Consider the following 71,867-nt stretch of genomic DNA (forward strand, 5'->3'; position numbering starts at 1 on the left):
GCAGATAACAGGGCCGTGTTCACTAATAGGAAGGGGACCTATTCGATGAACGTACAGGTGGTCTGCGACCACCGCATGATGATCCTGCACGTCTGCGCCCGTCACCCAGGCAGTGTACACGACTCATTCGTGTTGTCGCGGTCATCCATCCCCGGCATGTACGAGGGACGCCATCCCCGGCTGAGGGGCTGGTTGCTGGGCGACAGGGGCTACCCATTGCGATCGTGGCTGATGACGCCTATACGGAGGCCACGCAATGAGGCGGAGAACCGCTACAATGATGCCCATGTAGCGACAAGGGGAGTGATCGAGAGGTGCTTTGGCGTGCTGAAGATGCGTTTCAGGTGCCTGGACCTCTCTGGGGGCGCCCTCCAGTATCGGTCAGATAGGGTCGGCCGCATCATTGTGGTGTGCTGCGTCCTGCACAACATAGCCCAGCAGAGGGGCGATGTGCCGCAGGCAGAGGAGGGCGGAGTGGAGGAGCAGCAGGAAGAGGCCCAGTCCTCCCCAGATGAGGGGGATGGGGGCAATGGTCAGGGCAGACGGGGTAGACACAGACGGGTGGCTGTCCACCGTTACCGGCTGGCCCAGCGGGCACGGGACAGGCTGATAGCCGCCCGCTTCACTGACTAGATGGGCGTGGGAATCGGGTAGTATGGCCACAGACCGCACACCATGACAACAGCCGACCACCCACACCCCCCACCCATCCACCCACCCAGCACCCTCACCCCCCTCCCCAACCCCACACACCCCACCCACATGCACACCACCCCCCCACTCCCAATTGCCGATCCACCGGCGGCACAACGGGCCGGGCTCACCCAGTTGCGGGTGGACGCGTGTCTATCGCAGGCCATGGAGAATGATGACAACCCGCCTCCGATGAGCTCCTGGCTCTACATCGTTGGACTATGTCTGACCCATGGCCACAGTACCACCATCCACCCGGACCATCCCTGCATGCGGCTGTGACACTGCAGCGCACGGTCCCGTCCTCTGCCCGGGGGATGTTGATGGCGGCCCAGGGGGAAGGGGGCAGACTCACCTGGGGCTGAGGTAACACCACCCTTCACACACACACTTGCGCTCAACGTACATGACACCCCCGCACACTTTGGACAGAGCACAAAGGCAGCTTCGGTAGGTGTAACATTGACTTTAATAACCAAAGGAGTTCATGCATGTGCCCTAGCGCCTAAAACTCATCTGTGCCCTGCACCCGTGCCAACTTACTCAGTGTCTAATTGTTTAGCCTTACGGGCCCTTTGACTACGTCTACGTGGTTCCCCAGACGGTACAGCAGAACTGGAGGTGGACTCCTGTGATTCCTGCCCTCTGACACTGGATCCCTTTGGCGGCCGTTTCCTGGGGCGTCCTGGCCTAGATGGGCCAGGCTGCGGCCCGGGCGACTGGGATGGCGAGCTGCCAGCCTGTCCTGCCCGTTGCCCACCCGATGCACCTGGGACGGAAGGGGGGGAGTCCGAGGTGTCGCGGTGTACCGGGACCTCCCCTACAGAGGGAGCCGGGACGGACCACACCACCTCCTCCTCCCTCGGGGTGCCCGATGGCCCCCAGGCCTCTACATGGGTGGGGGATGCGAACGGACTGGCCATCCGACGCGCCCCCGACATCTGGCGCTGCCAGTCCTGGAGGCCTGTGCTGGTATCGACAGGGGTCTGCAGGTTTGCAGCCATGGAGCCCAGGGGGTTGTCGAACCCTGTCTGCGACAGTGCGACGCCAGCTCGCACATGGCCACTGGCGCCGATGCCCTCAGCGATGGCCTGCTGAGACTGGGCCATGGCCTGCAGAGACTGGGCCATGGCCTGCAGAGACTGGGCTATGGCCTGCTGAGACTGGGCCATGGCCTGCTGAGACTGGGCTATGGCGTTGAGCGCCTCTGCCATCTGGCGCTGGCACTGGCTCATGGCCTCCTGTGAGAGGGCAGCCATTTCCTGGGCCACAGACGCCGCCTGCACGGAAGGCCCCAGGCCTCGCAAACCGTTCCCCATGTCTGACACCGTCGCACCCATTGCCTCCACCGCGGACGCCACCCGTGCGGTGTCAGCCTGGGTGGCACGCATGACCGGGACCACTCCCAGCTCCTGGACGCGGGTGGACTCCTCCACCTGCGACCGCAGCCGCCGCAAGCCACCCGTCACCCTATTCGCTCGTCTCCGTGTCGGTGGTTGCATCGGATCTATGTGTGGGTGTGGTAACTGCAGGAACCCGGGATCCATCTGGGCGGCAGATGTTCGCTTGGCCTGGGCTGCCCTCCGACCGCCCGGTCCCTCTGCTGCTCCTACCTCCACCTGCTGTACCGGGACGGCTGTGTTGTGCGCACCAGTGAGTGTACCAGACGCCTCATCACTAAAGTGCCCAACCGTGGTGAGTGTTTCTGCGATGGTGGAGGGTGTTGGTGACAGCAGTGGCGTTGTGTCGTGCTCTTCGTCCCACTCTGAGTCCATGGCACTTTGGGGTGGGGGTTCGTCTCCACCCATCCACTCTGAGTCACTGTCCGGTATTTCGTCTTCCCGGGTAGGGGTGTCCTGGGTAGTGGTGTCCCGGGTAGTGCTATCCCGGGTAGTGCTGTCCCGGGTAGTGGTGTCCCGGGTAGTGGTGTCCCGGGTAGGGGTGTCCTGGATAGTGGTGTCCTGGGTAGTGGTGTCCTGGATAGTGGTGTCCTGGATAGTGGTGTCCTGGGTAGTGGTGTCCTGGCTCGGATGTGACGGGGGCCTGTGGCTGCCCCCCTCATCGCTGGGTGGTCGCTCCCGCACGTGACGGGGGTGTCGTCTCCCTGTTGCTCCAGGTCTCTCCGTCTCCCGTGGTCTCCGAGGGGCATCCTGCGGGCGTCGCATGCTGGAGGGTTCGGGTCTCTCCGTCTCCCGTGGTCTCCGAGGGGCATCCTGCGGGCGTCGCATGCTGGAGGGTTCGGGTCTCTCCGTCTCCCGTGGTCTCCGAGGGGCATCCTGCGGGCGTCGCATGCTGGAGGGTTCGGGTCTCTCCGTCTCCCGTGGTCTCCGAGGGGCATCCTGCGGGCGTCGCATGCTGGAGGGTTCGGGTCTCTCCGTCTCCCGTGGTCTCCGAGGGGCATCCTGCGGGCGTCGCATGCTGGAGGGTTCGGGTCTCTCCGTCTCCCGTGGTCTCCGAGGGGCATCCTGCGGGCGTCGCATGCTGGAGGGTGCGGGTCTCTCCGTCTCCCGTGGTCTCCGAGGGGCATCCTGCGGGCGGTCTGCATCTGCGGGGATGGGTGCCTGGACGTTTGGTCCTGCGATACACAATGAAGCATGCATGGTTAGACATCAGGCAGTGATCAGGTGATACGGGAGAGGGGGATATAGGGGAGGGGGGATATGGGGACGGGCTGTTGGTGGCTCACTTGCTCGTGGGGCCCCGACCTCTGCATCAGCAACCTCCCGGTCCTCAGGTCCGCCAGCCAGTTCCAGGGCCCTTTCCTCGTGTACGGTCAGTGGCCTCTCATCAGCGGGCCCTCCTCCAGTCCTCACATGCTCCCTATTGTTGTGTGCGCGCTTCTCCTGGGGGGGGGGGGGGGAGGGGGTGGTGGCAGGGGTAAAAGGCAACAGTGTTAGGCAGGTATATGAATGCACGCCATCGGTTGCGCGTGCATTGCAGAGGTTAAGGTTAGGGCTGGATTCACTTGGGGATATGGGGGAGGGGGGATATGGGGGAGGGGGGGATATGGGGAGGGGGGATATGGGGAATATGGGGGATATGGGGGAAGGGGGGAATATGGGGGATATGGGGGAGGGGGGATATGGGGGAGGGGGGATATGGGGGAGGGGGGAATATGGGGGATATGGGGGAGGGGGGATATGGGGGATATGGGGGAGGGGGGATATGGGGGATATGGGGGAGGGGGGATATGGGGGATATGGGGAGGGGGGATATGGGGGATATGGGGGAGGGGGGATATGTGGGAGGGGGGATATGGGGAGGGGGGGATATGGGGAATATGGGGGAGGGGGGATATGGGGGATATGGGGGAGGGGGGATATGGGGGAGGGGGGGATATGGGGGAGGGGGGATATGGGGGATATGGGGGAGGGGGGATATGGGGGAGGGGGGAATATGGGGGATATGGGGGAGGGGGGATATGGGGGATATGGGGGAGGGGGGATATGGGGGAGGGGGGATATGGGGGATATGGGGGAGGGGGGATATGGGGGAGGGGGGGATATGGGGGAGGGGGGATATGGGGGATATGGGGGAGGGGGGATATGGGGGAGGGGGGATATGGGGGAGGGGGGATTTGGGGGAGAGGGGATATGGGGGATATGGGGGACGCTCACCCTGCCTGCTCTGACGAGGTCGTTCACCTTCTTGTGGCACTGGGTGCCTGTCCGTGGTGTTAGGGCCACAGCGGTGACGGCCTCTGCCACCTCCCTCCACAGACGCCGGCTGTGGCGTGGGGCAACTCTGCGGCCGTGCCTGGGATACAGGGCGTCCCTCCTCTGCTCCACCGCGTCCAGGAGCGCCTCCACATCCCGTGACTCGAACCTCGGTGCTGAGCGACGGCCAGCCATCAAGTCGGGTGTTGCGGTCGGCTGTTCCGGTCGGGTGGGGGGAGCTGCGCGGCCTTATGAGCCGTCACGCCGTGCAGCGCGTATGACGCTGCACGGCGTGAACCACTGCGCAAGCGCGGATCCCGTTACGTCGCTGCTAGCCCATTTCGGGCCGCAGACTATCGGCCCATTTTTATGACGTGACGCAAGTGGGATTTGCGCCGTTTTGTGCGCCGATCGGCGGAGTTTCCGCCGATAAAGGAGAATTTCGCCCCAGGACTGAGAATTAGCCATTGCAGGGTATAAGATATTTAGGCAAGATGGGGGAAAAGGGCAGCTGGTGTTGTTAGGCTTATTGGAAAAAACATAATGGTCGTAAGAAAAAGGGTGCAGCTATCAGCAAGGTGAAAATAGAATCCATACAGATGGAGGTAAAGGATAATGAAGGATCAATCACACCAATAGTGAAAAATCACAGAGAGGCAGGCACGCTGGAGGTAGGTGGACAGAAGAGTGCAAACAATGTAATCAGTTCAACTCGCATAAGGGCTTCCAAACAAGAGTTCCCAGTTACTCAGCAATCAGCAAACTTTATTACATAGGTATACGCAAATTACTGCGGATGCTGGCATCTGAAATAAAAACAGAAAATACTGGACAATCTCAGCAGGTCTGACAGCATCTGTGGAGGGAGAAGGGAGCTAATGTTTCGGATCTGGATGACTCTTTGTCAAAGCTGGAGAGAACTGGAAATGGAGTCAGATTTATACTGTAGTGGGGGGGGGGGGGGGCATGGAGCGGTGGGCCTGGATAGGGAGGGGCCAGCGATAGGTGGAGATTGACAAAGATGTCGAGGGCAGAAGACAAAAGGAATGTAAATGGGTGATTGATGCACTGAGCGTCAAGAACCACAAAGACACGTGAGACTTTAACCAAGGCTTTAATACACTACATAGGAAGCTTACCCGACACAGACGACCCCAGGCAAAATGGGTCAGGTCTCAGAAGCTGGGGCTTATACCTAACTCCCGGGGGAGTGGCCAAGGCGGAGCTCTCCGTGGCCAGGTCAGGTTACATACAGGTGACCGAACCTCTACAGAGCTACAGTACAATACACAGTACAATACACAGGATTACAGGGCCACGTTACACACAACTATTATATAACTATGTACAATGCTAGGGAAGTACAGTGGTGTATCACCACATTCACCCCTTGTTTAGAAGGAAGTCCGCTGTGAAAATATGGAGTAGCAAACACAGTGAGCAAACAGGGAGTAACGAACAGAGTCCATCAGGAGGTTCCGTGTCGTCAGAGGTCGAGACGAACGATGGGTTTGGTCGATCTCTTTGAACGTCGGAGCTGCGGCGCTGAGGTAGTGTCCGGCGGTATCCGTGCGGTCGGTGGTGCTGGGTCGCGAGGCGGCATGACGTCCCCCACCGCTTCGGCTGGCTCGAGGCGAAACTGCGGGATGACAGCGGCTGGCACGGAGTAGTAACAGGCCGAGGGATCGACGGGAGCAGAGAGGGAGCGGGGTGGAGGTTGCGGGGCGGGGGCGGCAGGGGCCCCAGAGGGGGCCAGGTCCTTGATGGAGACGGTCTCCTCACGCCTGTCGGGGTACACTATGTACGCGTACTGTGGGTTGGCGTGGAGGAGACGGACTCTCTCCACCAGGGGCTCTGCCTTAGAGGTCCGCACGTGCTTGCGGAGCAGGATGTCTCCCGGGGACAGGAGCCAGGACGGAAGCGATGTCACGGATGCCGATCTCCTGGAGAAGAGAAACATCCGCTCATGAGGGGTAGCATTCGTTGCAGTACACAAAAGGGACCGGATGGAATGAAGTGCGGCAGGGAGCGCCTCCTGCCAACGGGAGACTGGTAGGCCTTTGGACTTGAGGGCTAGCAGCACGGCCTTCCAAACTGTCGCGTTCTCCCTCTCCACCTGTCCGTTCCCCCGGGGGTTGTAACTGGTCGTCCTGCTCGAGGCAACGCCCCTGGCGAGCAGGTACCGACGCAGCTCCTCACTCATGAAGGAGGAGCCCCGGTCACTGTGAATGTAATTGGGATAACCGAACAGCATGAAGAGGTCGTGCAATGCTTTGATGACGGTGGCGGAGGTCGTGTCGGGGCAGGGAATGGCGAAGGGGAACCGCGAGTACTCGTCAATGACATTGAGGAAGTACGTGTTGCGGTTGTGGGTGGGGAGGGGCCCTTTGAAGTCAATGCTGAGACGTTCAAAGGGGCAGGTAGCCTTGATTAGGTGCGCCTTATCTGGCTTGTAGAATTGCGGCTTGCACTCCGCACAGACTTGGCAGTCCCTAGTCATGGCCGTGACCTCCTCGACTGAGAAGGGCAGGTTGTGGCCCTTGGTGTAGTGGTAGAACCACCTGACGCCCGGGTGACAGAGGTCATTATGTAGTGCCCGCAGTCGGTCATCCTGTGCGTTGGCACAAGTACTACGGGACAGGGCATCAGGAGGATCATTGAGCTTACCTGGCCGGTATAAGATACTATAATTGTAGGTGGAGAGTTCGATCCTCCACCGTAATATCTTATCATTTTTGATTTTACCTCGTTGTTTGTTGTCGAACATGAACGCAACTGATTGTTGGTCAGTAACAGCAGATGGAGTTTAACCCTGAAAAGTGTGAGGTTGTCCATTTTGGAAGGACAAATATGAATGCGGAATACAGGGTTAACGGTAGAGTTCTTGGCATTGTGGAGGAGCAGAGAGACCTTGGGGTCTATGTTCATACATCTTTGAAAGTTGCCACTCAAGTGGATAGAGCTGTGAAGAACGCCTATGGTGTGCTCGCGTTCATTAACAGAGGGATTGAATTTAAGAGCCGTGATGTGATGATGCAGCTGTACAAAACTTTGGTAAGGCCATATTTGGAGTACTGTGTACAGTTCTGGTCGCCTCATTTTAGGAAGGATGTGGAAGCTCTGGAAAAGGTGCAAAGAAGATTTACCAGGATGTTGCCTGGAATGGAGAGTAGGTCTTACGAAGAAAGGTTGAGGGTGCTAGGCCTTTTCTCATTAGAGCGGAGAAGGATGAGGGGCGACTTGATAGAGGTTTATAAGATGATCAGGGGAATAGATAGAGTAGACAGTCAGAGACTTTTTCCCCAGGTGGAACACACCATTACAAGGGGACATAAATTTAAGGTGAAAGGTGGAAGATATAGGAGGGATATCAGAGGTAGGTTCTTTACCCAGAGAGTAGTGGGGGCATGGAATGCACTGCCTGTGGAAGTAGTTGAGTCGGAAACATTAGGGACCTTCAAGCAGCTGTTGGATAGGTACATGGATTACGGGAAAATGATATAGTGTAGATTTATTTATTCTTAAGGGCAGCACGGTAGCATTGTGGATAGCACAATTGCTTCACAGATCCATGGTCCCAGGTTCGATTCCAGCTTGGGTCATTGTCTGTGCGGAGTCTGCACGTCCTCCCCGTGTCTGCGTGGGTTTCCTCCGGGTGCTCCGGTTTCCTCCCACAGTCCAAAGGTGTGCGGGTTAGGTGAATTGGCCAATGATAAATTGCCCTTAATGTCCAAATTGCCCTTGGTGTTGGGTGGAGGTGTTGGGTTTGGGTGGGGTGCTCTTTCCGGGGGCTGGTGCAGGCTCGGGGGGCCGAATGGCCTCCTTCTGCACTGTAGATTCAATGATAACCTATGATTAATCTAGGACAAAGGTTCGGCACAACATCGTGGGCCGAAGGGCCTGTTCTGTGCTGTATTTTCTATGTTCTATGTTCTATGTAACAAGGGTAAATGGTTTTTCCGGCCAGGTAGTGCCTCCAGTGCCGGACGGCTTCCACTATGGCCTGTGCCTCCTTCTCAACCGGGGAGTGGCGGATCTCGGGGCCTTGGAGTGTGCGGGAAAAGAAGGCGATGGGCCTGCATGCCTGGTTGAGGGGGGCACCCAGGGCAAAGTCGGAGGCATCGCTCTCAACTTGGAATGGTGCAGACTCGTCTACCGCATGCATGGCAGCTTTGGCAATAGCGGTTTTTAGGAGGTGGAAGGCCTGGCAGGCCTCGGGCGGGAGGGGGAATGGGGGGGAACGGAGGAGGGGTCGGGCCTTGTCAGGGTACTCGGGCACCCACTGAGCATAGTAGGCAAAGAACCCGAGGCATCGCCTCAGTTCTTTGGGGCAGGTGGGAATGGGGAGATCGAGAAGGGGGCGCAGACGGTCGGGATTGGGGCCGAGGACACCGTTCTCCACCACGTAGCCGAGTATGGCGAGGCGGGTGGTGCCGAAAACACATTTTGCCTCGTTGTACGTGGGATTGAGGCGTTTGGCAGTTTGGAGGAATTTAGTGAGGTTGATGTCATGGTCCTGCTGGTTGTGGCCGCAGATGGTGACGTTGTCCAGATACGGGAAGGTAGCCCGCAGTCTGTTCTGGTCCACCATTCGGTCCATCTCCCGTTGGAAGACCGAGACTCCATTGGTGACGCCAAAGGGTACCCTAAGAAAGTGGTAGAGGCGGCCGTCCGCCTCAAAGGCCGTGAAGTTACGGTCCTCCAGGCAGATAGGGAGCTGGTGGTAGGCGGATTTCAAGTCTATGGTGGAGAACACCCGGTACTGTGCAATCCGGTTGACCATGTCAGATATGCGGGGGAGCGGATACGCATCAAGCAGCGTGTACCGGTTGATGGTCTGACTGTAGTCAATGACCATGCGGTGTTTCTCGCTAGACGTGGCTACCACCACTTGGGCTCGCCAGGGGCTGGTGCTGTGAGCAATGATCTTTTCCGAGAGAAGGCGCTTAATCTCCGCTCGAATGAATTGGCGGTCCCCGAAACTGTAACGCCGACTTTTAGTAGCCACGGGCTTGCAGTCGGGGGTGAGATTAGCAAACAGTGAAGGGAGAGGGGGGGTCCTGAGCGTGGAGAGACTACAGGTGGGACCCGGGGGGGGATCAGGGAAGAACTGGGGGTTGGAGACCGTGAGGGGGGGGAGGTGGGCGTTAAAATGCAAGGTGAGGCTGCGCAGGTGGCATTGGAAGTCCAGGCCGAGGATCGCGGCGGCGCAGAGGTGAGGGAGGACCATGAATTTGAAATCCTGGAACACCACGCCGTTCACTGAGAGGGTGACGACGCAGTAGCCCGAAACCTCGGCCGACTGGGAGTTGGAGGCCATGGAAATATGCCTGCGCGTGGGTAGTACCTTGAGGGAGCAGCGGCGCACGGTGTCCGGGTGGAGGAAGCTCTCCGTGCTGCCGCTGTCGAAGAGGCAGGTAACAGTGAAACAATTTACCTGAACCTCCATGGTGGATCTGGCGAGCTGATGCGGTCGGTCCTGGTCGAGACGATGGATGCGCTGGTGGAGCTGTTGGAGAAGGGTGCCGGATCCGGGGAGCGGCCTGCGGAAGAAGGTGGCGGCGCCCAGGCGTCGTAGGCTGCTGTTGGAGGCCAGGTTGCTGTCGTTGGCTGCATCTCAGTTGTTTGCAGCATTTTGGTCGAGTGCGCAGGACCGGAAGTGACGATCGGCGGCGGGGGCGGACCCAGAAGCGACGATCGGCGGCGGACCGGAAGTGACGTGCGGCGGACCGGAAGTGTAGGAAGCCGGGCCGGGGATAATCAAAGATGGCGGCACCCATGCATCGCACGTGTCGAATAGCGAGCCGGGAACGGGGGATGGCAGCACCCAGGAGTAGCAGGCCGCGGTGTTGGACCCCGAGGCAGCGGTGGAGCGGCAGACGTGTGCAAAATGGCCTTTCTTGCCACAGGCTGAACAGGTAGCATCTCTAGCAGGGCAGCGTTTCCTGGTGTGTTTTGCCTGGCCACAAAAGTAACACTGGGGCCCAGGTATTTTTACTGCTGGTGTGGCTGGGTGGGCCGTGACTTGCAGGGGTTGTTGCTGGGCGGGCGGCAGGGAGGTAGCGGCCACGTAGGGAACGTGGGCAGGCGCATAGGAAGTTTGGGCAGGCGTGTAGGACGCATTATTGTCATATGCTGCCTGTTGGGCCTCTGCCATAGTGACTGCCGTGTCCAGAGTCAGGGTAGTTTGTGCCAGTAGGAGTTGGCGAATTGGGACAGAAGCGATGCCGGCTACAAAGGCATCGAGCGCCAGGGCCTCAGTGTTCTGCTCAGCGGAGACTGCTGGCGCGTTGCAGGTGAGCGCGAGGGCACGGAGGTCCCGAACGAACACGGATAGGGGTTCACCCGGCTGCTGATGCCGGGAGGCGAGGCGGTGGCAGGCGTAAATAGAATTAACAGTTCGTGCATACCGTCTTTTGAGCTTCACGATGGCATCGGCGTAGGTCGTTGTTCCCGCGATGAGGTCGAAAAGCCCGTAGTCGAGCCGTGAGCACAGGAGGTTGAGTCGGTCAGCGTCCGTTTTGGCGAAGGCGGAGGATGCTTCCAGGTAGGCCTCGAAACACCGGAGCCAGCAGTTGAAAAGGTGATCCGCGCGTGGAGCGTGGGGGTCGAGCGAGAGCTTGTCGGGTTTCAGAGCAGCCTCCATTATAACTGTAGTGTATTAAATTGATGCACTAAGCGTCAAGAACCACAAAGACACGTGAGACTTTAACCAAGGCTTTAATACACTACATAGGAAGCTTACCCGACACAGACGACCCCAGACAAAATGGGTCAGGTCTCAGAAGCTGGGTCTTATACTTAACTCCCGGGGGAGTGGCCAAGGGGGAGCTCTCCGTGGCCAGGTCAGGTTACATACAGGTGACCGAACCTCTACAGAGCTACAGTACAATACACAGTACAATACACAGGAATACAGGGCCACGTTACACACAACTATTATATAACTATGTACAATGCTAGGGAAGTACAGTGGTGTATCACCACAGTGATTAAGGTTAAGAAGGGTGCTTTTACAGAGGTTATGAGGCTACATTGGGGTTATGGCATTACATTGTGATCACTGTATGTAATGAACATCCTGGCTGCCCTCTCGGGGAAATACATCGGTTTTCAGTCACTGCTATTTTTCAGGGAAACTGCCCATTGAGTACAAAACCAGGGAAGTTAAGCTTTGATTAGGCCACAGCTAGAGTATTGCGTCCAGTACTGGTCATCACACATTAGGAAAGGTGCTCGGGTCCATGAGAGGATGCAGAGGGATTTACCAGAACCATTCCAGGGTTGGAGAAATTTGAGTTATACAGTTAGATTGGAGAAGATGGAGTTATTCCCTTTGGAGCAAAGGAAATTGAGAGATTTGATAGAGGTGTGCATGATTATAACAGGTTTGGATAAGGTAGACAAGGAAAAACTTTTCCCAGTGGCTGACAGTACAGGGGCTAGGTGTCACACATGTAAGGCGGGATTCTCTGTTTGGGTGGCTATGGGCGGGATTCGTCGCTTGCTGATGCCGAAATTGCGAAACGAGATTGCGCGGAGAATAGCCTCCAATGCCAAAATCGCCAGATTAACGCCAAATCGGGATGCTCCGGCACCCAGAAGATGGCGTAAGTGCGTCCCTCGCCGTGCAGCGCTAAAGTACAGTGGACATATCATCAGCGGTCCTGACACCTTGGGCTGGATTCTCCGATTCTGGGGTTATGGCCCCACTCCGGCGTGGGAACAGTCTTGTTTTACGCCAGAAAAACTGACGCCAAACGGACACTGATTTCCCATTTTGCTGGGGGCTAGCAGAACGGCAGCATAGAGAACCACCCGGCTCTAGCTGCCGATACGGCCTGAAGAATTGCCGGGTCCGTGGCCACGCATGCGCGCGGTGGCAGCCTGCAGCGGCCGCGCCGTGCAACATGGCAGAGGCCACTCACGGAACCAGCCCGTAAAATAGTGCCCCCACTTTGGCCGGCTCGCCGGACCACCCCCCAACAGTGCCACCAGCCCCGAATCTTCTCCCCCTGCCCGTGGGCCGGCCCTCCCCCAATTTTGGCGGCGCTGGACTGAGTCTGCAGCCGCCACGCTGAGTTCCCGACAGGTGAGACCATGAGAGAGCCATGCCATCAGGAACTCGGCCGGTCTGGGGCAGAGCATCGGGGGAGCAGACCTCAGGCGACGTCCTGAGGCCGCTTTGGAGGGGGAGGAGCACTCAATGGACTGTGACCATCAGCTGCGCATCGTACACCTCTGCACCCGAAACCCGGACATTCATCCTGGCACACTCGGCGGTCCCTGACACATTCGAGGGGCACCCCCCCCCCCCCCCCCCCCCCCCCCACAGGCTGAGGGGTTGGCTGCCGGGTGACAGGAGTTACCTTCTGCGGCTGTGGCTGATGACACCTATCCAGAGGCCACAGATCGACGTGGACACATGCTACAACGGCGCCCGCACACCAATCAGGAGTATCATCGAGCGGTGCTTCGGTGTCCTGAAGATGCAATTCAGGTGCCTGGACCGCTCTGTAGGGGCCCTCCAGTACGAGGCTTAGAGGGTCGCCCGCATTGTGGTGGCTATCTGCATTCTTCACAACATTGAACAGCAGAGGGGTGATGTGCTTGAGGAGGAGGATGAGGAGGAAGGGCAGGCCTCGTCCGACGAGGCGGATGCGGGGTAGGGAGACGATGAGCAGGACATGGGGCCTTTGCGATGAGCTCCGTGCTCCACATTGTAGGACAACGTCTGACTCATGCCCACAGAAGCATTTTCCACCTGGGTGATCCCTGCATGCAAGTTGGCCAGTCCCTCACATGGGCCCGTCGAATCCCTGGGGTGGAGGTGCTGTGGACAGCCAGGCACTGGGGAGCCGGGCGAGGGGGCGAGGGGAGGGGGGTAGCACGGTGCTCCACCCCACTACCCCAGGCTAGCCCGGACCAGCCCACCCCCACACCCATCAGACAGAGCACCGAGGCAGGTAGTAACAGTGGTAACAGGTGTTTATAATGTCTGTGTCCTAGCCTCTATAACTAAACAATGACCTGCACTCATGCCAACCTAACTGGTGTCTAACTGTCTGGCCTTACGAGCCCTAACATGGACCCTAGGTAGTTCCCCAGACGGTGCAGCAGGAGTGAAGGCAGCCTGATTTGACTCCTGCCCTGCGACAACGGTCCCCCTTGGTGCGTGTCTCCTGGGGGGACGCGGGCTGGATGGGCCCAGCCGCTGCTCGGGTGGCCTGGTTGGCGTGGTGCCGCCCTGTTCTGCTCGCTGCCCACCAGATGTCCCAGGGACAGGAGGGTGGGGAGTCTAAGGTGCTGCGGTGTTCCTTCACCTCCCCTGCGGGAGTCACCGGCACGGGCCTCATCACCTCCTCCTCCTTCGGGGTGCCCGATGGCCCCCGGGCTACTCGATTGGACAGGGGTGTGAGTGGAGCCATCCCCTGAGGCCACCCCACCACCTGCCGCTGCCAGTCGTGGAGGCCCACTCTGGTCTCGACCAGGGTCTGCATGCTCGCCGACATGGAGCACAGGGAGTGGACACTCTCCGTCTGGGACTGCGCCACATCACGCTACGACTGTGCCATCACCCTGTGGATCTGTGCCACATCAGCCAGTGACTGGGCCACCTCCCTCTGGGACTGGGCCACCTCCCTCTGTGTCTGTGCAATACAGGCCAGCGCCTGGGCAATGCTGCCGACGTTCCCAGCCATGGCCTGCTGTGACTGGGCCACGCTCAGGAGCGCAGCTGCTCTTTCCAGGTGGCTCTGGGACAAGGCTGCCTGCGAGAGGGCAGCCCTGTCCTGGGTCTCGGCCGCCGCCTGCTCATAATGGCTCCAGGATCCCCTGTAATAGGTGGACCCCTGGGACCCCTGTAATAGGGGGACCCTTCCCAGGACGCTGCAATAGGGGGATGCCCCACAGGGACCCCTGTAATAAGGGAACCCCCCCACAGGAATACCCTGCCTAAAGGAAACCCCTCCACAGACAACCCCCCGCCCCACACACATACACACACACACAGTCTTGCCACACAATCCCCCATCCCACCCCAAGAAAGAAACCCGTAACCCCTATTTGGAAGCTAGAGAGCAGTTCAGATAGGGGCAGTGGGAAGCATAATAGCTGTAACAGTGGAGTGTGATGGAATACTCCCCACTTGCCCGGATGAGTGCAGCTCCAACAACACTCAAGAAGCTTGACATTATTCAGGGCAAAGTAGCTTGATTGGCACCCGATTCTTGAACATTCAATCCCTCCACCACCAACAAAGATTGTCAGAAATGTGTACCATCTATAAGGTGCATCGTAGGAACTCACCACGGTTCCTTAGGCAACACCTTCCAAACCCACGACCACTACCATCTTGAAGGACAAGGGCAGCAGATACCTGGGAACCCCACCACCTGGAGGTTCCCCGCCAAGTCACTCACCAACCCGACTTGGAAAAATATCGCCGCTCCTTCATTGTCGCTAGAGCAACATCCCTCCCTAACAGCACTGTGTGTGTATCTACACCTCAGGGACTGCAGCGGTTCAAGAAGGCACCACACCTCCATCTTCTGAAGGGCATCTAGGGATGGGCACTCGGGGCAGCATGTGCGCAGTGGTTAGCACTGGGACTGCGCCGCTGAGAACCCAGGTTCGAATCCCGGCCCTGGGTCCGTGTGGAGTTTGCATATTCTCCCTTTGTCTGCTTAGGTTTCACCACCACAACCCAAAGATGTGCTGGTTAGGTGGATTGGACCCTTAATTGGAAAAGAAAAATAATTTGGGACTCTAAATTTATTTATTTTTAAACTAGGGATGAGGACTCAATGCTGGCCTAACCCGCGATGCCCAATCCCGAAAATGAATTTTAGAAAATGAGACAGTGCCCTTGCACTCAGATGGAAGGCAAACTTTGGCAGCCCAGCTGAAGGAGCATTGAATAAAGGCCTACCTGGTGCCCTACCTCCCAGAAGGACCCTCATGTCTGGTTCCTCATCCCACCTTGTGCCTGTTCAGACTCTTCAATGGGTTCATTTACAGAATCTTGTCTGAGGTGTTTTGTGCCGCATCATTGTCCTCATCATCAAATGGGTGGTCCCTTGCCAGGACCAGGTATTGCAGAGCTCTGCAGTCCACAATGATGAGTAACAAACTCCCTGGAGAGGATATTGGAGTGCTCTCCGATATGGTCCAGGCAGTGGAACCTCATCTTCAGTAGCCATATTGTCCCGTCAACCACCTGCCTTGTAGAGGCATGACACTGATTGTACCTCTTTTCTGCTCTGTCCTAGGGTGGCGGAGTGATACCATCTGCTCCCTTTTCAGCAAATACCCTTTGTCACCCAGCAACCAACCATACAGTCCGAGCTGGAGCCACAAACCTGGGAGTCACACAGTATGGCACTATGTAGGCATCATGGGAGCTGCCTGGGTACCTTGCAGAGATTTTCTGATTCTGGATTCGGTGTTCCCATCCTATCTGCATGTTCACAGAGTGATAACCCTTCTTATTCACAAAGACATCCAGCTGACTTGCTGAAGATTTGATGGCCACATAGGTGCAGTCGATGGCACCCTGGATATGGGGGAACCCAGCAATAGCTGCAAAGCCTCTGCCTGGCTGGCTTGATCCAGCGGTAATCAATGAATGTGTAGACCCATCTGAACAGAGCAGCATTACTTGTTTGACACAGCTATGGACAACTGAATGGAACACTCCACTGACCCCTGGAATGACCCAAATGCATAAATATTGAGGGCAACTGTGACCTTCAGAGCCACAAGCATAGGGTGCCCACCCATACAGTTAGAGGTGATCTCTAAGCCAATCGTGTGGCATGTTGATGTCAGTGTCCTTTGCGAGGTGGAGTCTCCTACGGCACTGGACCTCGGCCATGTTGAGGTTGAGGTAGCTGGATTGCTGCCTGTACACTCTGGTAACAGGATGGTGGCATCATCTTCTGCAGACCCATCCACTTTGCACACCTTGCTGGCCCTGCTCTCCCTGGACGTGAGTCTCTTCTCCCAAGAGTCGCTTCTTGCAACACTGCCTGCAGATAAAGGGCCCACTGTCCGTTCAGCCCCTCTCTTCCTCAGAGTACACAATCCCAATCTGCTAAAATACAGCTGGCACTGCTCTGTTCACTGAAGGCTGCAATGGGCAGAAATGATCCAACAGAGTTGTCAAAAGCAAGTCCTCAGAACAAACCTAACAGAGCAAACACTCCAAGAAAACAGAGGAAAAGCTCTGAAATCTCAACAATAAAGTAACAACAAACTATAAGAAAAGTTACAAAAGTGGATGGCCGTCTGCCCATGTTGCCTGTGTGCTGATCTATAAAAACGCACAGCAACATAAAACTCCAGTTGATTGGCCTTTTAGTTGCCTTAACTAGCTGATTAATGGTCAGCGGGCAGGCTTCCAACAATCAAATGCGCCCACTGTGCAAAATACCGCGTGAGTGTGTGATGACTTTTGGATGTATGCCCAACATCTTCTCGCGCGATTTCCCGTTCTTCCGGGTTGGAAGCTCGCCCGAAAATAACACATAAAATGCCGGTCCAAGTTATTAGATTGGAGAAAAGCTGATTTTGACGGATTGAGAATAGAACTTGGGAAAACAAAATGGGAAACACCATTGGCAAATAACAATTTAAAACAACAATGGGTAACTTTTAAAATGGTGTTCAACAGAGTGCAGAAAAATATATGAGGAAAGAACATACTAAACATAAGTGAGGCTCCACGGATGAATAAAGACACAAGCGGACAATTGACTTAGGAAAGACACGGTAGGGGGTCACGGTAGCACAATGGTTAGCACAGTTGCTTCACAGTGCCAGGTCCCAGGATCGATTCCTGGCTTGGGTCACTGTCTGTGCGGAGTTTGCACTTTATCCCCGTGTCTGCGTGGGTATCCTCCGGGTGCTCCGGTTTCCTCCCACAGTCCAAAGATGTGCAGGTTAGGTGGATTGGCCATGCTAAATTGCCTTTAGTGTCCATAAAAAAAGGCTAGATGGAGTTACTGGGTTATGGGAATAGGGTGGAGGTGTGGGCTTAGGTAGGGTGCTCTTTCCAAGGGCCGGTGCAGACTCAATGGGCCGAATGGCCTCCTTCTGCACTGTACATTCTATGATCTACATACGTTATGTTCATACACAGCGAAAGACTGCACAATCAGAGAGAATACAAAAAGATTAGGAGATGAGTTTAACAAAACAATTAGGAAGTCAAGGAGTAACTATGAAATTAAATTGTGAACATAAAACAAAATAGTAAAATATTTTACAGGCTCATGATATTAAAAAAAGGAAGGCAGTAATGGGAATTGCAGCATTAAGGGATAGGCAAGATAATACCACAGGTAATGCTAGAAAGAGGCAGAAATATTAAATAATTAAGTTGTTTTGGCATTTGCAAAGGTGATAGATCAGGTAGACATTACATTAAATGATGAAATGAACAATGAGATGATATGAAATGAGTTCAAGTATTGAATAAGCTAACTGATTTTCTTAATTAATTTACGGTGTGTAGGCGTCGCTGGCTGGGCCAGCATTTGTTGCCCATCCCTAGTTATCATAGAATCCCTACAGTGAGAAGGAGGCCATTCGGTCCATCGAATCTACACCCACCCTTCGAAAGATCACCCTACTGTTACGATAGGGAAATCTTAGGAAATTGGATCGAAGACATAGTGGACAATTGAGGGTAACACCTGGCCTGTTACATTTTCCCATTCAGACTTAAACTCATTAATGGGAATAAACTGGGTACACCTGTTCACCCGGGGTGATTCACTCAAGATCCACTCTAATCTGACCATCCATTAGCCTATTACAGAGTCTGATGGCCTTTTCTGTCTGTAAATTGGAGGTTAATTGCATATTCATAGCATGCCCTATTCTTTTGTGTAAACAGGAGTGGGCAATCAAAAGTCCAGATCGCGATGATAAGTTCAAGTCTGGGCATCCCAGGACAGGATCATTGTTTTAGCGGTTGGGCGGAGCTCATAAAGAGAAAAAGAATCTGTTCAAACAGGTGGGGCAGCTTGGAAAGCCATTGGGAGAGATCTTGGAAATCTGCCACAGAGACAGGCTTTGGGAAAAGGTCTGACAGCAGGAATAAATTCTGTTAATGCAAGTATCATTTTTGCCTGCCTGCATAAGTGGAGTTGAGAGCTGTATGTTCATTTTACGTGCTGTTTAATGGGAAATTGTGTATTAGGGTTAAGAGATAAATGTAAGCTGTTCTTGTTATGTTTGAAGTCTGAAAGTTTAAATATTGTTTTTCTTTTGTTGTAATAAAGTTTTGTTTGTAAAAATAACCAAGCTCTATTTCTCATGCAATCACTCCTGGAGCAAATTGATCTTTCTGTACAGTCTTAAAATTAAAACATTGTGGTTCTGGTCCAGTATCTTAGCCATTGTTGGGATCTGACCAGCTGTCCATAACACTGCATAGGCCCAAACCCCCACCCTTTCCTTGTAACCCCGCCCAACCTTTGGACACTTTGGAGAAATTTATCATCATCAATCCACCTAACTTGCACATCTTTGGACTGTGGAGGAAACCGGAGCACCCGGAGATAACCCACGCAGACACAGGGAGAAAGTGCAAACTCCACACAGTTACCTGAGGTCAGAATTTAACCTGGGCCCTTGTGATTGTGAGGCAGCAGTGCTGGCCACTGTACCACCCTGCCATCCTTCAGAAGGTGGTGGTGAGCTGCCTTATTGAACAACTGCAGAGCATAGGATGTAGGTACACCCACAGTGCTGCTAGGGATTCCAGGATGTTGCCCCTGTGACAGTGAAGAAATGCCGATATATTTCCAAGTCAGGATGATAAGTGACTTGGAGGGGAACCTCCAGTTGCTGGTGTTCCCAGGTATCTGCTGCCCCTGTCTTTCTAGGAGGTAGCAGTCATGGGTTTTGAAGGTGCTGCCTAATGAACCTGGGTGAGTCCTGACAGTGCATCTTATAGATGGTATACAATGCTGCCAATGTTCATCAGTGGTGAAGGTATTGCATGTTTGTGGAAAGGACAGCAATCAAGTGGGCTGCTTTGCCCTGGATGGTACCAAGCTTCTTGAATGTTGTTGATGTTGCTCTCATCAAGCAAATGGAGTGCATTCCATCACACTCCTGACTTGTGCCGTTGAAATGGTGGACTCCTCTGACAATCCTCTTCATTATTCGCAACTGCATCGATTTTTGTGTCGTCTTCAAACTTACTAATCAGACCAGCTACATTTTTCTCCAAGTCACTCATATATGCTGCGAACTACAAAGGTCCCAGTACTGATCCCTGCAGAACACCACTAGTCACAGCCTTCCATTCAGAAAAGCACCCTTCCACCTCTGCCTTCTATGACCGAGCCAGTTCTGTATTCATCTTTCCAGCTCACCTCTCATCCTGTGTGACTTCATTTTTTGTACCAGTCTGCCATGAGGGACTTTGTCAAAGGTTCTACTGATGTCCATGTAGACAACAGCCACTGCCCTACCTTCATCAATCATCTTTGTCACTTCCTCAAAAAACTGAATCAAGTTAGTGAGACACAACCTCCCCTTCACAAAACCATGCTGCCTCTTGCTAATAAATCAATTTGTTTCCAAATGGGAGTAAATCCTGTCCTTAAGAATGTTTTTCAATAATTTTCCTTCCACTGACATAAGGCTCACATGCCTATAACTTCCTGGATTATCCCTGCTACCCATCTTAAACAAAGGAACACCATAGATTATTCACCAATCCTCTGGGACTTCACCTGTAGCCAATGAGCATACAACAAGTTCTGTCAAGGCCCCAGAAATTTCCTCCCTTGCCTCCCTCAGTATTCTTGGATAGATACTATCAGGCCCTGGAGTTATCAACCTTAATACTTTTAAAGATGCCCAACACCTCCTCCTCTTTTGATATCAACATGCCTCATACTATCTGCACACCCTTCCCTAGACTCATCATCCACCAAGTCCTTCTCTTTGGTGAATACTGATGCAAAGTATTCATTTAATACCGCACCCATTTCCTCTGGCTCCACCCATAGGTTCCCTCCTCTGTCCTTGAGTGGGCCTTGAAAAGTGCTAGACCTTCCTGGACGACAGCAAGTCCCTGGATTGGAATGTCCTCCGACTGTCCATCCATTTGAGAAATCCTTCCTCCACCTGATGTACCACTGCATGTGTGTTGTGCATCACCAGCGAGCTTCCCAGGAGCCTTTTCACTAATGTACCAAACCGAGGTGAGTGTCTCTGGGGTCGTGGAGGGTGCTGCTGACAGCGGTGACGAGAAGTCAGTGTCGTCCCCATAGATGTGCTCTGGGCTGTTGTGGAGTTGCGGCTGGGGGCGAGGGACCCAGGATGGTCACGCCTCGTCGCCAGGTGAGTGTCGGGGTTGTGGTTGGGGCGTGGGACACCAGTCAGTCCTGCCTAGTCCGGAGGTGGCCCTGCAAGATACAAGACAAGACGCATGGTGAGATCGCGGGTAAGCGTGGTGTGTGGGGGTGGGGGGGGGGCTGACTCACGTGGCATAGGGACATGGCAATGCATTGGGGGCTCATTTGGTTGTCCAATTCCGACCCCTGCCTCTGCGACTGCCCGCTCTCCCACTCCGCCGACCAGGTCCATCACCATTTGCTCTGCAATGGTGACAGGCCATAGGTCTGGTGGGCCCCGCTCCTGTCTTCTCCTGCGCCCGTCAGTTGTGGATCACCTTCTTCTGGGGGACAGATAATGCACAGTGAGAGACACTTGGACATGGGCAGCATAGGGGGTCTTCAGCCAGTGGCCTGTGTGTGCAGGGCTCCTGGTCATGACAGGCAATATAGGTGCTGACATGTGTAGGGTGGGGTGAGAGCAGACTGCCAGCGGATAGGTTCAATCACCCTCTATGAGAATGTGGGCCGGGGGTGGTGCCAGTGGTGGTGACCCACCCTGGCTAGCCTGGGAGGTTGCCCATCTGCACTCCGACGCCCTCCCGCGATTCTCCCAAGCGGCGGGAACGGCCCGGTCGAGTTCCGCGAGCCGCAGGCTGGAGAATCGCCAGAGACACCCAAAATGGCGATTCTCCGGCACCCCCGCTATTCTCAGGCCCGGATGGGCCGAGCGGTCAGGCCAAAACGGCGGGTTCCCCCCGGCGCCGTCCACACCTGGTCGGTACCATCGTGAACGGTGCGTGAACGCTGGGGGGGCGGCCTGCGGGGGAGGCGAGGGGGGATCCTGCACCGGGGGGTACCTCAAATGTGGGGTGGCCCACGATCGGTGCCCACCGATCGTCGGGCCGTCCTCTCTGAAGGAGGACCTCCTTCCTTCCGCGGCCCCGCAAGATCCGTCCACAATCTTCTTGCGGGACGGATTTAAAGAGGACGGCAACCACGCATGTGCGGATGACGACAGTTATGCGGCGCCGGCCGCGTCATCTATGCGGCGCCGCCTTTACGTGGGCAACAAGGCCTGGCGCGTGTAGATGACGTGGCCCCGATCCTAGCCCATTGTCAGGGCCTGAATCGGTCGGGATCGGTGCCGTTTCGCGCCGTCGTGAACCTCGACGGGGTTCACGACGGCGCGGACACTTCAGCGCGGGAGTGGAGAATCCCGCCCATTATGTCTCTCAAACGGAGAATTCCACCAAATTCCTCTTTCAGTCAAAGCCATCAGTAGACGAGAGTCACCAAGAAACCCAATCCGGTATCAGGAGAAACTCTTTTGGGTGCATTTAAGGAGAAACTAGAGAAGCATTTGAGCGAGAAGAGAATAGATGATAGATTTGTATGTTGACAGATGGGATGAGGCTTAATTGGGAGCAGCATAAAGACCAGCATGAACTAATTCTCTGAATTACCTTTCTCTGTGCCATATATCCTATGAAACATTTACAATGGCCTATAACCAGAGAACACAGATTTAAGGTGACCTACAGAAGAAAGTACGAAGTCTTACAACACCAGATTAAAGTCCAACAGGTTTGTTTCGATGTCACTAGCTTTCGGAGCACTGCTCCTTCCTCAGGTGAATTAAGAGGTCTGTTCCAGAAACACATATATAGACAATTTCAAAGATGCCAAACAATTCTAGGAATGCGACCATTAGCAGGTGATTAAATCCTTACAGATCCAGAGATGGGGTAACCCCAGGTTAAAGAGGTGTGAATTGTATCAAGCCAGGACAGTTGGTAGGATTTCGCAGGCCAGATGGTGGGGGATGAATGTAATGCGACATGAATCCCAGGTCCCGGTTGAGGCCGCACTCATGTGTGCGGAACTTGGCTCTAAGTTTCTGCTCGGCGATTCTGCGTTGTCGCGGGTCCTGAAGGCCGCCTTGGAGAACGCTTACCCGGACATCAGAGGCTGAATGCCCTTGACTGCTGAAGTGTTCCCCAACTGGAAGGGAACATTCCTGCCTGGTGATTGTTGCGCGATGTCCGTTCATTCGGTGTCGCAGCGTCTGCATGGTCTTGCCAATGTACCACGCTTCGGGACATCCTTTCCTGCAGCGTATGAGGTAGACAACGTTGGCCGAGGCACACGAGTATGTACCGCGTACCTGGTGGGTGGTGTTCTCACGTGTAATAGTGGTATCCATGTCGATGATTTGGCACGTCTTGCAGAGATTGCCATGGCAGGGTTGTGTGGTGTCGTGGTCACTGTTCTGAAGACTGGGTAGTTTGCTGCAAACAATGGTTCGTTTGAGGTTGCGCGGTTGTTTGAAGGCAAGTAGTGGGGGTGTGGGGATGACCTTGGCAACTACGTCATCTTCTTCACAGCCTTCAACACGTCATTGATGACGATGAACATCTTGCCAAGGTCATCCCCACACCCCCACTACTTGCCTTCAAACAACCGCGCAACCTCAAACGAACCATTGTTTGCAGCAAACTACCCAGTCTTCAGAACAGTGACCGCGACACCACACAACCCTGTCATGGCAATCTCTGCAAGACGTGCCAGATCATCGACATGGATACCACTATTACACGTGAGAACACCACCCACCAGGTACGCGGTACATACTCGTGCGACTCGGCCAACGTTGTCTACCTCATACGCTGCAGGAAAGGATGTCCCGAAGCGTGGTACATTGGCTAGACCATGCAGACGCTGCGACAACGAATGAACGGACATCGCGCAACAATCACCAGGCAGGAATGTTCCCTTCCAGTCGGGGAACACTTCAGCAGTCAAGGGCATTCAGCCTCTGATCTCCGGGTAAGCGTTCTCCAAGGCGGCCTTCAGGACCCGCGACAACGCAGAATCGCCGAGCAGAAACTTATAGCCAAGTTCCGCACACATGAGTGCGGCCTCAACCGGGACCTGGGATTCATGTCGCATTACATTCATCCCCCACCATCTGGCCTGCGAAATCATACCAACTGTCCTGGCTTGATACAATTCACACCTCTTTAACCTGGGGTTACCCCATCTCTGGATCTGTAAGGATTTAATCACCTGCTAATGGTCGCATTCCTAGAATTGTTTGGCATCTTTGAAATTGTCTATATATGTGTTTCTGGAACAGACCTCTTCATTCACCTGAGGAAGGAGCAGCGCTCCAAAAGCTAGTGACATCGAAACAAACCTGTTGGACTTTAACCTGGTGTTGTAAGACTTCGTACTGTGCTCACCCCAGTCCAACGCCGGCATCTCCACATCATGTCTACAGAAGAAAGAGCGACGTTGTGCGGAAAATCCTTTTTACACAATGAGTGGTTCGGATTTTGAGTCCCGGATAGGGTGGTTGATACCCTGTAGTATTCAATAGGAATCTTCAAAGGGAATTGGAGGAATATTTGAAGGCGAAAAAAATTGCAGAGAAGCATTGCAAGAACAGGTGTGTGAGACTAACTGAATTGCTCTTTAAAGGGGCTTGCACAGACTTGATGGGTCAAATGGGCTATACTATTTTATGATACAGTGTTACATCATGTGCAATTGCTATAATCATCTACATAAGAACTAGGAGCAGGAGTAGGCCAGCTGGCCCATTGAGCCTGCTCCGCCATTCAATGAGATCATGGCTGATCTGTTGTGGACTCAGCTCCACTTTCTGGCCCGAACACCATAACCTTTAATCCCTTTATTCTTCAAAAAACTATCTATCTTTATCTTAAAAACATTTAATGAAGGAGCCTCAACTGTTTCACTGGGCAAGGAATTCCATAGATTCCATAGATCTAATTGAATCACAGACACTTCAGCACAGAAGAAGGATATTTAGCCCATTGAACCTATGCCTGGTGCCAGTTAGCTAGAGACCAATTCACAGAGTAATTCATTGTATTCATTCCCAATTCTCCTTTAATAATTTTTCAAATGCAGAATTAATTCTCTCTGAGATACTGATTGATTCAGCTTCAAACGCTTCTTGTAGAATGTGTTTGTTTGGTGAAAACGTGCTAACCACTCCCTTTATGCTTTTAGTGAAAATCCTAAGAATCTGGGCTCATTGCTACCAATCAAATATCTCCTTCATAATGAGAACTGAAGTCTATTCCTGGAGGTGCAGAGTCAGTAATAGGTTTAAATCATTATTAATTAAAATCATTTTTAATAGAACTGTCAAGTGATCAAAAATATTAATTGCAATTATTCTCAAGATTATCTTTTTTGATTTTGGTTAATCTTGATATTAATCATTGTAAAACTTTATTCAAATCATGAATGGAGCAGCTGCCCTCAGTCTCCATGAAGGACACCACTGACAGGAATTTGTGTCTTCACATGTTGCTGTCACTCCGACAATGGTGTGACTAGGTAGAGGGATATAATGGCTGTAAGTGCACATAGAGGGATAATACTCACACATCTGCAGGATAGAAACAAAATACTACATATGCTGTTCTGATGGTCAACTTGAAAACTTAACACTGCTTCCATCTCCACATTGCTGCCTGAGATGCCGAAGGTTTCCAACATTTTCTCTTTTATCCGATGCATAGAATATGACCTCTACACCTGTGCAGAATTGGGACAATCTTTGAACATTAATAGGACATAACGGGCTCATGTGCACCAAAGAATTGCATGGTGTACGGGCGGTTTGAGCAGCTTTGAGATACTCTGTCCATCACTTCTGCAATTAACGTGCGTAAAGAGGATTAATAGCCAAAAAGATTTGCATATTAATCACAAAAGTCAACCATGATTAATTGACAGCCACAATTATTAATGGTATCTATTAAATTTCCTGTGGCACTGCAGACCAGGCCTGTAGCTGGAGAACTCACTCCAAGGGCTAGAAAAAAACGGAATATTTAATAAGATGAGTTAAAACCTGTCAGCTGCATGTCTGGCACTTAGCTTGCCACCAAGATTGCTCATGTTTCGAGGCATGGAACATTGATTGTGTCATAGAGAGAGAAGGCATGTTATGAACCTACAAAAACTAAAATAAACTACAAAACAAATGTTTAAGCCCTAAAAATGTCAATGTCCTCATAGAAATCCATTCTTTGTACGAAAGCACTTTTGGACTTTTCTAACATGGACAACAAATTGTATTGGTGTCTTCCTTTGTCAATTGTTTATCAATCGGGTGTAATTATAGTATTTAATAAACTACTGACATATTCATGCTTCTGTAATTTATGTCCTAAGTGTTAGGCCTGGGGTTAAAAATCCTAACTTTTGCACGGTAACACGGTATTGCACGGTAGCACAATGGACCGTGGTAGCATCACAGCACCAGGGTCCCGGGTTCGATTCCCGGCTGGGGTCAATGACTGTGCTGAGTCTGCACGTTCTCCCTGTGTCTGCGTGGGTTTCCTCCGGGTACTCCGGTTTCCTCCTATAGTCCAAAGATGTGCAGGTTAGGTGGATTGGCCATAACAAATTGCCTTTAATGTCCAAAAAGGTTAGGTGGGATTACTGGGATGGGTTGGAGGTAATAATAATAATAATCGCTTATTATCACAAGTAGGCGTCAATGAAATTACTGTAAAATTCCATTGCCTGTTCGGGGAGACTGGCCGGTAGGGTGTGGGCTTCAGCGGGGTGCTCTTTCCAAGGGCCGGTGTAGACTCAAGTTGATTTGGTTTATTATTGTCACATGTATTAGTATACAGTGAAAAGTATTGTTTCTTGCATGCTATATCATTTGTTATGTTGTAGGTGTAACATAAGCGGCTTCCTTGTGGTGCACTTGACGAAGGTTCAGACGTGGAGATAACTTCAACACGTTTATTAAACTATTTACACTTCTATTACTCGAGTTCGACATTACTGCTAATCCTACTGTAGCTACCCAGACTGACTAACCAGCTGCTGCAATCCAAGTGGTGGGTGTAATATTGAATCAACCATGTGTCTATACTCACTGACTGTCTCCGCTGGAAAGAGGCAGATCATGTGTGTGGTGTCCTTTATATATGGGTTGGTGTAATGCCCTGCTGTGGTCGTGTCACCTCCTTGTGTATCATGAATGTCTATTGGGAACGTCCTATTGAACTGATCTATTGGTTGGGTGTGTGTGTGATGTCACTGGTGCTCCTTCTAGTGTCTAGCTAGCCTATATGCATTTACATTGATGCACATCACCACACTATATAGACAATACATACCGTACATAGGGAATGAAGGACAGGCTGCAGAATATAATGTTACAGTCATAGCAAGGTGTAGAGAAAAGATGGGCCAAATGGCCTCCTTCTGCACTATAGATTCTACGATTCTAAGTTAAAAAAAATCAAATATCACATTCAGGGCCACTAGTTTGGTTGTCAGTGTCTGAAGAAACTGCCTGCAGTATACACAGTCATGCACAATCACATTTTGCAAAGGAGGCCTTAATCAGTTGCTGGAGGCTCTCAAATGCTATACTGCTATGGGCCAGGGTTTAGAGAACCCCAAAGTGTATCATGGAGTTCACCTGACCCACAACTTTTAATACATTGTGGTATGGGGAGCACACGACCCACTCTACAGGTGTGGTAGAGCAGAAATGGAAAAGTATTTTTTAAAGCAAAACAATGTTTATTCTATGAACTCAAGTTAATCTTTATAAAACATACAGTGAACATCTTAGCAACCATTAATTCAAATACAACCCCCAAAGAATACAACACTAAGTACAAAGAACAACAAAGAACAAAGAACAAAGAAATGTACAGCACAGGAACAGGCCCTTCGGCCCTCCAAGCCCGTGCCGACCATACTGCCCGACTAAACTACAATCTTCTACACTTCCTGGGTCCGTATCCTTCTATTCCCATCCTATTCATATATTTGTCAAGATGCCCCTTAAATGTCCCTATCGTCCCTGCTTCCACTACCTCCTCCGGTAGTGAGTTCCAGGCACCCACTACCCTCTGCGTAAAAAACTTGCCTCGTACATCTACTCTAAACCTTGCCCCTCTCACCTTAAACCTATGCCCCCTAGTAATTGACCCCTCTACCCTGGGGAAAAGCCTCTGACTATCCACTCTGTCTATGCCCCTCATAATTTTGTATACCTCTATCAGGTCGCCCCTCAACCTCCTTCGTTCCAGTGAGAACAAACCGAGTTTATTCAATCGCTCCTCATAGCTTATGCCCTCCATACCAGGCAACATTCTGGTAAATCTCTTCTGCACCCTCTCTAAAGCCTCCACATCCTTCTGGTAGTGTGGCGACCAGAATTGAACACTATACTCCAAGTGTGGCCTAACTAAGGTTCTATACAGCTGCAACATGACTTGCCAATTGTTATACTCAATGCCCCGGCCAATGAAGGCAAGCATGCCGTATGCCTTCTTGACTACCTTCTCCACCTGTGTTGCCCCTTTCAATGACCTGTGGACCTGTACTCCTAGATCTCTTTGACTTTCAATACTCTTGAGGGTTCTACCATTCACTGTATATTCCCTACCTGCATTAGCCCTTCCAAAATGCATTACCTCACATTTGTCCAGATTAAACTCCATCTGCCATCTCTCCGCCCAAGTCTCCAGACAATCTAAATCCTGCTGTATCCTCTGACAGTCCTCATCGCTATCCGCAATTCCACCAACCTTTGTGTCGTCTGCAAACTTACTAATCAGACCAGTTACATTTTCCTCCAAATCATTTATATATACTACAAACAGCAAAGGTCCCAACACTGATCCCTGTGGAACACCACTGGTCACAGCCCTCCAATTAGAAAAGCATCCCTCCATTGCTACCCTCTGCCTTCTATGGCCTAGCCAGTTCTGTATCCACCTTGCCAGTTCACCCCTGATCCCGTGTGACTTCACCTTTTGTACTAGTCTACCATGAGGGACCTTGTCAAAGGCCTTACTGAAGTCCATATAGACAACATCTACTGCCCTACCTGCATCAATCATCTTAGTGACCTCCTCGAAAAACTCTATCAAGTTAGTGAGACACGACCTCCCCTTCACAAAACCGTGCTGCCTCTCACTAATACGTCCATTTGCTTCCAAATGGGAGTAGATCCTGTCTCGAAGAATTCTCTCCAGTAATTTCCCTACCACTGAAGTAAGGCTCACCGGCCTGTAGTTCCCGGGATTATCCTTGCTACCCTTCTTAAACAGAGGAACAACATTGGCTATTCTCCAGTCCTCCGGGACATCCCCTGAAGACAGCAAGGATCCAAAGATTTCTGTCAAGGCCTCAGCAATTTCCTCTCCAGCCTCCTTCAGTATTCTGGGGTAGATCCCATCAGGCCCTGGGGACTTATCTACCTTAATATTTTTTAAGACACCCAACACCTCGTCTTTTTGGATCACAATGTGACCCAGGCTATCTACACCCCCTTCTCCAGACTCAACATCTACCAATTCCTTCTCTTTGGTGAATACTGATGCAAAGTATTCATTCAGTACCTCGCCCATTTCCTCTGGCTCCACACATAGATTCCCTTGCCTATCCTTCAGTGGGCCAACCCTTTCCCTGGCTACCCTCTTGCTTTTTATGTACGTGTAAAAAGCCTTGGGATTTTCCTTAACCCTATTTGCCAATGACTTTTCATGGCCCCTTCTAGCCCTCCTGACTCCTTGCTTAAGTTCCTTCCTACTTTCCTTATATGCCACACAGGCTTCGTCTGTTCCCAGCCTTTTAGCCCTGACAAATGCCTCCTTTTTCTTTTTGATGAGGCCTACAATATCACTCGTCATCCAAGGTTCCCGAAAATTGCTGTATTTATCTTTCTTCCTCACAGGAACATGCCTGTCCTGTATTCCTTTCAACTGACACTTGAAAGCCTCCCACATGTCAGATGTTGATTTGCCCTCAAACATCCGCCCCCAATCTATGTTCTTCAGTTCCCGCCTAATATTGTTATAATTAGCCTTCCCCCAATTTAGCACATTCATCCTCGGACCACTCTTATCCTTGTCCACCAGTACTTTAAAACTTACTGAATTGTGGTCACTGTTACCGAAATGTTCCCCTACTGAAACATCTACCACCTGGCCGGGCTCATTCCCCAATACCAGGTCCAGTACCGCCCCTTCCCTAGTTGGACTGTTTACATATTGTTTTAAGAAGCCCTCCTGGATGCTCCTTACAAACTCCGTCCCGTCTAAGCCCCTGGCACTAAGTGAGTCCCAGTCAATATTGGGGAAGTTGAAGTCTCCCATCACCACAACCCTGTTGTTTTTACTCTTTTCCAAAATCTGTCTACCTATCTGCTCCTCTATCTCCCGCTGGCTGTTGGGAGGCCTGTAGTATACCCCCAACATTGTGACTGCACCCTTCTTATTCCTGATCTCTACCCATATAGCCTCACTGCCCTCTGAGGTGTCCTCTCGCAGTATAGCTGTGATATTCTCCCGAACAAGTAGCGCAACTCCGCCTCCCCTTTTACATCCCCCTCTATCCCGCCTGAAACATCTAAATCCTGGAACGTTTAGCTGCCAATCCTGCCCTTCCCTCAACCAGGTCTCTGTAATGGCAACAACATCATAGTTCCAAGTAGTAATCCAAGCTCTAAGTTCATCTGCCTTACCCGTAATGCTCCTTGCATTAAAACATATGCACTTCAGGCCACCAGACTCGCTGTGTTCAGCAACTTCTCCCCGTCTGCTCTGCCTCAGAGCCACACTGTCCCTATTCCCTAGTTCTCCCTCAATGCTCTCACCTTCTGACCTATTGCTCCCGCGCCCACCCCCCTGCCATACTAGTTTAAACCCTCCCGTGTGACACTAGCAAACCTCGTGGCCAGTAATCCTTTAAGCTTTCCTTTTAACATCCATAAGACTTAAAACACCTTTTACCAGAAGCACATCAAGTTAAAGTCACTACTGTTATTAGTTTTAAATCACCAGGATCGATTTACAGTCTTTAGATTACAGAGAGAGACTCTAATACACCTTCTGGCCGTGACTGCAGCTATCCAGCTCTGAAAACGAAACTAAAACACACCATGCAGCAAACAGCCTAAAACGAAAGTAAAAAGCTGACAGACAGCCCAGCTCCACCCCCTCTCCGACATCACTGCAGTAATAAATACCTATTTCTTAAAGGTACTCTCACTACAGATATTTATATACACACCCATTTATAAACACCCATTTCTTAAAGGTACTCTCACATGACAATACACAGACACCTAATGCTGGTTTCCATCTTGTACCCAGGGTGTTTATGGAGTAGCCTTTACTAAGATGGGGGAAAACACTGTATTTCCTACATGGAATGAGTGCACACCTACCATGCATCATATCGGAGGCTCAACCACATGTTTCTGTGTCAGCAGAATGAGCGAAATCTGATTTGATTTCTAAGACCTGGTGTGAAGATTTTCCTAGGTCTGCCCAGAAAAATGAGGCCATCAGCCCCAACAAAACATCAGAATCAAGTCGTCAGAGCAGACGTCTGCAATGGAATCTGCCTGATTTCCATTCTATTCCTTTAGTTGCAGGAATATCAGGCATTGTCCTTATGGGCACACTTCCCCACTCACCCAATTTTCCAATATTTGCTACATCCTGACAATCTATGATGTATAGACGAGGATGCAGGAAAATATTGTGGTGCCCTTTTCCCAAGCGCACATCACGGTTCCAAAGCTCAGTGATTGTAAAAGTGAGGTTACGTTCTGTAGGATTTTTATGTGATAGACCATTATTTGAGAATCATCCTACAAAAGAATGTCAAACTCAGTATCTTTCTGTCAGAGGCTGGTGAAATGCTATTGTTTTTGCCTTCCACTGATTTCATTTGGATAACATTGTCAACGTTGAAAAAAACAGTTAGTTCAACACCCACATTGCAAACCTTTGCATAATCAGGGGCTTCAATGAGGGTTTCCAAATGCGATAATATTCAGAGAGGTTAACAGCTTATTACAGTCATCAAATATATTTATTTTCCTTGCTGAGCAGTCTATTCATCATTTTAAGTGCATTAAAAAAGCTTAACTTGCTGCTCATGATGTACTGGCCATGAAAAGAGGAATATGCTTTGTTTGCTGAAATGTTGCTGTATATTTCTTCCTGACATACTAATTAGAACATAGAACATAGAACAGTACAGCACAGAACAGGCCCTTCGGCCCTCGATGCTGTGCCGAGCTTTGTCCGAAACCAAGATCAAGCTATCTCACTCCCTGCCATTCTGGTGTGCTCCATGTGCCTATCCAAAAACCGCTTGAAAGTTCCTAAAGTGTCCACTATCACAGCAGGCAGTCCATTCCACACCCTAACCACTCTCTGAGCAAAGAATCTACCTCGGACATCCCTCCTATATCTCCCACCCTGAACCTTATAGTTATGCCCCCTTGTAACAGCTACATCCACCCGAGGAAATAGTCTCTGAACGTCCACTCTATCTATCCCCCTCATCACCTTATAAACCCCTATTAAGTCGCATCTCATCCTCCTCTGCTCCAAAGAGAAAAGTTCTAGCTCCCTCAACCTTTCCTCATAAGACCTACCCTCCAAACCAGGCAGCATCCTGGTAAATCTCCTTTGCACCCTTTCCAATGCTTCCACATCCTTCCAAAGTGAGGTGACCAGGATCTCACCAGGGTCATGTATAGTTGCAGCATAATCCCACGGCTCTTAAACTCAAGCCCCCTGTTAATAAACGCTAACACACTATAGGCCTTCTTCACGGCTCTATCCACTTGAGTGGCAACCTTCAGAGAACTGTGGACATGAACCCCAAGATCTCTCTGTTCCTCCACATTCCTCAGAACCCTGCCGTTGACCCTGTAATCCGCATTCAAATTTTTCCTACCAAAATGAATCACCTCGCACTTATCAGGGTTAAACTCCATCTGCCATTTTTCGGCCCAGCTCTGCATCCTATCAATGTCTCTTTGCAGCCGACAACAGCCCTCCACCTCATCCACTACTCCACCAATCTTGGTGTCATCAGCAAATTTACTGACCCACCCTTCAGCCCCCTCCTCTAAGTCATTGATAAAAATCACAAATAGCAGAGGGCCCAGCACTGATCCCTGTGGTACACCGCTGGTAACTGGTCTCCAGTCTGAAAATTTTCCATCCACCACCACCCTCTGTCTTCTATGTGATAGCCAGTTACTTATCCAATTGACCAAATTTCCCTCTATCCCACACCTCCTTACTTTCTTCATGAGCCAACCATGGCGAACCTTATCAAACGCCTTACTAAAATCCATGTATACAACATCAACTGCTCTACCTTCATCTACACACTTAGTTACCTCCTCAAAGAATTCAATCAAATTTGTGAGGCAAGACTTACCCTTCACAAATCCGTGTTGACTATCCCGGATTAAGCTGCATCTTTCCAAATGGTCCTAAATCCTATCCTTCAGGACCTTTTCCATTAACTTACCGAACACCGAAGTAAGACTAACTGGCCTACAATTACCAGGGTCATTCCTATTCCCTTTCTTGAACAGAGGAACAACATTCACCACTCTCCAGTCCTCTGGCACTATCCCCGTGGACAGTGAGGACCCAAAGATCAAAGCCAAAGGCTCTGCAATCTCATCCCTTGCCTCCCAAAGAATCCTAGGATATAGCCCATCTGGCCCAGAGGACTTGTCGACCCTAAGGTTTTTCAAAATTGCTAATACATCCTCCCTCAGAGCATCTACCTCCTCCAGCCTACCCGTCTTTATCACACTCTCATCCTCAAAAACATGGCCCCTCTCCTTGGTGAACACTGAAGAAAAGTATTCATTCAACGCCTCTCCTATCTCTTCTGACTCCATGCACAAGTTCCCACTACTGTCCTTGACAGGCCCTAACCTCACCCTGGTCATTCTTTTATTTCTCACATAAAAATAAAAAGCCTTGGGGTTTTCCTTGATCCGACACGCCAAGGACTTCTCATGCCCCCTCCTAGCTCTCCTAAGCCCTTTGTTTAGCTCATTCCTTGCTACCTTGTAACCCTCAAGCGACCCAACTGAACCTTGTTTTCTCATCCTTACATACGCTTCCTTTTTCCTCTTGACAAGACATTCAACCTCTTTTGTGAACCATGGTTCCCTCACATGGCCATTTCCTCCCTGCCTGACAGGGACACACCTATCGAGGACTCGCAGTATTTGTTCCTTGAACAAGCTCCACTTTTCATTTGTGCCTTTCCCTGATAGTTTCTGTTCCCATCTTATGTTCCCTAATTCTTGCCTAATCGCATCATAATTACCCCTCCCCAATTATAAACCTTGCCCTGCAGTATGGCCCTATGCCTCTTCATTGCAATAGTGAAAGACACTGAACTGTGGTCACTATCTCCAAAGTGCTCACCCACAAACAAATCTAACACTTGGCCCAGTTCATTACCCAGTACCAAATCCAATGTGGTCCCCACCTCTTGTCGGCCTATCCAGATATTGTGTCAGGAAACCCTCCTGCACACACTGTACAAAAACTGCCCCATCCGAACTGTTTGACCTATGGAGGTTCCAATCAATATTTGGAAAGTTAAAGTCACCCATGACAACTAGCCTGAGACCTCCATACCTATCCATAATCTGTTTTGCAATTTCTCCCTCCACATCTCTATTACTATTTGGGGGCCTATAGAAAACTCCTAACAACGTGACTGCTCCTTTCCTAATTCTAACTTCGGCCCATACTATCTCAGTATGCAGATCCCATTCGAACTGCCTTTCTGCAGCCGTTAAACAATCCTTGATTAACAATGCTACTCCTCCACCTCTTTTACCACCTTCCCTACTCTTACTGAAACATCTGTACCCCGGAACTTCCAACAACCATTCCTGTCCCAGGTCTAACCATGTCTCCGTAATGGCCACAACATCGTAGTCCCAAGTACCAATCCACGCTCCAAGTTCATCTACCTTATTCCGGATACTCCTTGCATTGAAGTATACACACTTCAACCCACCTTCCTGTCTGCTGGTACACTCCTGCGACCTTGATACCCTCCTCAGTACCTCACTACTCTCAACACTGGATTCTGGACTACTGCTCGTTTTCCCATCTCCCTGACAAATCAGTTTAAACCCCCCCGAAGAGCCGTAGCAAATTTCCCTCCCAGGATATTGGTGCCCCTCTGGTTCAGGTGCAAACCATCTTGTCTGTACAGGTCCCACCTTCCCCAGAATGTGCTCCAATTATCCATGTAACTGAAACCCTCCCTCCTACACCATCCCTGCAGCCACGTGTTTATCTGCACTCTCTCCCTGTTCCTCAACTCGCTAGCATGTGGCACCGGCAACAAACCAGAGATGACAACATGGTTTGTCCTGGCTCTCACCTTCCACCCTAGCTCCCTAAATTCCTGTTTTAAATCCCCGTCCCTACTTTTACCTATGTCGTTGGTACCGATGTGTACCACGACTTGTGACTGTTCCCCCTCCCCCTTAAGGATTTTGAAAACATGGACCGAGACGTCATGGACCCTGGCACCCGGGAGGCAACATACCATCCGTGAGTCGCTTTCATTGCCACAGAACCGTCTATCTGTCCCTCCAACTATCCAGTCCCCAATAACTATTGCTCTGTTGCTCATCCCCCTTCCCTTCTGAGCCACAGGGACGGACTCAGTGCTGGATATCCGGTCACCGTGGCTTACCACATGTAGGCCGTCCCCCTCAACAGTATCCAAAGCGGTATACCTGTTACTGAGGGGAAAGACCACAGGGGATCCCTGTACTGACTGCTTCCTCCCAGCCCCTCTCACCGTCACCCATCTATCTTCATTCTTCGGAGTAACTACATCCCTGAAGCTACTATCTATTACCACCGCTGCCTCCCGAATGATCCGCAGTTCATCCAGCTCCAGCTCCAGTTCCCTAATGCAGTTTCTGAGGAGCTGGAGATGGGCGCACTTCCCACAGGTGAAATCAGCAGGGACACTGACGGTGTCCCTCACCTCAAACATTCTGCAGGAGGAACATTGCACTGCCTTCCCTGCCATCCCCCCTAGATAACTTGAGGATAAAAGAAGAAAAGAAAGAAAGAGCTTACCTGATATTCACTCATCCCCTTAGGTTAGAGGAGGTGGAAGGGTGGGGGACACTACAAGTGTAGCGTCTTGGGTTTAGCAACCGCCCAACTTAAATACAGGTGAAAATAAAACACTTAAGCATCTACCTGATTCCCAAGCTGCACTCTGGCTCCCTCTCTCTCTCCCTCTCCCAGAAATGAAGGCCACTGGAACTTGGGGGTAAGTTTAAGCAACCACTGTGGTAAACCACTGTTGCACCTTTATTAGGTGATGTACGGTAGAACCTGTATTACAGGTTCGCCGGTAGCCCCTGCCTGCTGGCTCCACCCAGAAGGCGGGGTATAAATATGCGTGTCCTCCATTCAGCAGCCATTTTGCCAGCTGCTGTAGGAGGCCACACATCTCAGTGTCATAAAGCCTCGATTACATCCTCCTCTCGCCTTTGTGTAGTTGATCGTGCATCACCACCTAACCTGCATATCTTTGGACTGTGAGAGGAAACTGGAGCACCCGGAGGAAACTCAAACAGGCATGGGGAGAACGTGCAGACTCCACACAGACAGTCAACCGAGGTGGGGATCGAATCCGGGGCCCTGGCGCTTCCTCCACAAGGAGACAAAAATATTCCCCCAGGGACCAGGCCACACATTTATGGACACGATGGTAGGGATGGACTGGCTTGGGGATGACAAACGTGGCAACATCCACGGACGACTCACAGAAAAGGTCAGGTCACCACTGGACGAGACCAGACGGAAATGGGAGGAGGAGTTGAGTATGGAGATAGGGGGAGGAATCTGGATCAAGGCACTGCACAAGATTAACTCCACCTCTTTTTGCGCTGGGCCATGCCTGCTGCAGCTCAAGATGGCGCACAGAGCGCACCTTACTAAGATACGCATGAGCAGGTTCTTCCCGGTGGTGAAGGATAGGTGCCAGCAGAGTCAGGGAGTCTCGGCCAACCACCCCCCCATGTTCTGGTCTTGCCCCAGACTCAGGGACCACTGGACGGTCTTTTTCTTTTGAGTTTCAAACAAGGACTTTATTTCAGCTATAGCAAGAACTCCAGTGGTCAAACTAGTGGCACACACCAGAGAGCCCTGATTCAAGATTACACAGACAGTTATACCTTTGGGTTCGGTTATAAGAAATTAGCACATACCAATCAAAGGTTTACATTTGTTATTGGTTATCTATGTCCAATCATGAGTATCAAATAGGTTTACATCATGCATAGTAAATGAGTACACTTTTAAAAAAAATGTTTTTTCTTGTTTTTTTATACATGGTATATTTACAGACGTACACATAGGGGAACCAAAAAGAGATAACAAAAACACTTCATAACTAAAAAAAAACTTTCTCCCTCCCCCTTCTTTTCTGTTTTTTTAAATAACGTACATACAGAACAAGCGAAACAAAACAAAACTGGGTGGGTGGGGCGCCTGGACGCCGCTCCTGACGTTACTTGTTTCTCCCGGTCGGTTTTCGCTGTTGTTGTTGTGTGTTTGCCTCCACCTCGGCCGTCTGTCATTCCTTCCTTCTGTACTTTCTTACTCTCTGTTGCCCTGCTGTGTTTGTTATGGTCGTTGTCGTTTCCCGTACTCTCCTTCCAGTTTGTGTTGACTGGTCTTTCCTCTCTTTGGCTCCCCTCTATTATTCTTTGCGCCCTGTCCTTCCTTCTTCCCTGCCCCCACCCCTTCCCACCTCCCTTCCCTGCCCCCCTTTCTCTTCCCTCCTCTCCCTTTCTGCAGCTCCCCTTTCTTTTCAGTTGTGTTTGGCTAACCCCTCTTGCACTGTCCCCCCTACCACCCCCCCCCCCCCCCACCCCTCCCCCCGGGTCTTCCCTTCCTTCCTTCTCTTCTCTCATGTCTTGGCTACTTTCCCCTGGCTCTTGGCTACTTAATTATTTATTTGTTTGTTCGTTGGCCACAAACAGGTCCCGGAGCAGTTTGGTGGATGGCTCCCATGTCCTGAGGATGCCATCTTCCGAACCCGGATGGCAAATTTGATTTTCTCCATTTGGAGAAATTCTGATTATTTGGACAGCCACTCTGCAGCTTTGGGTGGTGCTGTTGACTGCCAGCCGAGCAGTATTCTATGGCGGGTGATCAGGGAAGCAAAGGCAAGGGTGTCAGCCCTCCTCCCCAGGAATAGATCTGGCTGGTCTGATACCAGAACATGTGGGCGTGGTTGGCCGGGCCTCCATGGCACCGTTCACATCTGTCCTCCACCTCCGCGAAGAACCTATTCATTCAGGTTCTTGTTAAGTGGGCTCTATGTACCACCTTTACTTGTGTTAGGTTGAGTCTTGCGCACATGGAGGTGGAGTTGACCCTATGTAGTGCTTTGCTCCAGAGTCCCCACCCTATTTTGAGCCCCAGGTCTTCCTCCCATTTCTTCCTCGTCGCGTCCAGTACAGTGTCAGCCCTCTTTACCTGTCATTCTTACATGTCGGTAGAGTTTCCTCTACCTAGAATGTTTGCGTCCAGTAATTGTCTGTCGTGGTGGCCGTGGGTATGTACCTTGTCTCCTTATATAGGAAGTTTTTAAGCTGCAGGTATCTGAGTTTGTTGCCCTTAGCTAGTTGGAATCACTCCATCAATTGGTCCACTGTTGTGACCCTGGCGTCAGTGTATAGGTCTCTAACTGTCAGTGTCCCCACGTCTTGTCTCCACCTTTTAAAGGCGGCGTTGGTGAGCTCTGGCACAAAGCTATGGTTATTGCAGATGGCGGCTTTATCAGACATTTTGTTCAGGCCGAATTGCTGCCGTAATTAGTTCCAGGTCTGGAAGGTGGCTATCACCACTGGGCCTCTGGAGTGTTTTTTGGGTGGGGATGGGAGTGCCGCCGTGGCGAGGTCCCGGAGGGAGGTCCCCGTGCAGGAGGCCTCCTCTGCATCCACCCACTCGGCTTCTGGCTCCTTAATCCATCCCATTACTCTTTCTGCTGTCGCCGCCCAGTGGTAGTATTATAGGTTTGGTAGGGCTAGCCCTACTCTGGACTTTTGGACAGGCTTTTTTGAGGCCATGTCCAGGGTGGTATGGGTCGAGATTGAGCTGTGCCCATCTGTGGCAGCTTTGGGGGTTTCAGAGCATCCAGAGTTCTGGGCAGGGAAGGGTGCAGACGCCCTGGCCTTCATCTCACTGATCGGTAGGCAGAGATTTCTGCTAGGCTGGAAGTCGGCAGTGCCACCCAGGGCCTCGGAGTGGCTCTCAGACCTGGCTGAGTTCCTGAGACTGAAATTTTTTTTTCTCAATTCTACCTAAAAATTCTCAATAAGGGGATCATAGAATTCACAGTGCAAAAGAAGGCCATTCGGCCCATCGAGTCTGCACCGGCCCTTGGAAAGAGCACCATACTTAGTCCCGTGCCCCCACCCTATCCCCGTAATCCAGTAACCCCACTTAACCTTTTGGACACTAAGGGACAATTTAGCATGGCCACTCCATCTAAACTGTACATCTTTGGACTGTGGGAGGAAACCGGAGCACCCGGAAGAAACCCACGCAGACTCCGAGGAGAGATTCCACAACACGTGGAAGAAGTTCACAAACATCTTTACAAACCTGTTCGCAAAAAACTGGTTGGAAGTGGGGGGGGGGGAATAGAGAGGCAGGGTAGAAAGGGGGGGAGCAGGGAACACTGCCTCGATGAAAGAGAGCTTGCGTAGAGCAGAGAAGGAACGGGGAGGAAGGCTATTCGCAAGAGGGGGACACAGATCCCTCCCACATGTGCCAAACTGGGAGGACGGACCAGTCTAGCCATCCCTGAGAACTCGGGAGGTGGGGGGGCAGAACTTCTCTCCCCAGCAATACAAATGTACAAATGTAATTGTAATTCTAAATTTTATTAGATGTGCTTTTAAAACAATTTTCCAATTAAGGGGCAATTTAGCGTGGCCAATCCACCTGCCTTGCACATCTTTTTTGGTTGTGGGGTGTGGCCCACGCAGACATGGGGAGAATGTGCAAACCCCACATGGACAGTGATCCAGGGCCGGGATCGAACCTGGGTCCTCGGTGCCGTGAGGCAGCAGTTGAAACCACTGTGCCACCGTGGTGCCTACCCTGCACATCCTTTTGGGTGTGGAGGTGAGACCGACACAGACACGGGGAGTGAGTTCAGACTCCACACGGACAGTAATAGAACTGGGACCACTGTCACAGACGCAGGGGCGGCTTGAGGTACCTCTGTTGATGTTGCTACTGTGTTGGTTATTATTGTATCTGTGTTGCTCTGCAAAATTTGAACATTAAGTGCAAAATACTGATTAAAATATTTTCAAAAGAAAAATTGTATTAGTTAAAAGAAAGAGGCTCATAAAGTTACAAAAAAAAAGTTGGAAGCCTGAAGACTGGGAACATTTTAGAATTCAGCAAGAAAGGATCTAGAAACTGATAAAGGAAGAGAAAGAATATGAAATTAAAGTAGCGAGAAACATGAAAAGCCAAGATTTTGGGTTTTAACTCAATTTTCCCGGCCGTCCCCATATCCCTTTATTCCCTGAGACTATAATAAGCACAATTTACTCAACCTCTCATCATAGGATAACCCCCTCTTCCCAGGGACCAATCCAGTGAACCTTTGCTGTACTACGTCCAATGTAAGTATATTGTTTCTTGAATGTGGAGACCAAAACTGCACTCAGTATTCCAGGTCTGATCTCACCTGTTTAATCGCAACAAGATATTTTTATTCCTGTACTCCAATCCTCTTGCGATAAAGGCCAACATCCCATTTGCATTCCTAATTTCTTGATGCACCTGCACGTTAGCTTTCTGTGCAACAAAGTCTCTTTAAACATCACTTACAAGTTTCACGCCTTTTAAAAAATATTCTGCTCTTCTATTCGTACAACCAAAGTGAATATCTTCACAGTTCCTATAATACATTACATCTGCCATCCTGTTGCCCACTCACTTAACCTGTTTATACCTCTTTTCAGCCTCTCTCTGTCCTCTCCACACCTAACTTTTCTATCTAGCTTGGTATCATCAGGAAACTTTGATACATTACTCTCTGCCTCTTCATCTAAGTCATTAAGATAGATTGTAAATAGTCAAGGTCCCAGCGCTGATTCACTGCCTGCCAACTTGAAAAAGCCCTCTTTATGCCCACTCTCTGCTTTCTATCCATTAGTCAAGTCTCTAACCATTTTAAAATACTATCTCAGACTCCATGAGCTCTTATCTTGCCTATCAACCCTTTGTGTGACATCTAATTGAATGCCTTTTGGAAATTCAGGGGTACACCATCTACTGGAATCCGTTTATCGATCTGTTAGTTACATCCTCAAAAATCTCTACCAAATTTATCAAACAGAGGTCGGAATTTTCCAGTCCCACTGACGGTGCACCCCCACCGCAGGTTTCCCCACGCCAAGGGGTGCATCCAATGGGAACCAGAAGATCCCGCCACCGGCCAATGCCGGGCTGTCCTATTTTGTGGAAAATCTTGCCCACATTTCCCCTTCGTAGACCATGTTGACTTGTTCCAATCACACTATGGGCAGGATTTTGCCGGCCCTTTAGCCACGGATGCAAATCCTGTCATCTTTTTTATAAATGTTTTTATCAGGCATTCAGGGAGATGATCACTCTGGTGTTCTCTCGTGGGTGGGGTCATTACCACATTTATCAGGCACCTGACGTTCAATGTTAGCTGTCTACCCTTAACAAAGCCTGTCTGATCCTCTGCAACCACCTCTGGCACACAGTTCTCCAGTCTCCTGGCTAGGATTTTGGCCAGCATTTTAACATCCACATTGAGCAGAGAAATGGGTCTGAAGGGCCCGCATTCTGTTGTCTCTTTTTCTTCTTTGGTTATCAGTGAGAGTGAGCGTGTGCTAGCATAAGTGGCCCATGAACATCTCCCGCAAGTGCAGGGTCAGTGCCGTCGCCAATCTTTTGTAGAAGTCCGCCGGAAATTTATCTGGTCCCGGTGCCTTCCCCACCTGCATTGAGTTGACGCTCTCCATGACTTCTCCCAATTTTGGTGGTGCTTCCAGCTGCCATTTCCTATCCTCCCCCACAACTGGCATGTCCAGTCCATCCAGGAACTGCTTCATTCCCAAGTCCCATTCAGGGGGTTTGGAGCTGTACAGCCCCCAGTAGAAGGCCTTGAATGCTTCAATTACCTTTCACAGCTCCACTATTAGTTTGCCTCTGCCATCCCTAATCTGTACTGTTTCTCTCGTGGCTGCCAGCTTTCTCAGCTGGTGAGGCAGCAGGCGGCTTGCTTTGTCTCTGTGCTCGTACAGGGTCCCCCATGCCTAGCGGAGTTGGCGCACTGCTTTCATCGCAGAGAGCAGGTTAAAGTCCATTTGCAGTTCTTCCTCTCCGCCAGGAGCTCTACAGTCAGGGCCTTGGAGTGTTGCCAGTCTACCTCCGGTATGGAGTCGACTAGCTGTTGCCTAGCCACCCTCTCTTCCCTATCTCTTCGTGCTTTGTAAGAAGTAATTTAATCCCCGATCACAGCCTTTATCACATCACGGAACGTGGAGGATGAGACCTTCCCTTTACGATTATTAGTAATATACTCATCTATGGCCTGTGATATTTTCTTGCAGCAGGCCTTGTCAGCCAGGAGGGCCATGTCTCCAACCTCACATCAATGTTGTGTGAAGTGTCGTCAGAGATTTCCATCCGACCATCCCTTGTAAAAGGTTTCCTTTACTCCACACAGACTGGTCTTGGGTGTCCCTGATAACTGTGGGTGTCTCTCTCCTGCTGGCATTGAAAACCACCTGGAAGTGTTGCACTGAGACAGCTTCACAAGAGAGAGAGAGCAAGGCTCACTGTTTATACCTGACCAGTGAACTTGCCCTAATGTCACACCAGTTATCCTGACTGCCACCTACGACTGCGAGTCTCTCACTTGTAGATGTTAAAATCTCACCCGGATGTGCCTCACTAGGGCAGCTTCACAAGAGGGAGAGAAATGTCAGAAATTCCAGTACCCCGGAATGAGATTCTGGCAATGATTGTGACTCACCAGAGCGGACAATGAGAGAAAGAGAGACTAAGCAAGGGTAACTTTAAAAATAAATAGTTTATTCAAGAAAATCCACATTGCAAAAAAACCCAAACTCAGATCACACAATAACTCACTACTATGGTATGGGAACAAGAAACTAAAGGCGGCACAATGTAAATTCTTACTTTTACACAATTACCTTTACAGCCAAACCCTCCCACCTCAACAACCTGACCTAATTGGGGGTTTCTAAAGGCTGAGAGAGAGTATTGCCACTGCTCCTGGAGTTGGTTGAAAAGGCACAAAATGTCTTCTCTACTCCTTCTTCTCTACTCCTTCTATAACACGGCTGGACCTTTGTAACAGTATCTTCCTGTAGTTTTCGGTTTGTCTTAATTCTATTGAATTCTTCTTGGAGTTTCTCGCAGTAGTCTTTTCTGGCAAAAATCTGTTAGTTCTTGTAGTCTTTTCTTCCTTGAAGTCTGTCCTTGTAGTATCGGAATCTCCTTACTCTGTCCTGAGTTCAATATTTTAAAGGTAAAAACCTGAATGGAGTTGGCTGGCCCCTCCCAGGGGTACGTTTCAGCACAGAGGCCGTTAATTGTTTACAGGATGAAATTGATCAGTTTTGTCACAAAGGTCCCAAAACATTTTGGGAGGCATCTGATTTTCTGCAAATTGTTTCAAGGCAGTTGCTGGGAACTGTTGAGCATTTTCCTATTAGTGGAGACAACATTTGTATAGCTGGGGCAAAACTTATTACCATACTCATTGTCTCTCTGTTCTAGATGAGTCTGAGGGGGGCGGGGGGGGGGGGGGGGGCGGTGTATTCTGATGCCTGCCCTCTTGCAGCAATCTTGCTGGGCTGTTTTAAGAAAGTTTCTGCCCCTTTAAAAAAAAATGTCAGTGTGTCTTGTACAATTTTGTCCAGATGATTTTGTCCAGATGATGGATTGCTGTAACTTACACTCGGAAGTACCGATTTCTCCACGACAAAAAAAGTCAATCCGGGTGTATAGGTTCTGTACCTGAGAGAAGGAAACCACAGTGGGCCCACTGCCTCCATCTGGTCCATGAATGTGCCGAGTTCTTTTGCCATATTCTGCACTGTAAATTCAATGATAATCTATGATTAATCTAGGACAAAGGTTCGGCACAACATCGTGGGCCGAAGGGCCTGTTCTGTGCTGTATTTTCTATGTTCTATGTTCTATTAGAGGTCCTCCCTGTTTTGGGCTTCGCGCTGTCTGTCCATGGATCCTGTACACAGTTATAGTCCCCCCCCCCTGTGTGTCGATGTCGGAGATTTCCGCCAGGGTCCTCTTTATAAACTCTGTGTCATTCCAGTTGGGTGCTTACACATTCACCAGGACCACTAGTGCCCCATCCAGGACACCGCTGACCATGACGTACCATCCCCCTGGTTCCATAACCATCCTTGTTCAGGTGGACGAAGACTCTGGATCTTTTCACTGGGCCATTAAGTCCCCTAACGTTTCAGGTGACTATTCTGATGGGGGAGTTTCTGTTCCCCCCCCATCCCTGCAGGATCAACCATACTTACCTTGTGGATGCGCCCCTGCACTCCAGGGTTTCCCTTTGTGAGGGGGCCATCCAACATGGCCGCGATCACCGTTCTCCCCATGAGGTCGGGCCCCTGTGTTCTGGGATTTCCCTTTGTCCACGGGCCACCCAACATGGCCGCCAACTGTGTACACCATGTGGGTGAGCCCCTGCACTCCAGGGTTTCCCTTTGTCCAGGGACCCTCCATAGTGCTTGCTTGCGGTACCTTTGTTTTCAAAGTCGCCACGTGTCGCCTGTTATAGTCAGCCTAATGCCCTTACCATCCTTGTCCCTATGTTTCCCCTATGATTCTTCCCCCACCTTTTGTCCTCTCTCCCTCTCCTCTGCTATTGTCCCCCCTCTTTACTCCGCTACCCCCGCTTAACCCCCCCAGCTGTCCCCCCATAGGGGTTGTGTACCCCCCAGCCTGTTGACAGGCGCTTTCCCCCCTGCGGGAGATGTGTCGCGGACCCCCACTCACACGTAGCTCCTGCCACTAGCTTTCACGCTAGTGTGGAGGCCCCTCTCCTGGGGTTGGCCATGTGCCCGCTATATAGTTTCCCCTCCTGCCATCCTCCTCACCCTCTCCGGTGCTCCGCTGCCCTTGTTCCTTCCTTCCTAGGCTTTAGTTCCCGTATTCATAGCTGCGCAAAGTGTCTCTCAGGTCAATTCAGTCCCTTCGGGTGAACTTTTCACCCCTGTCTTTGCTGCTGCTTTCCCAGGCGGATTTCCTGGACAAATCTGTCTGCGTCTGCAGGGGCTCCCTGACCTAGAATGTGACCCAGAGTTTTGGCGGGTACAGCATCTCAAATTTAAAAAAATATATAAATTTAGAGCACCCAATTTATTTTTTTCAAATTAAGGGGCAATTTAGCGTGGCCAATCCACCTAGCCTCCACATCTTTGGGTTGTGAGGCTGAAACCCACGCAAACACGAGGAGAATGTGCAAACTCCACACGGACAGTGACCCAGAGCCGGGATCGAACCTGTGAGACAGCAGTGCTAGCCACTGCGCCACCATGCTACCCTGCAGCATCCCAAATTTCACTTTAACATAGACATAGAATTTATCAAATGGCCAAGGGAGGCCATTCGGCCCATTGAGTCTGCACCAGCTCTTGGAAAGAGCACCCCACTTAAGCCCACATCTCTGCCCCAACCCATAACCCAGCAACCCCACCCAACCCCTTTGGCACAAAGGGCAATTTAGCCTGGTCAATCCACCTAACCTGCACGACTTTGGACTGTGGGAAGAAACCAGAGCACCCGAATGAAACCCATGCAGACTCGGAGAGAACGTGCGGACTCCGCACAGTGAATCAAGCCACAAATCGAACCTGGGACCCTGGAGCTGTGAAGTGACAGTGCTAACCACTGTGCTATCGTGCTGCTTTTGTACAAGGCCACCTTTGCTATGTTGAACTCTACTCGACGCTTGGTCAGGTCTGCCCCAATGTCCTGGGGCAATCCTGATATGGTGCCCTTCCCAGTTGCAGGTCCTTGTCTGCCTGGCCTAGCGCAAGATTCTTTCCCTGTTCTGGTACTGGTGCATTTTGGCGATTATCGCCCTCGCTGCTCTCGCTGACCTTGGGTTTCGGCTGGAGCGACCAGTGGGCTCTGTCTATTTCTGGCAGGTTGGGGAAGCTGTCCATCCCCACCAGGTTTCCCAGCATCTGGGCCACATAGTTTGTGGGATCTCTGCCTTCCATCCATTCGGCAGGCCCAGTATTCTTAAGTTTTGGCACTGCGACCGGTTCTCCTGGTCTTCTATTTTCCCCTTCAGACTTCCCTGCATCACGACCAACCTCACTATTTTCATCTCCAGGGCGGCAATCCAGTCAATCTGGTCTGTTGAGGCTCTTTCTACTTCTTTGATGGTGTTCCCCTGGGCCTCCAGTCGCCTCTCTCCTTGTCCAGGGTCACCTGAGTGTTGCCAGAGCCTCAGCGACAGCCACCCTGACCGCAGCTTGGATATCGATCTTTGTCTCTTCCCTGTGTTCCCTGGAGATGAACTTCCTCATCCGCCCTCTGGTGAGGGGGAGCCCCGCAAACTAGTTAACCACACCTATCAACTAAGCCAACCTGTACTTAACTTCAGGCACCCGGCTTAGGTGAGAAAACAGTGGCCGCTGTTCAATTCTGGATCTCTCGGGTTCGAAGGAGTAACTGCTGCTCAGCTGGGCTCATCCGTCTGGTAGCGAGCGTTGAACTTGGACTCGCTTCTGGTGTTGCTGCAATTGGCGATGGCCGTGACCAGGGTACCAGGGCCAAGAGAGAGCTAACATATGGCGAACTCTTCGACTTCTAGGGGGCCAATTAACATTCAGTAAAAGGGGAGCCTCTAACTGTCCCTAACTAGACTATACTTATGCTGCTATTTAACAATCAAAGAACTTATCTTACAATACAAAAAAAATCCAATAGCAGCATCACATTTCTTCCTCTCACTAACATTCACATACAGTAAAGTAACTTTATTAACAAAAACACAACTGCGGAATTTATTAAAGAGATAGGTTCAGAAAGAGTGTGGGGTTTGCTGGAGTCCGAGGAAGGGGGCTCTAAATGTGTATACTGGAGGGCGGGAGGCTCTCCTTCTCCAGTTCTGCAATCCAATTGTCTGAATGACTCTGTACAATATGGCTATCACTCGTAAGGCTTCCACTATGTAGGACAGTGAATACCACTTGACGAGGTTCTCACACCATGTGGGGGTATCAGTGGCTGGGTGTGTGTGTGGTGTGGTGTCCGGGCTGGGGGTGTCGTGTTGGGTGGTCATGTTTGGGGCCTGTGTGGTGAGGGGGGTAGTGGTGGGTAACGCGCGCAACTGGACTGTTCCAGCGACGATCATGATGCCGATCATCAGGGTCGTCTTCATCTTATTCGGGCTTTCCTTCGCCGTCGAGTATCTTCATATCTTCCCAGGGGAACAAGCATAGTGTCTGTTATAATCGTGTTGTTTAACATCTCATATGTCTGTCTGTTTCTCCTTAACATCAATTTCCCATTATAATCGTCACCATATGTGACTCCCTCATTTTTTCTTTTACAACCATTTGCGGAGTCAAGAATGGGTGGGATCCCCGGTTGGGCGGTGATCAGTGCCGTTGCTCCGCTACCCAGGCTTGGCTGACCAAATGTATAGGGGGTCCCCAGGCAGGGCGGGATAAGTTCCGTCACTCCACTGCCTGGGTGACCTTCCAAGAGCGGTAAGAATTTGTAACGATATGGGCTCCAGACAAACTTGTTTCACTAACTGCGTCGGAAGAGTAATTATGACTGCATCAAGAAATTTGGTGTGAGACTAAAAGAATAAACTGTATCAAAACTTTTAGCGAGATCGACACAAATAGTCGCACAAATAACAAACATTCAACATTTAAAAATAACAAATTAAAGAAAGAAAACCGGGCAGGCTCCATCAGAGTACAGCACACCGTAAATCTCCATTGGTTCCTGACTCTCATCATCTGGACACCTCAAGATTCCATTTCAAAAAGATTTGCAAAGGGGTTACCATGGTGGGAGTCAGACTCGGAGTTGTCTCCATCTCCCGGGTGCCAAACTCGTTCATGGAGTTTGTGTGCTAACGCGGCGTGTGCCGAACATTCCTCATCAGGCAACAGGAATTGGCACGGTGCCAGTGCTTCATGTTCTGTCAGGAGATTGCAAGAGGGCTGTCGCTATCGTCGGGTGGCGGGTCAGGTTCCAGTGTGGGCAAATAAATCATTTCAAAGAGGCTGAGCGTATCGTGGTCAGGGTCTCTGGGCTTGTAGTGACTGGGGCCTGGTTCGTGGGATCTTTGTTCAGGTCTCTCAGGGGCTTCGGTAGTGCTGTCGCTATCGCTGTCGCTGTCGTATCAGCCGAATCAAGCGGCAGGGTGAAATTTGATCCTGGGGGCGTGGTCAAGGTCGTGTCTGTGGACGTGCTGCTGCTGCTGGGGGAGGGGGAGCTCGGGTTGTCAGTGGGCGGGTCCTCATTGTCTGCATCGCCAATGAGTGGTGGTGCGTGTGGCTGCGCTGCGTTCCATAAACCTTAAGCTGATTTACATGGAACCATCCTGATTTTCCGTTCGGATACGTGATTTTATAAACTGAGGGGCTTACTTTGTCCGAGATTGAATAGGGTCCTGCAAATTTTGGGGAGAGGAATGAGCTAAGGTTGTATAGGTGATCATTACTTGCTGTCCGACTGTATATTCTGTCGGGTGTACTGTTTTAGCAAAGCAGGCCTTACTCTGCTTTTGTTTAGCGCCTAGTCGAACAGCTGCAGCGAGCTGTGCTGCTTTAATATTCTCCAGCATGTGCTGGACTGCTTTCTCATGGGTCAGGGTGGTGACTGTGGGGCTGGCCAAATCGAGTCCGAATAAGTATTCGGTACCCTTCATGGATCGTCTGGTCATGAGGGTATGGGGGTATATCCTGTTGAGCTCGACACTCAGTTCCTTACAAACATCACTGCGAATAGGAGCACTGTGTTCCATGTTGTGTTGTGCTGCTGGGCCCTTTTCTTAAGTGTGGCCTTTAGCGTCCGATTCATGCGCTCCACAATGCCGCTGGACTGCGGGTGATAGGCAATGTGGAACTTTTGTTTAATCCCAAATATCACATTTTTCATGACCCTTCCCGTAAAGTGGGAACCTTGGTCCGACTCAATACTACGGACTCCCCCATCTCGTAAAAATTTGCTCTGTTAAGATCTTCGCCGTGGACTTGGCTGTGTTTGTTCTCGAGGGAAACGCTTCGACCCATTTCGTAAATGTGTCTATCACCACTAACACATACTTGTATCCATTTCTGCAGGGGGGGGAGGGGGACAATATAATCCAATTGAAGGTTTGTCCATGGGTGTGTCGGATCTGGGCTTTTCTCGCATACCTATCGGGGTTGTTTTGAGCACAAATTAAACAGTTTTCGACGTATTGGGAAACGTCAGTTTTCAACTCAGGCCACCAGCTGAGGGATCTGAGGTGGGCACGGGTGGATTCAATCCCTTGGTGTCCATGTCCGTCATGGAACTTACACATTATCTAATTCCTGTCCTGGATGGGGACTACATAAATTCCATCTTTTAAAACGATTCCCTCATGGAGCACCAAAGGATTCCTAAACTTTTCATAGGGAGCTGGGAAGTCCCCGTTTAAAATGTCTTTTAATGCTTCGTCTTCTTTTTGTGCCTGGGCTAGGTCTTGGATGTTGGTCTGTGAGACCTGAACTGCGTGTACTGGGGCACTCTCGGGGGGTTGCCAAAAGTGGCCGTGTCGTGAACCTGCCTTCGCACGGCGTCTGCTTTCACGTTACTGGGTGGGGAGGAACGATGGTGACTTCTTACTTTGACGATGCCGTATTCTCTGCCTTTAGCTGTCTGAAGGAAATGTTTGAGCAGTGGGGCTGATGGTAGAGGTTTTCCATCGGCGGAAATAAATCCTCTCGATTCCCACAGGGGTAGGAATTCTGTTAGGCTGTTGCAGACGTACAAACTGTCCGAATATATGTCTGCAGGGGTCGGGAATGAATCGGGGTGCTGGACAATGTAAGCAATGGCCGCTAACTCGGCTGCCTGCGAACCTAAGTGTCTCGGCAACTTTAAAGCTATCTCTTCTAAAGAGCCTCCCTGCGCGTCCACTACATAAATACCACAGCTTGTTATCCTTTTTTCCTCAAGGACTGTGGAGGAGCCATCTACATAAATTCTCAGTGCTTTGTCTGTGGGCTGGGGTCCGATACCCGTCTTTCTTGGTAACAAAGGGGCCTGTGCGTTGGGGCTATGATCTCGCACTCATGTGGGGTTCCTGCATAATGCAAATTATCGGCCAGAGAAGTGTGCATTTATGTCCGTTTTACAGTGATGTCGCGTCCCTGTAGGAGTAAGGTCCATCACGCTGTTCGAATTTGGCTTACTGTGCCGTCTTTTAGTCTGCCGTCCAATAAAAGCTGTGTCGGGGTGTGCTCGGTCAAAATGGTCGCTGGGTTGAGTCCGGTTATGTACGAGAAGTACTGTACCGCCCAGGAAACTGCTAACAGGTGCCTTTCGCAGGCTGAAAATTCTTGTTCCACCGGATCTAAGACTCGTGAGGCATAGGCTACGGGTCCTAGATGATCGTGCCTTTCCTGCAGGAGTACGGCTGAAAGGGTTCGGTCTGTGGTCGCTACCTCTATTGCGTATGGGGGGTGGGGATCTGGAGCTTGCAAAGCGGGGGCTGTGCTCAGGGCACGTTTCAATGCATCCACGGCACCCGTGTGCTGTGGAAGCCATTTCCATGGGGCCTGTTTCTTTAGTAGCTCGGAAAGTGGGGCTGATTTTGTGGCGAATCCGTCTATATGGTTCCAACAATATCCAACCAGTCCTAAAAATGACCGGAGTGCTGTAATGTTTTGGGGCAAGGGCAAATTTACAATGGAATCAATGCGTTTGAGTTATGTTTCATGCTTCCCATGCGTGATGACCGTACCTAAATATGTGACTTTTTCCTGAAGGATTTGGGCTTTCTTGGGGTTAATTTTGCATCCAATCGTTGTAAGGAGTTCTGATAATTCAGAATGAAGCGAGATGTGCTCTTCCTTGGTGTCAGTCTGTAGGAGCAAGTCATCCACATACTGAACAAGGCATTCAGGGCGGGAAAATTTAGATAATCCGTTTGCCAATTGTCTGTGAAAGATGGAGGGGGAGTTGTGGAAGCCTTGTGGAAGGCACGTCCACGTGTACTGCTGTCCCTGGAAGGTAAACGCAAATTTATACTGGCATGCTTTGTCCAGTGATATGGACCAAAAGCCATTACTGATCTCTAATACCGAAAAACACTTTGTCTGGAGCCCCTGTCTCAACATGGTCTCGGGACTTGTGGCAGCGGTGGGGGCTGCTAGGGGAGTTATTTTGTTCAATTCTCTGTAGTTGATGGTCAGTCGCGATGATCCATCGGGTTTTCTGACTGGCCAAATCGGGGCATTATTCGTCGATGCAACGGGTCGATTCACGCCTTGCTTCAATAAGCTTTGAATTATCTTGGCTATCTCTCCCTCGGCTTGCTGGGGGAAGTCGTACTGTTTCTGGGGCTTGGGACCGGGACCTGTAATGTTTACTACTCCTGGGATTTTGCCGCAGTCGTGCTTGTGCTGGGCAAATGCAGTTTTCTGTCTTTTCAAGACCTCTCTAACCACTTTGTCTGTGGTAATAGTTTGTGGATCAAACTAGTACTCTCCTACTGAGCTGATTCTATGGGCATAATCTCCTACTGTGAGCGTGGCGGGGGCTTACGCTGCTCTAGCCATTTTCCATATACATCGGTTCACTGGGTCGAATGAATGGTTGTGTGTACTCATGAAATCGATGCCTAGGATGTGTTCTGCTGCCTGGGGCAAGTCTACTAAAACAACTGAATGTTTTGTCCTAATATTACCGAGCTGTACGTCCACAGGGGCTGTGATGTGTCCCTGTTGGAGGTGACCTGCAAAGCCACTAAGAGTAATGGTATCCGTAGTGGGCCACATCTCTTTCTGGTACATGATGGAGAAGTTTAACGTGGTTCAGGACCCTACTGTGTCCCAAAGGAACTCTATGGGGTGTCCCCAGACTGTGCCTGCAACTACCGGTCTTCTGGACTTATCCCAAATGGTATCGCAGACACAAGTTGGGGAGCCTGAACACCATCAATCGGTGCCACTCATGACCGAATTATCTGTCGGGGCGCTAACGCTGGGAATGGGTCGGATATTGTTTCTGGGGGTGGGGGGCGTTTGGGTGCTGATTCCTTTGCTGCTTCGGGGGGGCTTGACATTCTCGGCCGTAACGTCCTTTCTGTCCACAATTATAGCATTCCCGTGTCTTGGGGTGTTGCGCTGTACCTCTGCCTTCATTGACCCATGCGGGGTCTTGGTGTGCCCTTACCGGATTTATTGTGGCGTCTACTCTCTCATGCTCTGTCTTTTTCTGTACAGACTGTTCACAACCTCTGGACAATCGTTTTAGAACCCACACTTCATTCTGTGCTGGGTCTGAGGGGTCGTAACTGACGCATATCTTCTGTCCTGCCTCTGTGGCATGGGATACTAACGTACGGGTCCATTTGGCCGTATTGTCTGCTGATAAGTGGGCGCGGGCTAACTCACCGAATACCGCAGTAAAATGGATCCTCTGTTGGATGCTCTCCCTTTTTCTGCCTGCACCGGTTGGGTCCGTCTACCGGGTCTCCTCTGTTATATCCTATGGCGTCTAAAATGGCCGTTTTCATTTCTTGGAGTCTACCTCCTCCTACATTTTGTGGGTCGGGAAGGGCTGAACTAACTGTGGAGTCTAAGCACATAACTATGAGCTTGACCTGTTCCGGCTCGTGTAAACCATACATGAGGGTTTGTTGTTTCACTAACTCGAAAAAGCGATGTGGGTTCGATGTGGGGTGGAAAGTATCTATCTTCTCGCGGGCATCTCTAACTGGGTGATCGATAATGGGGTTGTGTACACAAAATCGGATTGGCCTTCCGTGGTAACCCTGCGCTGTGTGGTAATGGGGTTCATTGGGTTGGGTGCTGCCTGTGCAGTCGGTGGTGCGGGTGCTTTTCTTTTCGGGGAATGGGAGGCTCTATTTTGATTCTCGGTCTCGCTTACGTACCGTTGGGCCGTTTCACTGAGTTCCTGCCAATCGGGGCCGTCTTCCTGGTCTAGCTGTGGGCCAAATGTGTCTCTAAATCCATTTTGAACTGATAGCAGGCATTGCAACCTTGCAATTTGCTGCCTGCATTTGGCATGGTCCTCCGAACTCTGTCTCTGTTCCGTGGTGGAACTGTGGAGTGCTTGGAGGGCTGCCTTTAGTTCCTCGCACTGTTTCTTTAACTGCTGTACCTGATTATCTGTCTCTTCTCTTACCATTACAGCACGCTGTGTGTCCTGATAGGCCTTATTGTATTGGATTTGGAAGCTGCTAAGGTGGGCGAGACAGGATTGATGTGCACTCTTGACATCATCCATTTCCTTGTCCTTCGCTGCTAACTGCTCCCGGAGCTGTACATTTAATTTCTCGCATTCACTTAAATCTCTCTCTCTACTTTTCTCCTTCTCCTCTAGCTGCTTGCGGAGCTTCCTCACGACCTCCTCTGTGCCTCGCAATTGTGCCAGACAGGACACGATTGCCATCGGCTACGAATCTTAGTCACTCTTCTTATGGATCTCGGTCAGGCTGTCCCACCAAGTCTGTCCTATGCTGCCAGGACCTGTCTCTTCATTCGTGCAAAACTCAGACCATAGGGGCCATCCTTTCCCCTTTAGGTATCTCCTGATCTCTTCTTCCCATACGGGACACTGTTCTGATCTATTGGTCGCTGCGACCTCGGGCTCTTGGGGATGCATAAGGCGTTCCATTGCCTTCATGGCCATACCTACAAATACTTCTGACTCCCGGAAATTTGGAACAAGGGGGAATAAAGCGGTGGTGCAAACACGGGTACGGCTTACGCTATTTTCTGGGTTTACGCAACTCCCGAAAGTTTCACGCAACAAAATCGATCGAGTTTACCTTATATCCCTTTGTTAGTTCGCATGCAAATTACACACGTCCGAATTCTGGAGGTTTTGATCGATACTCGTTTCGCTTGTGGTTTCTTTTACTTTGCTAATTTGGATTCTAATTCAAATGCTTTTGTGGGTTCTCTCGGAGTGACACGGTCACTTCTGGGTCGAGTCCCACCAGAGTCGCTAATAACTGTTGCGAGTTTCTTATCTACTTGGTCTTTTCTGTGGCTCTGTTCCAATTATGCCCATCAGTGAATTTGCCTTTCTTTCTATGCTATCTATGTCCGAATGCTTAGAGTCGCCAGGTATCGAATGATACCACCACAAGTTTCTACCGGTTATTGATCAAAGAGCCAAACACCAGTTAATTAGGTCAAGGTCAAGGGTACTTTATTCACACACAATTAGTCATGCAACATAAACACTACTAGTTAACTACACCTATTAACTGACTTCCGGTTGCTGCTATGCTGAGCTAAGTCGCACGTTCGGCAGCTCCCACCAGAAACGGACTTTTGGGCTCTTTTTAGGGGCCCCAGCGGCATTTGTTCGGCAGTTCCCAGTGTGGGAAGGTGACAGTACGATTTCCCCGGCACTGCCAGCTCCCGCCCAAGCCATGGGGGTGATAACCGCCCTCCATTTCAGGGACACGTTGCTGGTGGTCGAGGCTGAGAGCTGGTGATCGAGGTTGAGAGCTGGTGATCGAGGTTGAGAGCTGGTGGTCGAGGCTGAGAGCTGGTGGTCGATGTTGAGAGCTGGTGGTCGAGGTTGAGAGCTGGTGGTCGAGGCTGAGAGCTGGTGGTCGAGGATGAAGCTGGTGGTCGAGGTTGAGAGCTGGTGGTCGAGGTCGAGAGCTGGTGATCGAGGTTGAGGCTGGTGGTCGAGGTTGAGAGCTGGTGGTCGAGGTTGAGAACTGGTGGTCGAGGCTGAGAGCTGGTGTTCGTGGTTGAGGCTGGTGGTCGAGGTTGAGAGCTGGTGGTCGAGGTTGAGAGCTGGTGGTCGATGTTGAGAGCTGGTGGTCGAGGCGGAGAGTTGGTGGTCGAGGTTGAGAGCTGGTGGTCGAGGTTGAGAGCTGGTGGTCGATGTTGAGAGCTGGTGGTCGAGGTTGAGAGCTGGTGGTCGAGGTTGAGAGCTGGTGGTCGATGTTGAGAGCAGGTGGTCGAGGTTGAGAGCTGGTGGTCGAGGTTGAGAGCTGGTGGTCGAGGTTGAGAGCTGGTGGTCGAGGCTGAGAGCTGGTGGTCGAGGTTGAGAGCTGGTGGTCGAGGTTGAGAGCTGGTGGTCGATGTTGAGAGCTGGTGGTCGATGTTGAGAGCTGATGGTCGCGGTTGAGAGCTGGTGGTCGAGGCTGAGAGCTGGTGGTCGAGGTTGAGGGCTGGTGGTCGAGGCTGAGAGCTGGTGGTCGCATTTGAGGCTGGTGGTCGAGGTTGAGAGCTGGTGGTCGAGGTTGAGAGCTGGTGGTCGAGGCTGAGAGCTGGTGGTCGAGGCTGAGAGCTGGTGGTCGAGGTGGAGAGCTGGTGGTTGAGGTTGAGAGCAGGTGGTCGAGGTTGAGAGCAGGTGGTTGAGGTTGAGAGCAGGTGGTCGAGGTTGAGAGCTGGTGGTCGAGGCTGAGAGCTGGTGGTCGAGGCTGAGAGCTGGTGGTCGAGGTTGAGAGCTGGTGGTCGAGGCTGAGAGCTGGTGGTCGTGGTTGAGGCTGGTGGTCGAGGCTGAGAGCTGGTGGTCGATGTTGAGAGCTGGTGGTCGAGGATGAGAGCTGGTGGTCGAGGTTGAGAGCTGGTGGTCGAGGTGGAGAGTTGGTGGTCGAGGCTGAGAGCCGGTGGTCGCGGTTGAGGCTGGTGGTCGAGGTTGAGAGCTGGTGGTCGATGTTGATAGCTGGTGGTCGTGGTTGCGGGGTGGTGGTCGAGGCTGAGAGCTGGTGGTCGAGGCTGAGAGCTGGTGGTCGAGGTGGAGAGTTGGTGGTCGAGGCTGAGAGCCGGTGGTCGCGGGTGAGGCTGGTGGTCGAGGTTGAGAGCTGGTGGTCGAGGTTGAGAGCTGGTGGTCGATGTTGAGAGCTGGTGGTCGAGGTTGAGGCCGGTGGTCGCGGTTGAGAGCTGGTGGTCGTGGTTGCGAGGTGGTGGTCGTGGTTGCGAGGTGGTGGTCGAGGCTGAGAGCTGGTGGTCGAGGCTGAGAGCTGGTGGTCGATGTTGAAAGCTGGTGGTCGAGGTGGAGAGTTGGTGGTCGAGGCTGAGAGCTGGTGGTCGAGGTGGAGAGTTGGTGGTCGAGGATGAGAGCCGGTGGTCGAGGTTGAGGCTGGTGGTCGAGGTTGAGAGCAGGTGGTCGAGGTTGAGGCCGGTGGTCGCGGTTGAGAGCTGGTGGTCGTGGTTGCGAGGTGGTGGTCGTGGTTGCGAGGTGGTGGTCGAGGCTGAGAGCTGGTGGTCGAGGCTGAGAGCTGGTGGTCGATGTTGAAAGCTGGTGGTCGCGGTTGAGAGCCGGTGGTCGCGGTTGAGGCTGGTGGTCGAGGTTGAGAGCCGGTGGTCGCGGTTTAGGCTGGTGGTCGAGGCTGAGAGCTGGTGGTCGAGGTTGAGAGCCAGTGGTCGGGGTTGAGAGCTGGTGGTCGAGGCTGAGAGCTGGTGGTCGTGGTTGAGAGCTGGTGGTCGAGGTTGAGGCTGGTGGTCGAGGTTGAGAGCCGGTGGTCGTGGTTGAGGCTGGTGGTCGAGGCTGAGAGCTGGTGGTCGAGGCTGAGAGCTGGTGGTCGAGGTTGAGGCTGGTGGTCGAGGCTGAGAGCTGGTGGTCGAGGCTGAGAGCTGGTGGTCGAGGCTGGGAGCTGGTGGTCGAGGTTGAGAGCCGGTGGTCGCGGTTGAGGCTGGTGGTCGAGGCTGAGAGCTGGTGGTCGAGGCTGAGAGCTGGTGGTCGAGGCTGAGAGCTGGTGGTCGAGGTTGAGAGCCGGTGGTCGCGGTTGAGAGCTGGTGGTCGAGGCTGAGAGCTGGTGGTCGTGGTTGAGAGCTGGTGGTCGAGGTTGAGAGCTGGTGGTCGGGGTTGAGAGCTGGTGGTCGAGGTTGAGAGCTGGTGGTCGAGGTTGAGAGCTGGTGGTCGCGGTTGAGAGCTGGTGGTCGAGGTTGAGAGCTGGTGGTCGAGGTTGAGAGCTGGTGGTCGAGGTTGAGAGCTGATGGTCGAGGCTGGGAGCTGATGGTCGAGGCTGGGAGCTGGTGGTCGAGGCTGGGAGCTGGTGGTCAAGGTTGAGAGCTGGTGGTCGAGGCTGGGAGCTGGTGGTCGAGGTTGAGAGCTGGTGGTCGAGGTTGCGAGGTGGTGGTCGAGGTTGCGAGGTGGTGGTCGAGGTTGCGAGGTGGTGGTCGAGGTTGAGAGCTGGTGGTCGAGGCTGAGAGCTGGTGGTCAAGGTTGAGAGCTGGTGGTCGAGGCTGAGAGCTGGTGCTCGAGGCTGGGAGCTGGTGGTCGAGGCGGAGAGTTGGTGGTCGAGGTTGAGAGCTGGTGGTCGAGGTTGCGAGCTGGTGGTCGAGGCTGAGAGCTGGTGGTCGAGGTTGAGAGCTGGTGGTCGAGGCTGAGAGCTGGTGCTCGAGGCTGGGAGCTGGTGGTCGAGGCGGAGAGTTGGTGGTCGAGGTTGAGAGCTGGTGGTCGAGGTTGCGAGCTGGTGGTCGAGGTTGATAGCTGGTGGTCGAGGCGGAGAGTTGGTGGTCGAGGTTGAGAGCTGGTGGTCGAGGCTGAGAGCTGGTGGTCGAGGTTGAGAGTTGGTGGTCGAGGTTGAGGCTGGTGGTCGAGGTTGAGAGCTGGTGGTCGAGGCTGGGAGCTGGTGGTCGAGGTTGAGAGCTGGTGGTCAAGGTTGAGGCTGGTGGTCGAGGTTGAGAGCTGGTGGTCGAGGCTGAGAGCTGGTGGTCGAGGCTGAGAGCTGGTGGTCGAGGCTGAGAGCTGGTGGTCGAGGTGGAGAGTTGCTGGTCGAGGCTGAGAGCCGGTGGTCGCGGGTGAGGCTGGTGGTCGAGGTTGAGAGCTAGTGGTCGAGGTTGAGAGCTGGTGGTCGATGTTGAGAGCTGGTGGTCGAGGTTGAGGCCGGTGGTTGCGGTTGAGAGCTGGTGGTCGTGGTTGCGAGGTGGTGGTCGTGGTTGCGAGGTGGTGGTCGAGGCTGAGAGCTGGTGGTCGAGGCTGAGAGCTGGTGGTCGATGTTGAAAGCTGGTGGTCGAGGTGGAGAGTTGGTGGTCGAGGCTGAGAGCTGGTGGTCGAGGTGGAGAGTTGGTGGTCGAGGATGAGAGCCGGTGGTCGAGGTTGAGGCTGGTGGTCGAGGTTGAGAGCAGGTGGTCGAGGTTGAGGCCGGTGGTCGCGGTTGAGAGCTGGTGGTCGTGGTTGCGAGGTGGTGGTCGTGGTTGCGAGGTGGTGGTCGAGGCTGAGAGCTGGTGGTCGAGGCTGAGAGCTGGTGGTCGATGTTGAAAGCTGGTGGTCGCGGTTGAGAGCCGGTGGTCGCGGTTGAGGCTGGTGGTCGAGGTTGAGAGCCGGTGGTCGCGGTTTAGGCTGGTGGTCGAGGCTGAGAGCTGGTGGTCGAGGTTGAGAGCCAGTGGTCGCGGTTGAGAGCTGGTGGTCGAGGCTGAGAGCTGGTGGTCGTGGTTGAGAGCTGGTGGTCGAGGTTGAGGCTGGTGGTCGAGGTTGAGAGCCGGTGGTCGTGGTTGAGGCTGGTGGTCGAGGCTGAGAGCTGGTGGTCGAGGCTGAGAGCTGGTGGTCGAGGTTGAGGCTGGTGGTCGAGGCTGAGAGCTGGTGGTCGAGGCTGAGAGCTGGTGGTCGAGGCTGGGAGCTGGTGGTCGAGGTTGAGAGCCGGTGGTCGCGGTTGAGGCTGGTGGTCGAGGCTGAGAGCTGGTGGTCGAGGCTGAGAGCTGGTGGTCGAGGCTGAGAGCCGGTGGTCGAGGTTGAGAGCCGGTGGTCGCGGTTGAGAGCTGGTGGTCGAGGCTGAGAGCTGGTGGTCGTGGTTGAGAGCTGGTGGTCGAGGTTGAGAGCTGGTGGTCGGGGTTGAGAGCTGGTGGTCGAGGTTGAGAGCTGGTGGTCGAGGTTGAGAGCTGGTGGTCGCGGTTGAGAGCTGGTGGTCGAGGTTGAGAGCTGGTGGTCGAGGTTGAGAGCTGGTGGTCGAGGTTGAGAGCTGATGGTCGAGGCTGGGAGCTGATGGTCGAGGCTGGGAGCTGGTGGTCGAGGCTGGGAGCTGGTGGTCAAGGTTGAGAGCTGGTGGTCGAGGCTGGGAGCTGGTGGTCGAGGTTGAGAGCTGGTGGTCGAGGTTGCGAGGTGGTGGTCGAGGTTGCGAGGTGGTGGTCGAGGTTGCGAGGTGGTGGTCGAGGTTGAGAGCTGGTGGTCGAGGCTGAGAGCTGGTGGTCAAGGTTGAGAGCTGGTGGTCGAGGCTGAGAGCTGGTGCTCGAGGCTGGGAGCTGGTGGTCGAGGCGGAGAGTTGGTGGTCGAGGTTGAGAGCTGGTGGTCGAGGTTGCGAGCTGGTGGTCGAGGCTGAGAGCTGGTGGTCGAGGTTGAGAGCTGGTGGTCGAGGCTGAGAGCTGGTGCTCGAGGCTGGGAGCTGGTGGTCGAGGCGGAGAGTTGGTGGTCGAGGTTGAGAGCTGGTGGTCGAGGTTGCGAGCTGGTGGTCGAGGTTGATAGCTGGTGGTCGAGGCGGAGAGTTGGTGGTCGAGGTTGAGAGCTGGTGGTCGAGGCTGAGAGCTGGTGGTCGAGGTTGAGAGTTGGTGGTCGAGGTTGAGGCTGGTGGTCGAGGTTGAGAGCTGGTGGTCGAGGCTGGGAGCTGGTGGTCGAGGTTGAGAGCTGGTGGTCAAGGTTGAGGCTGGTGGTCGAGGTTGAGAGCTGGTGGTCGAGGCTGAGAGCTGGTGGTCGAGGTTGATAGCTGGTGGTCGAGGCGGAGAGTTGGTGGTCGAGGTTGAGAGCTGGTGGTCGAGGTTGAGAGCAGGTGGTCGAGGTTGAGAGCTGGTGGTCAAGGTTGAGAGCTGGTGGTCGAGGCTGAGAGCTGGTGGTCGAGGTTGAGAGTTGGTGGTCAAGGTTAAGAGCTGGTGGTCGAGGCTGAGAGCTGGTGGTCGAGGTTGAGAGTTGGTGGTCGAGGTTGAGAGCTGGTGGTCGAGGCTGAGAGCTGGTGGTCGAGGTTGAGAGTTGGTGGTCGAGGCTGAGAGCTGGTGGTCGAGGTTGAGAGTTGGTGGTCGAGGTTGAGAGCTGGTGGTCGAGGCTGAGAGCTGGTGGTCGAGGTTGAGAGTTGGTGGTCGAGGTTGAGAGCTGGTGGTCGAGGCGGAGAGTTGGTGGTCGAGGTTGAGAGCTGGTGGTCGAGGTTGAGAGCTGGTGGTCGAGGTTGAGAGCAGGTGGTCGAGGTTGAGAGCAGGTGGTCGAGGTTGAGAGCCGGTGGTCGATGTTGAGAGCTGGTGGTCGAGGCTGAGAGCTGGTGGTCGAGGCTGAGAGCTGGTGGTCGAGGATGAGAGCTGGTGGTCGATGTTGAGAGCTGGTGGTCGAGGCTGGGAGCTGGTGGTCGAGGCTGAGAGCTGGTGGTCGAGGCTGAGAGCCGGTGGTCGAGGTTGAGAGCCGGTGGTCGAGGTTGAGGCGGGTGATCGAGGTTGAGAGCTGGTGGTCGAGGTTGCGAGGTGGTGGTCGAGGTTGAGAGCTGGTGGTCGAGGATGAGAGCTGGTGGTCGATGTTGAGAGCTGGTGGTCGAGGTTGAGAGCTGGTGGTCGAGGTTGAGAGCTGGTGGTCGAGGCTGAGAGCCGGTGGTCGAGGTTGAGAGCCGGTGGTCGAGGTTGAGGCGGGTGATCGAGGTTGAGAGCTGGTGGTCGAGGTTGCGAGGTGGTGGTCGAGGTTGAGAGCTGGTGGTCGAGGTTGCGAGGTGGTGGTCGAGCTTGCGAGGTGGTGGTCGAGGTTGCGAGGTGGTGGTCGAGGTTGCGAGGTGGTGGTCGAGGTTGCGAGGTGGTGGTCGAGGCTGAGAGCTGGTGGTCGAGGTTGAGGCGGGTGATCGAGGTTGAGAGCTGGTGGTCGAGGTTGCGAGGTGGTGGTCGAGGTTGAGAGCTGGTGGTCGAGGTTGCGAGGTGGTGGTCGAGCTTGCGAGGTGGTGGTCGAGGTTGCGAGGTGGTGGTCGAGGTTGAGAGCTGGTGGTCGAGGTTGCGATGTGGTGGTCGAGGTTGCGAGGTGGTGGTTGAGGTTGCGAGGTGGTGGGCGAGGCTGAGAGCTGGTGGTCGAGGTTGCGAGGTGGTGGTCGAGGTTGTGAGGTGGTGGTCGAGGTTGCGAGGTGGTGGTCGAGGTTGCGAGGTGGTGGTCGAGGTTGCGAGGTGGTGGTCGAGGTTGAGGCTGGTGGTCGAGGTTGAGAGCCGGTGCTCGAGGCTGAGAGCAGGTGGTCGAGGTTGAGAGCAGGTGGTCGAGGTTGAGAGCTGGTGGTCGAGGCTGAGAGCAGGTGGTCGTGGTTGAGAGCTGGTGGTCGAGGTTGAGAGCTGGTGGTCGAGGCTGAGAGCTGGTGGTCGAGGCTGAGAGCTGGTGGTCGAGGCTGAGAGCTGGTGGTCGAGGCTGAGAGCTGGTGGTCGAGGTTGAGGCTGGTGGTCGAGGTTGAGAGCTGGTGGTCGATGTTGAGAGCTGGTGGTCGAGGCGGAGAGTTGGTGGTCGAGGCTGGGAGCTGGTGGTCGAGGCTGAGAGCTGGTGGTCGAGGATGAGAGCTGGTGGTCGAGGCTGGGAGCTGGTGGTCGAGGTTGAGAGCTGGTGGTCGAGGTTGAGGCTGGTGGTCGAGGTTGAGAGCTGGTGGTCGAGGTTGAGAGCTGGTGGTCGAGGTTGAGAGCTGGTGGTCGAGGCTGAGAGCAGGTGGTCGAGGGTGAAGCTGGTGGTCGAAGTTAGAGCTGGTGGTCGAGGTTGAGAGCTGGTGGTCGAGGTTGAGAGCTGGTGGTCGAGGGTGAAGCTAGTGGTCGAGGGTGAAGCTGGTAGTCGAAGTTAGAGCTGGTGGTCGAGGTTGAGAGCTGGTGGTCGAGGTTGAGAGCTGGTGGTCGAGGCTGAGAGCTGGTGGTCGATGTTGAGAGCTGGTGGTCGAGGTTGAGAGCTGGTGGTCGAGGTTGAGAGCTGGTGGTCGAGGTTGAGAGCTGGTGGTCGAGGCTGAGAGCTGGTGGTCGAGGTTGAGAGCTGGTGGTCGAGGGTGAGAGCTAGTGGCAGGTTGTCTAGAATGGTCGTATAATATTAAGATCGAAAGCAGCTTAAAGTAACAACCATAATGATTGCACTTTCTGAAAAATAGTGAGGGAAGTTGGCGACAATGCCATTAATAAGTGTATGAAGTCGTAGGACAATGTTTCCCTGAAGTAGCTAAAGGCATTCTTCTCCATGTTGTGAAACAGAGAAGCACAATTCAGTGAAACCCCACCCCTGCCTCATGTTTTATCCAGCATGGCTGTGTAAAGTGCCTTCTTGCACTTGCACCCAAATGGTCATCACCAACATGCACCGGAAGACTTCAAAAGATCCTGTTGCTACAGCCTAACTAATTTAAACCATGCACGTACAGGCTCAATCTCGCCTGTCACTTGGCAAATGGCAAATGCTGAGCTGCAATATAGATCCTGCATTAGCACTCCTTAATGGTCTAGGCACCAAAATTGCAGGTATAATGATCATTAAGAACTTCTATGAATGTAAAGTGTCCAGAGGTCCTCTGTTATACTGAGTTTAGGATTAGGCAGAGAGTGTTGCTAGATTCTCACAGCTGCTAGAAGAGTATGAAAGTTTCAGTGGCAGTTCCTCTGGATGTGTAACATCATGGGACGATGGAGCAGAGGCTGTGGAGAGGGCAAGTTACGTACAATGCCCATTGGCAAGCTGGAGCTAAGCACCTAATGCTCCTTGGACAAGAAGCTACCTGGCAGGTCTGCCAATACTCCCAGCATCTTGGTGTGCATGCCCGTCAGTGCTGTTTTGTATTCCACCCCATTGAGGTCTTGATCTGAGTCCTCTGCAGCAGATCCTGACTGCAACCTCACCCTCCCTGGAGCTGGCGAATAAACCATCCTTTCCCCTGGCCTGGCGACAGCCCAGGTGACTCACCAATGCAGACCATGACTCCAAAACCTCCAAGGAAAATGCAGTATGAATATCTGAGCTGTGGCCGCAAGTGTCAGATCATGGAATGGAACTAATCCATCTGTGATGTTGCTCTCTCTCGCTCTGCTCCACCAGGGGCAGCTTTACCTGGGAAGGCCAGAGTTCTTTGGGTGTCTGAAAGCAAAATGTTGGAAGAGGAAGGTTGGTGGGTGGGAAGAAAGATGTCCTTCAGCAACGTCCTCCGTATGCCAGACAGCAGGATAGGGATGAGCCGGGAGTGGAGAAGGTGCATAAAGTGATTCTCCTCAATGTTTTCAGAGATGGTCAGATATCAAGGGTTCTGTTGCAGCTGGAACCATCTCATCCTTCGGGTTCAGGAGATATCCTGGTGCCTCACTATCTCTGCTCTGCTCTCTTCTATTGTCCTGCAGTAGAGAGGGAAGAAAGTCAGTGGTTTTGCAGCAGATATTGGGTGAAAGGCCTGTAATAGCTGGAGGTATGTGGAGGCAGCAGCAGGTGGGTGTGAGCCTGGCAGTATTGGTAGGTATGTGAGAGTGAGGTGAAGTATCTGGATGTTAGGTTTGTATCAGGACTATCAGGGAGTGCTGCTGGGTGAGTGATGGGAGTGTGATGCATTGAGTGCGTGAGACGTTCAAGTTGTGAACATCCGACAAAATACAGACCAGTAGGCCTCACTCCTTTAGCTTAGCTAAGAGAGGGTGTATCAGAGGAGGATAACATACTGAGTAAGGTGAAGAGCACAGGCCTTCAAGTTGGATGAATGAGGTGATTAGACTTCCTATTGTGGTCACTGCTGCAAGGTCCTCATGTCCAGACTCTGGGAGTTGACCTTCCTGGTGACCTGCTTCCACCCCCTTCTGAGGGTGGTCCTTGAGGACCTCCTGATCTCCTACAGGATCCTGGCATCTCACCAATGCTCACACACACCATGAATGCCTCCAGCACCATATTCATCAATTTGGAATTCTGTCTCTGCCCTAATGTTCCATTTTCCATGTTTTAAATTCAAGAAACATTATTCACTAAAGCATCCCTTTAAGATGAACAAGATGTCTTTAAGAAGAGCAAGCTGGCGGCACCATGCTGATTGGCTCCGACTGAGTGCAGATGCAGCCGGCGGCATAAAGAGGACAGCAGAAGTGCAAAGTGGATGCCAGCACAGAGGAAGATACTTTGTCCTGCAATACAATCATTGTATCCAGGTGGCTGTGCCCCTAGTTCTAGTGTCTGCCACAAGAGCATCATCCTGTCAATATTCAACCTGCCAAGCCCTCTGAATAATATCACATCACATTCTTCTAAACCCCAAATGATACAACCCAATGTGTTCAAACTTACCTCATAAAATAACCCCTTCCTCCCAGGAATCAGTAAAGTGAACCTCCTCTGCACTACACAGTACTCCAGATGTAGTCTTATCACTGCCATAGAATTGCGACAGTGCAAAAGGAGGCCATTCGGCCCATCAGGTCTGCATCGACTCTCTGACAGAGCACCTTATCTAGGCCCACTCCCTCGCCCTATCCCAGTAACCCCATCTAACCTGCACACCTTTGGATTGTGGGAGGAAACCGGAGCACCTGGAGGAAACCCATGCAGACAGAGGGATAAAGTGCCTTGTGCAAGTGCAGCAAAACGTCCCTACTTGTATATTCCATTCCCCTTGCAACAAACATCAATATTCCATTAGCCTTCCTATACTTGCTGTACCGGCTCACAACTAACCTGTTGTGATTCATGTACCAGGACATCAGATTCCTCTGTTCTGCCAAGTTTTGTGATCTTCCTCCATTTAAATAATATGATGCTTTTCTATTCTTCCTGCCAAAGTGGACAAGTTCACATTTTCCGACATTATACTTCATCTGCCAAAGTGTGGCCCACTCACTTAATCTGTCTATATCCCTTTGCAGACTCCTTATGCCCTCTTCACAACTTACTCTCCTACCTACTTTTACATCATCAGAAAATTTAGCAACTATTCATTTAGTTCTTTCATCCAACTCATTTATACAGATTGGAAATTGTTGGGGCCCCAGCAGTGATTCTTGTGGCACTCCACTAATTACATATTGTGAACCCAAGAATGAACTATTTATGCATACTCTGTTTCCTGTTAGCCAGCCTATCCTCTATCCATGCAAACATGTTAACCCCCGCACCATGGGCTCTTATTTTGTTATATCGCCTGTGCCAGACATCTCAGTGATGTGTCCACCCACCGGGTAGTCAATTCAGCCACTTAAATGGCAAATGAAGAGTCGCTTCCAACCTCTGCAGCCATTTTGCCTGATTGGGAGGGTGGACCACCATGTGGGGAGACAGTCAGGTAAAACCCGATAGCCTCTCAGCAGATTGGGAGACAGTATCCTCCTTCATGGACACTCCATGGATGTTGCCCTGGATTCCCCCCAACCAACCATACCACTCTTCAAGGATGCCTCAGCATTGATGTGTCCTTGCCCTGGAGCTTCAACCTCAGCAATGGCCACCACTTACTGAGCTGCTAACATTGCTGAGGTTGCGGAGTTACTGGTCCCCTGACTGGGCTGAATCTCTTGGGGATGAACTGTCATCGTCAAATTGGATAGTTGCCCTGTTGGCAGCCTGCTAATTGATGACTCCTGGCAAAATGTTTCCCTGGGATTCTGCTGTCTGGCAAAATGGGGTTAGCTTCTGCTTTCACCCCCAGTGGCAGGGCTTGACACACAAGGGCAAAATTCAGCCCAAATAGTCCAGAACTGACTTTTCCATTGATCTGTCTGTATAACTTGCATTGATCTCTAATCCAATGCTTTCCACATCTATTTCTTGCTACGTGGTGACAATGGAGATTGTGAGGGGAGAAGAGAATTCCTGGCGATAGAGGCAGCTGTACTGTACTTGACAGGAAGGCAGAAACTGTGAGAGAAAGTAACAGCACTGGAGCATACACCAACTGACCCCCCCCCCTCCCCCCTAAAATCCTTCCCCCCAGCCTGCGTCCTCTCACTATTTGAGGAACCATAAGGCAGCAGACGATAAGGAGATCAGGAACTTGGATTCAGGTTACGATTGTAATAAATAATTGCTTCATGCTGACCAGATGGTTTCAGGTTATATGCAATAATCATACCCAAATCCTTTTCCTTTTCAACTGGTTGAAGATATTTTTCACACTATGCCCATTTACTGGTCCATTTGCATTATCCTACATAAATCCATATTAAATTGCCATCTGTGCTTCTTCATCCACTGGTCTATAATTGGCCCATGCCTCTGAAGATAATCAATATTTTTTCTGCTCATTACTTGCCCACATAGCTTTGCATTATCAACAAGCTTAATGCTACGATAATCCATCAGGCAATGGGCATCAGTCAGTGCATGGCTGGCACTAACTGTTATTAAAAGGAGGCCTCCTGAGCATCAAAGGTTGTGACAGTCATTGCATACTGTGCCAAACTGTCAACTGATGACAGTTTGTGTCAAGGAATGTACAAGATGTAAATGTTGTGTTTGTGCATAATTAGGAGCTTTATTTCAATCTTATAACAAGCCAAATATGACACCGTTTTAAAGTCCTTGCTGTTTCTTTTAGAAATGGGAGAAATACATTCTTTCATAAGTTTGTGCATAAAACTTGCATATTTAGAGTTTCTAAGTTGTACTTACGGAATTAAAAAGGATGCCTCACGTGTTAAAATTATGTTTTTGGAATGTTATTTTTGTCCACATTCATATCTACTTTTTGCTGGGGTTAAGCCACTTTATAAGATTTCCAATTATCAGAAAGGGTGGGAGAAGGGGCCAGGGGTATGTTATCGCCCATGCCCCTGCCACTGGGTATAATTCATCACTGCCGGCTCACTGGGTTGACAAACAGACCTGCCACCTATAACATTTTGAAACATCAACAACCATGCAGCTTCCCAAAGATCAAAAGAAACCTATGAAGCAAAGATAATAAGCTTATCAGGAGGGAATAATAATAAAATAATAATAATAATCGCTTATTGTCACAAGTAGGCTACAATGAAGTTACTGTGAAAAGCCCCTAGTTGCCACATTCCGGCGCCTGTTCAGGGAGGCCAGTACAAGAATTGAACCCACGCTGCTGGTCTTGTTCTGCTTTACAAGCCAGCTGTTTAGCCCACTGTGCTAAACCAGCCCCTCCTCGGCAGATTCTCACTGGCAGAGATCCAATGATTAATTCCAGAATCTCTTGATGTCTCTGACCAATAAGTATCTTTCATGTTCAAATTAATTTTAATTCAAACACAGAATTAACCACATTAACATCAAAGAAATAGCTTTACAATTATCAGTTAAACAGTTATTAAATAAGAGGAAAATTTTAACTTATGCCCTGCCTATATATGTTCCGACAAAACAACCCAATACATTTCAAAATCCACTCAGATATACAGCTACTGACTTCCGGTGGCGGCCATGATGTGAGTGTTTGCACATTTAGTGGCTCCCGCTCATGGTGGACTTTTCGGACCTTTTCCCCAGCTAACGGCTGTGCTGTGAGATTGTAAAAGGGTGCAGGAGGGGTGGAAGGAGAGTGTGCCCCACCGGTGCATGGATTCGTGGACCAGAAGTGGTCGAAAAAGGAGGGAACAATCGTCAAAAGCTGGTGTGGTGCCTGCGACACAGAGGAAGATGGCAGACCGTCAGGAACCAATCCTGCCCACTCAGTGGTCAATGGAGCAGCTGGTGGGCTTCCTCCATGAGAAATTTGCCCAGCAGAGGAAGGAGAACTTGGAGGACCTGGCCAGGTTGGTGTACCCGATATAGATGGGGATCGGTCACATGGAGGCGAGGTTGGAGGCCCAGGCGATCCAGAAGGTGGAGGAGGCGGTGGGGGAACACAAGGAGAAGCTCGCCTTGATGGCAGCCGGGATGGGGTTGATATGGGATCAACAGAGGCGGCTGCAGGAGAGTGGAGGACCTGGCGAATTGGTCACGCAGGCAGAATTTAAGGATTGTGGGCCTGCCGGACGCAGTGAGGGAGCTGACACCGGCGTGTATGTTGCTCGAATGTTCGAGAAGCTGCTGGGAGAGGGAGCATTTGTTCGGCCTTTGGAAGTGGACCAGGCGCACAGGGCGCTAATGAGGAAGCCACAGGGGAAGATCCACTGAGGACAATGGTGGTGTGCCTGTATTGGTTCTTGGACAAGGAGCGGATCCTGAATGGGCCAGGCGTTGCACCTGGGAAGGTAGTGAGCTGCACGTTTACCAGGTCTGGGTGCGGAGCTGGCCAAACGAAGAGCAAGTTGCAATAAGGTGAAGGTGGCCTTCTTTAAGAAGGGGTGAAATTTGGAATGTTGTACCCGGCGTGCCTGTGGGTAACATATGAAGGTCGGGAACTCTACTTTGGGACGCCGGAGGAGGCGATAGATTTTGTCAGAGACAATGAACTGGCAGGAGAAGAAGGACACTGAGCTTTGGAGGACGTGTTCCCATTCTGTTCTTTTGGGGTTTGTTTGGGTCACTTTTGCACAGTGTTTGGAGCTATTGTTTTGTTTTGGGTTTGTTTTTTCCTGATGGGAGATGGTGAGTTGCTCTTTTCTGGGTGTTTGGTGGGTCTGTTAAGTTTGCACTGGGAGTCTGTTTGAGCGGGGGGGGGGGGGGGGTCTGTGAATCTGTGATGCTGGGCGCCATGGGCGGGTGCTACCAGGCTAGCTGGGCGGGCTAGTTCACAAAAGCGCAGTTGGGGGGTGAACAGGTGGTTAGTGGGTGGAGGGGGTTTGGGTTGTTATTTTGTGCTAGGGGAGGGGTGAACTGGTGATAGGGGAGGGGCTTCTAAAAGGTGATATGGGAAAGGGTCGCTGACGGTTAGCGCCCGAGGGCGGGTCTAAAGAGATGCGGGATGTGGGCTGGAGGCTGGCCCAGGAGAGGTTGTGATTGATCGCCAATGGGGGTGGGGTGGGGGGCTGATCATGTGAAACGTGAAAAGGTCGAATGGGCCAGTCAAGAGGGCCCATGTGTGCGTGCATTTGAAAAGCTTGAAGGCGGACGTGGCGATGATACGGGAGACACACCGGAGGGTGGCAGGTCAGACTAGGCTGAGGAAAGGGGGGTAGGGCAGGTATTCCATTCGGGGCCAGATTCCAAAACAAGGGGTTGGCGATTTTGATTAACAAGGGGGTGGCGTTTGAAGTTAGAAGAATAGTGGCAAAATCTGGGGGAGGTATGTGATGTTGAGTGGGAAACTGGAGGGGATGCCGGTGCTGCTGGTGAACATTTATGCTCAGAACTGGGATGATGTAGAGTTCATGAGATGGGTATTGGGGAAGATCCCTGATCTGGACTCGCGCGGCTGATTATGGGGGCGGGGGCGAGGTCAGGGAGGGAATCGGCAGCAGCGAAGGAGCTAAGGGGGGTTGTGGAACTCAAGGGTGGGGTGGATCCGTGGAGGTTTGGGAGGCCGAGAGCGAAAGAATATTCATTCTTCTCCCACGTGTACAAAGTGTACTCCCGAATTGACTTCTTTATTTTCGATAAGACATGCTGGCGGGGGTGGTGGACACTGAGTACTTGGCAATGGTGGTGTCTAATCATGCCCCGCTCTGGGTGGACTTGCAGGTCAATAAGGGGGGCCAGCGCCTGCAATGGAGGTTAGATGTGGGGTTGTTGGCGGAGGAATAGGTGTGCGAGCAGGTGAGGGAGGCCATTCAGGGGTATGTGGAGATAAATGATACGGTGACGTTCTCGGCAGCCACGGTATGGGGGGCATCGAAGGCGGTGTTGAGAGGGGAGTTCATATCGATACGGGCACATAGGGAGAAAGTGGAGATGGATAGGTTAGTGGAGGAGATCCTCCAGGTGGACAGGAGGTGATCGGAAGCCCCGGAGGAGGGGCTGCTGAAGGAGCGGCAGAAGCTGCAGATGGAGTTTGGGTTGCTATCTATGGGGAAGGTGGTGAGGCAGCTGAGGAGGGCGAGAGGGATGGTATACGAATATGGAGATAAAGCAAGCAGGATGCTGGCCCACCAGTTGAGGAAGCAAGAGGCGGGAAAGTGAAGGTCAAGAGGGGGAATATGGTCCTGGACCCGGTTTGGGGGGGGGGGTTCAGGGACTTTTACAACTGGAGTGGAGGGGATGAGGCGGCTTTTAGAGGGATTTGAGTTCCCAAGAGTGGAAGACGAACTGGTGGAGGTCCTGGGGTCCCTATTTGGGCTGGTTGAAGTGGTGGAGGGGCTGGAGGCGATGCAGTCGGGCAAGGCCCAGGGCCTGGCCAGGTACCCAGTGGAGTTCTATAAAAGGTTCTTAGGAGTCCTGGACCCCTGCTGGTGAGGGCATTTAATGAGGTTAGGGAGCGAGGGGTGCTCCTCCCGATGATGTCGCAATCCTCGATTTCTCTCATCCTGAAGCGGGAAAAAGACCCGGAACAGTGTGGATCGTACAGGCCAATCTCCCTTCTAAATGTAAATGCCAAGCTATTGGCCAAGATCCTGGCCTCGAGAATAGAGGCTTGTCTGCCAGAGGTAATAGGGGAGGACCAGACGGGGTTTGTGAAGGGAGACATTTGGTGGTGAATATCAGAAGGCTGTTAAATGTGATAATAATGCCCTTCGAAGGACGAGAGTTGGAGGTGGTGGTCGCCATGGATGCGGAAAAGGCCTTTGACTGGGTGGAGTGGGAATACCTGTGGGAGGTCCTGGAGCAGTTTGGGTTTGGGCAGGGTTTTGTAGACTGGGTCCAGTTACTGTACCAGGCACCGGTGGCAAGTGTGCGGACGAACCGGGTGAGCTCTGACGATTTTAGGCTGCAGTGGGAGATGAGGCAGGGATGTCTACTCTCCCGACTACTTTTTGCCTTGGCTATAGAGCCACTGGTGATGGTGCTCAGAGCATCAAAGGACTGACAGGGGATAGTACGGGGGGGGTGGAACACAGGGTCGTGCTATACGTGGATGATCTACTCCTGTATATTTCTGACCCGCTGGGGGCAATTGGAGGGATTGTGGGGATCCTCGGAGAATTCGGCCGGTTTTCGGGATATAAATTGAATATGGGGAAAAGCGAGGTTTTTCCGATCCAGGCAAGGGGGCAGAAGAGGTGATGGGGGGGAGCTTTCGGTATTTGGGGATCCAGGTGGGGTATGGGAGCAGCTGCACAAGCTGAATCTGGTTAGTTGGTGGAGCAGATGAAGGGGGGCTTTAGAAGGTGGGATGTGCTCCTGTTGTCACTGGTGGGGAGGGTGAAGACGACGGTTCTCCCCCGATTTCTGCTGATATTTCAGAGCCTTCCTACTTTTATCCCCAAGGCCTTTTTCAAGAGGGTGAACACGGTGATTTCTGTGTTTGCGTGGGTGCGTAAAACCCTGTGGGTGAAGAGGTAGTGTTAAAAATGGCAGTGGGGGAGATAAATGTATCGGAAATTTATAAAGAGCTCATGGATTGAGAGGTAGCCCTGATTGGGAAAGTAAAGCGAAAGTGGGAGGTAGAACTGGGCAGGGAGCTGGAGATCGGGCTATGGGAGGATGCCCTGAGGAGAGTCAACGCATCCTCGTCATGTGCCAGGCTTAGCCTGATACAATTCAAGGTGGTCCACAGGGCGCACATGACTGTGGCCTGGATGAGTAGGTTCTTTGAAGGGGTGAAGGATAGGTGTGGCGGTGTATGGGATCGTCCCACGAATAACATCCATATGTTTTGGGCATGCCAGAGGCTTAGGGGATTCTGGCAGGGATTTGTCGATGTTATGTCAAAAGTATTGAGGTAAGGGTGGTTCCGAGTCCAGAGGTAGCGATTTTTTTTTTTTAAATTTAGAGTACCCAATTCATTTTTTTCAATTAAGGGGCAATTTAGCATGTTCAATCCACCTACCTTGCACATCTTTGGGTTGTGGGGTCGAAACCCATGCAAACACGGGGAGAATGTGTAAATTCCACACGGACAGTGACCCAGAGCCGGGATCGAACCTGGGACCTCGGCGCCGTGAGACTGCATGCTACCACTGTGCCAGAGGTTAGCGGTTTGGCTGGGTTGCTCAGGTCTGAGAAGATCAAGTTTGTCCTGAGAGGATCGATGCTAGGGTTCGCCCGGAGGTGGCAGCCGTTTATCGACTTCTTTGGGAAAGTTAGGCTGTCAGCAGTGGGGGGGTGGATGGGAATTGGGGAACTGTGTACGTACACCATGTTGG

Source organism: Scyliorhinus torazame, chromosome 3, assembly GCF_047496885.1.
Source record: "Scyliorhinus torazame isolate Kashiwa2021f chromosome 3, sScyTor2.1, whole genome shotgun sequence".
Classification (NCBI taxonomy): domain Eukaryota; kingdom Metazoa; phylum Chordata; class Chondrichthyes; order Carcharhiniformes; family Scyliorhinidae; genus Scyliorhinus; species Scyliorhinus torazame.